Below are 60,948 nucleotides of genomic sequence, written 5' to 3' on the forward strand. Positions count from 1 at the left end.
TGTTTCTTTTTTTTATGGTAAAAAATTTTCTCTGCCTCCCTCCTAGATGGGATCTGCAAGGGCCAGTAGAAGCAGGGGAGAGCATTGACACAACATGACCCAGTTTCCCAGACCTCCTCACAGCGATAACTTGGGCTACGAGACTTCTGCTCCTCCCAGAATGCTCAGGGAAGGTGTGAGGATGCCACAATCCATTTCACCGTCTTAGGCCTTCACTGTGGCGTCAGGAGACTGACCCACAGCATTACGGCTTGAGGCCTCCTTTTTAGCTCCATATTCACGAGGTGACCTTTTGATCTTCAAATTGGGAGAAGATAGCAGGCGCTTAAGCTCCACAGATGGGGTACATCAGTGAGGAGCCCCTAGTTCCACAGCTTGAGTTTAGAGATACTGCAAAAACTGCCCCCCAAATATTCCTTCTACACCCCTGCCCCAATACCTGAAATTTAGACCAAGAAGGTCACTCTTTGGGTCACAGGAATGGCAGTAGTTTCCATTGCCAATTCCAACTCCAGATTATTGAGAGCGGATTTTTTTCCAGAAAGGTTCTGAGGCCTTTTCTGGGCTCAGCAGGAGGATATTTGAATCAGTTAGCAAGTGTCTGCCATGGGCCCTGGGAAAGACGTGCCAATGGTTTGTTTGTCATAGAATTGTTACCCTTAAATATATGTATATTTACATTTATAGTGCAACTGTATGGCCAGGGGAGAACATGAACCTGTTATGACTAGCAGCCATAGTGGCAGAGTCCTGAGGATACAGGAGTCAGTCAGGACAGACTTTCTGATTAGGGGGTTTGAGAATGGCGTGCTGCTGAGACCTGGTGTTGGCAGTTGAGGAGAAGCCCAGATGGAAGTACAGATGGGAAGCTGAGACGGCCTTGGAGCAGCCCCAGGCCTTGGGTTACTTGGAAAGGGACCAAAATGGAGGCAGCAGCCTCCAAATAGGTCGTCAAAGCAAATTCTAGTGCAACCCCATATTTTCTGCCTTTGAGCCCACCCTTGTGCCAGTCTAGGGCCCTCTCTTGCCCTCTCTCCCAAGGGGAGCATCTGGGATTCTGACTCCCATGTAAGTAGCAGGCATCACATGCCTTCTATCCTCCAGCTCCAGGCATGGTGCCTTTACCCAGACTATTCACATTTAACCCAATCCTATGTGGTAGGATTTTCCAAATTCACCAATAGTATATGTTATTGATATATTTATTTTTAAAATACCATGTGCTCATGGGTTTTGTGTGTGTGTGTGTGTGTGTGTGTGTGTGTGTGTGTTTAATTTAAATAGTACAGAAGAATCTAAAGTGAAGAGTAAAAGTATTCTCTGAGCCCTGGTCCTACTCCCAGAGATGACTACTCTTAAAAGTCTCTTATAAAACACCCATGTTTGTAGCAGCACTATTTACAATGAGCAAAAGGTGGAGGCCACCGAAGTATCCATCCAGAGGTGAATGGATAAAAAAAATATGGTGTATATGTACAGTAGAATATTATTTGTCCATAAAAAGGAATGAAACCTTGACACATGCTACAACATTATACTAAGTGAAATAAGCCAGGCACAAAAGAACAAATGCTATGTGATACCACTTACCATGTTTCCCTGAAAATAAGACCTAGCCGGACAATCAGCTCTAATGTGTCTTTTGGAGCGAAAATTAATGTAAGACCCGGTATTATATTATATTATATTACATATTATATCCGGTATTATTATATTATATCATATTATATTATATAAGACCCGGTCTTATATTATAGTCAAATAAGACCGGGTCTTACATTAATTTTTGTTTCAAAAGACGCATTAAAGCTGATTGTCTGGCTAGGTCTTATTTTCAGGGAAACACGGTATATGAATAGGCAAATCCATAGAGACAGAAAGTATGAAAGTCGTTACCAGAATCTGTGTGTGAGGGGCCCTGGGGGGACAATGGGAAGTTGGTATTTAATGGGCACAGAGTTTCAGTTTGGTCGAAGGAAAAAGTTCTGAAGATGAATAGTGGTGATGGTTACACAATATTGTAGATGGACTTAATGTCATTAGTAAATTGTGCGCTTAAAAATGGTTAAAATGGTAAATTTTATGTTTTGTGTATTTTGCCACCTTTTAAAACAACAACAAAAGAGTCTCGTACCATAGTCTTCCAGGAGGAGGTAGAGGCAATCCTTGCTTTGCATGGCAATGTAGGACCATAAAAACGACTGTGCAAGCTGAAACTATTCAAAGTGACCTAAATAGTAAATTGGAAAAATTATTATTGTTCCACAACCATTAAATTTTTTGTCAAAACATGAAAAACCCTCTGTCAGTTATAAGTATAGAGGAAAAATTTAAAAATAGGTACTCTAATATTTACATAGTACATTGTTATTTAAAACATCAGGAATGTTGAGAGTTAATGTGTTCTATTTCTTTTTAAAAACTTACTGAGTAGTTTGAATAGTGTTTCTTTTCCTCATTATATAATTTCCAATATATAGCAAGCATCATTTATATGCCTTGATGAATTTTCATGCTCCCTTGGATCTTTCCAACACTTTACCCATTGCATTTTCAATGTTGTGAAATATATCTGAGAGTTTAAGTTTTTTTCCTGATGTCACTTTCTCTGGGACATCTTCCTCTTTTTTGTCACAAGCACTTTCGTCATTTATACTGACAAGCCCATCTTTTCTAAAATCCTCTGACTGCATCTCTAGAGTCTCTCTGATGGTGGCAGTGTCAACATGACTATGGCCAGCTGTTTTTTCTCTAATTTCATTTATATTAGATTGAAATCGGCAAAGATATAGGTACAGTGGAGTAAAAGTTACTGCCACACTCCATGTAATTCAAAGCAGACGTAAATGCTCTATTTCAACCATAAGCAACTTTCTGTTCCTAGTGCAATTTAAAATAAAATGTGTTGAAGTAACTTTAGTTTGCTTTTCTATTCATTGGACTTTTTCAATACAATTTGCATCATGGCTTCATGCAGGTTTTGATCTCATTCTATCTTCGCTGTGCTGTCGTCATTTTCAGATATTCTATTTATATCCAATTTCACCTCTGGTATTATCACTTTTCATTTCTTTGCTGCACTCTCATCTTCGTTGGCCAATCCTCTCTTTTGATTAACCATTTCTGTAAACTGGGTTTCACTGGGTTTCTCACTGAGAAGCAAGGAGGCAAAACAACCAGGTGCTTTGTTGTCAGTGCATAAATTGAATAACAGATGCCCAATAACTAATAACCAACAGACTTAAAACAAGTGACATAAGTAGTCGCTGATCCTGACGTCAACCATTATTTACATAATGATTTGCGGACTGAAGAGCTAGCAGCAAAGTCTGTACATTATGCAATTGCTCACATTTAATACACAGTGATAACTGAAGTTTGAGTTTGTCAGGCCCTAAGCCAGGTCTTAGGGATACGAGATCACTGCCTGCAGGAACTCACAGAGTGGCACAGGAGTATGACAGAGAAACAAAAGACTAGTTATATGCAAGCCAAGCCCAGGGCCTCATGAAAGAATGAATACATGAACTGAATAAAAGTATTACATCAAAATAGCAACATGAATAAAACAAATGTGGACCTTGACCAACATGAGGGCTTCATACACTGTGCGCTGCACAAACCCAGCAAGTGTCATTTGCATGGACTCCAGTGTAAATGGTGCCCCCTGGAGTTGTGCAGTGGCCCTGGTGGGAACCCAGAGGAGGAATATGAATTCATCCTGAGAGAATATAGGAAAGTATCAGAAAAGGAAAGATACTTCCGTTGAGTCTTGAAAGCTGAGTAAGAACTTTGTCAGACAAATAAAGCAGGATCGGGTGGGTATTCCAGGAGAAGAAACAGCACGAAAGAACGTCATGTGTACACATAGAAAAAAGCAAGCAGTTCTGTTTTAGCCCAGGGTGAGGAGGTGTATGCTATAGAAAATGAGGATAAGAAGGGAGCATAGGGGCCAAATGATGAAGGGCCTTGAGAGCCATGCTAAATAATTTGCATGTTATCCCAGACCTGCACTGTCCAATACAGTAGCCATTAGCCACTTATGGGTATTTAAATTAATTAAAATTAAGTAAAATTTAAAACCATTCCACAGTCACACTAGCCACATTACAAGTGCCCAGCAGCTACATAGCTAGTGCCTGCCATGTTGGACAGTGCCATTCTCACAGAAGTTGCTTTGGGCTTGCTGCTCTAGCCTCTCAGGAGCCTCAGAGGATTTTAAGCAGAGGAGAGGCAGAACTACCTTTTCATTTTAGAAATATCACACCCAAGTGTGCAGGGCACATTAGAGCATGGGGACTAATGCAATGATCCAAATGAGAAATGTGGACTATGTGAAAATGGTGTCATGGGAAGGGAAAGAAAGGGACAGATTCAGGAGATGCTAAGGTGACAGAACCTGGTGACAGGTGTACATGGAGCTTGAAGGAGAGGACAAATCCCAAATTTCTAGACTGAACCTGTATGGCTTCTACGACTTCAGTGAAGTAGCAGGAAAGTCAGCCGCTGAGACTTGGGTAGAACACTTGGACCAGCCATTTGTCCCCTCCAGAGCTGTTACCTTGTTATATAATAAAGAGAGTGAGGTGAATAATTTTTTTTTAAATATTTACTCTCTCATTTTAAACTGCTTTTATTTAAATGCCATGTATCGGGCCAGCAGGCGGTTGGAGCTGCGTGCTCCTAACTCCAAAGGCTGCCGGTTCGATTCCCACATGGGCCAGTGGGCTCTCAACCACAGGTTGCCAGTTCGATTCCTCGAGTCCCTCAAGGGATGGTGAGCTCCGCCCCCTGCAACTAAGATTGAACACAGTACCTTGATCTGAGCTGCAGCTGAGCTGTAGCTGAGCTCCTGGATGGCTCAGTTGGTTGGAGCGTGTCCTCTCAACCACAAAGGTTGCCGGTTCAACTCCCACAAGGGATGGTGGGCTGTGCCCCCTGCAACTAGCAATGGCAACTGGACCTGGAGCTGAGCTGCGCCCTCCACAACTAAGACTGAAAGGACAACAACTTGAAGCTGAACGGCACCCTCCACAACTAAGATTGAAAGGACAATAACTTGACTTGAAAAATAAGTCCTGGAAGTACACACTGTTCCCCAAGAAAGCCCTGTTCCCCTTCCCCAAAAAAATCTTTTAAAAAATTAAAAAATAAAAAATAAAAAAATAAATGCCATTTATGTTAAGTCACAGGGTAACTCAATAATGAATTAATGCCAAATTTTTCCTTATAAGTTATTATGTCCTAAAACAGTTCTATATCATGTTATTTATCAAAAGTTTCAAGATGATGAACAACAATCTTAAGATTCTTCTCTAAGCATTACGTTCTTTAGCATTTATTGATTGACTGCTATCTTTAAGACATTGAGGATATAACGAGGCATGAGAGACATGATTTCAATCCTCAATCTTTGATGTAAAACATTTCAAATCAAAGGAATAATGTTAGATGCCAATGCTACCGATCCCCTCATTGACTCTACTTTATGTTGGTGTTTGAAAAAATGATTTGTCTTAGCTTACTATCAACAGAATGTCTAAGCCGCTTCAGGACCTTCTGGATATGAACTTTAAGGGTAAGAAGAGTTTCATTTCTTGGCAAAAACCAGTATAAGCTCATTTTCTTAGACATGACTGAAGAGGTTGGACTTTGCAAACAGACAGCCCTGGGTTTGAATCGGGGCTCTGGCACTTACTGGCTGTACGACTATGTACAAGTGTAACCTCTTTGAGCCTCAGTTTTTCTCATTTGTAAAATAGGATATAATTCACCTCAAAGGATCACTGTGGCAATAAAGTGAGATAATGCATAAGAATGACTTGGTGGGATGCCTGACGCTTGGAAAGTATTTAATAAATAGTGGTTTATATCAGTCATTTATTTCTTATTTATTCCATGCTTTCAGCCTGGGCAAGTAAGCTAAACATGGTCACTGGCCCTCGTTCCTCATGTTCTCCATTAATCCATTCTGATCAAAACCAGGTTGGCTGGGCATAAGTGATTCTATTCCTCCTTATCTTAGAATTTTTTCTGTAAAAAATGTATTATGTATTTTTATTCAGTGAGAGGGCCTCTTGGCATATGGTCAGCTTTTCCCCCAAGTCACATGGAAGCTGAGACATGAAGTAAGAACCAGAACTTAAGCTCAGATCTGTTACCATCCCTCTCTGCTGATTCCTGTCACTAGCAATTAACAGTAACAAATTAAGGGAACGCAAGACCAACAGTTAAATTTAATTCTAGTATAGAGAAATGCACACAGTAAAAATAGACTACTAAATATCCTCAGATGATTTTCACATTTTTTTTAACATGTTCCCCATAAAGCATAAGTCATACTATGGGAAACGCAAGTGTTGACCATCTGGCTGTCTCCACGTCCTCCAGCTGGCTCTGGTCACTTGCTTGGTTGGAAACCCAAAATGTCCACATGCTCCCAGTGGGACTGCGTTCTCACGGCCACCTCTTGTCCCATTTCTTGTTTATGCTGAAATCTGAGTCTCCTTCTAGCCTTGCCTCCTTACTACTGTTTTGTTCCCTCAGCTGGCACAGAACCAAAGAAGGAGATCAGTCCCTTTTGCTTTTCATTTGCCAAAACAGCCGCTGGCCCAACACATGAAGCAGCTTTTCATCAAGGGTGTGGAAATAAAGGTATGCGGATAATTTCTTTTTAAAAAGTAAAAGTGATTAGGCATCACCAGAGCTGGCTTCATGGGTGTGCAACTGATGCAGTCCCATAAGACCCTATGCTCACATGGGTCCCATATTTGCAGTTTCATGCTCTGTGGTCACCATCTTGAAATGCTTAATAATTTTATCTTTGAATTTGTGTATGTAAGGGGAGTCTAATGGATCAATGGAGCATGTGCCAGGGGCTCAGAGCCTCACACTTAGCCTGTCTCCCACCAACTCTCTGACTTCCTGGGCCAGGTTCTCAGCTATTCCCCCACCCCCACTCCCACCTAATTACCTCACATCCCTGCCTGGTGTCCCAGTCCCCACCCCGTGCCTCTCCCCAGTCCACCATGATTTGAGGTGGCAGGCACAGGGAAGGGGAGAGGCCTGGTCTGACGTCCCCACCCCCGGCCTGGGCAGGGTATCTGGGTCCAAAGGCTGGTGAGAGGGGCGACCTGCAGCCAGTGGGCGGCAGGCACAGGCGCTGAGTCACAGCGCAGGAATCCCAGTGCCTGGAAGGATCTGCACTCCCGGATTCCGTGTGCCTGAGGAAGCACGACATTAAATAGCAAATTAAAACCAGCATGACAGATCGACACAGAGACTGCAGTTGAAAGGGAAAGCTTCATATTTCAGTACCTCTAATAGGACTTTTTGCTGCATTTTGAACATTATCATGTTCATTTTGCTACGGGCTCCACAAATTATCTAGCCGATCTTGGCCATTATTTTTCCGATGTTCTGTAACCCTCTCTGCTGTAGGGAGTTTCTCACTGGCTAACCTTACCCACCAGGATGTACCTTTCTCATCTCTCTCTTTTCCTGTCCTGTTCACCTCTCAATCTGTCTCCTAGATGAGCCCCAAACTCCAAATCGCCCTCACTGTACCATGCAGAATTATTTAACATTCTCTTTGTTTCCATTTTCCATCTTCCAGATCAAGTTCCTGGAACCTAACTTTTCATGACCAAATGACCTACTAAAGTGTTTCGTGAAACAAACAAACAAAAAAACAGCTTTCCCTCAGAGAAATTCTACTACCAGTTTTTAAAGTAGCAGTGTTTTGTTTTGTTTTTCTCCCCATTGTGTATATATAAATCACCAATTACTTTTCAGCAGTATTTACCAACAGGTCATGTCAGTCCCACAAAGGGGCCCATTACGAAAAAGAGAAAGAAAGAAAAAGATTCCACAGCCAAAAAGTTTGGGAAATACCAAACACTTTGCTTCCCTCTTCCCCCCACTCTTTTTTGTAGATTTCCATGTTGCATTAGCTTATTAAAGAAACAGGTTTTATTTTATTGAAAATGGCATTTCCCAATTTATATGGCAATGGAACCTGTTCTTCGGGGAACACTACTCACGGACCACTTTGCAAGAATTGCCTTAGAGCAGGCAAATTTTTCTGTAAAGGGCCACTAGTAAGTCTTTCAGGCTTCCAGGACCTACAGGCTCTACTCATCTCTGGAACTACTCATCTCTGCTCTTGCAACTTGGGAATAACCATAGACAATACATAAATGAATGAGCATGGCTGTGTGCCAATAAAACCTTACTTATGAACACTGAAATTTGAACTTCCTGTCATTTTCACATGGTACATATTCTTTTGATTTTTTTAAAAACTATTGTAAAATGTTGAAACCATTCTTAGCTCAAGGGCAAACAGAAGCAGGCAGTTGGGGCGGTTCTTGTCCAGCAGGCAGTAGTTTGCCAATCCTTGACTTAGAATAAAACTAAGGGAAAAAAGTACTTGTAGACACAAATTGCATACAGTTTCTCTACCTTAACTGTTATCGATTCTGAATTTTTTCTAATTGATCATTTTATATTTGGACTATTAAAAAAGGTTTTATTACCACACACGGCTCAGGTGGTTTCAGCTCCTGATATACTTCAGCTCTCAGGGGTAAATAATTTTCATGTCTGCTACTGTCTCTTTCAGCACACACCCTCGTGATCCAAGCAGGTTAGCTCTCCAGAGTGTCTGCTTCCTGCCTTCTATATACACCGTCTTCATTCTCCATACTGGAGTCATTCTGTTACTTGCCAGGAATAGAGTCTGGACACAGCAAAACTAGTCATGTTCCTTGAACTCTTCTTATTTGTATGTTTTAAGATAGATATACTTGCCTAGAGCCCAACACCAGAGCCAAGGAACCAAACCACAAAGCAGACACCCACATGCTTTACAGAGTAACTTGCTCATTACTAATCTTTTCATAATTACACCCACAGACACATGTTCTTGACTTCATGATACGTCCCAGTCTCCTCTTATAAATGCATGGGTGCATCTATTTTTTGACTTAAAAGTAATTTTCTGGAATGTTCATAATTAAGATTATTCCCTAAGATAGCTGGAGATATCCTCAGAGTTGCAAAAAGTCCATTTGAAATCACATTACATGACATACACTTTAAAGTTCTTAAGTACATTTACATTTTGTCTCTCTTTTTTAATTCCCTTAGAGTGAGTATGTGATGGGAAGAGAATCAAACAAAGAGGAAATTATAAGGCAGCATCTGTGGGCAATGATGAAAAGGGAAGATGCGTGTGATCATTTCAGTGTTCATGTGACTACTTTATCTATTTTAGAAACAAACAGAAATCAAATGACAGAAAGTCACCTGTGAGTTTGAGAAACTCCATCAATACCTGGAGGACAAGGAGCAAAGACTTCTGTTCCAAATGAGGAACATTGACAAAGCCATTTTAAGAAATCAACATGAAAATAGGAATATAGTCTTAAATGAGTGGTCTCTCCTCAACCATCCCTACTTGGTCAACGAAGTCTTACTAATGGATGTTTTAGGGGACTGGGAATCAGGGTGGTGTGTGTGTGTGTGGGGGGGGGGGGGGGTATTGGGGTGGTAATACTCATCTTTAGGCAGCTCCAAACATGTGGTTTGACTAATCTGTGGGAAGATATGTGAGGGAAGCCATAAAGCAATACTCCAGGAGGGAAGCCATTAGTATTGTTCATGTCTAAAAGCTCCCTGAAGACCTCAGACCTCATTCTAAGGAAGGGGAAGTTGATTACCTGATTCCTTGATTCCTTTTGACATAACACACTTAGAATAATTACACCTGCAGCACAGCCAGAGCTAGTGGCTGGGGCATTGGGTAGCGAGTCAGAAGACATAGACTATTGCCTTGGTGGTACCACTGACTTGCTGGGGTTTTTGCCCTCTCCAAGTTCTGCTTCTGACATCATCATTACTAGATGCTTATTAGCATATCCAGGCCTTGTGGTTTAGTGGTTGATAACATGGTCCCTGAAGCCAGGCTGCATTCAAATCCTGTCTTTCACTTGCAAACTGGGAGACCTTCTTCATGTTACTTAGCATCTATCTCTGTATTTGGTTTCCTTTTCTGTAAGCACTTGACAAATGTTAGTTATTATTGCGAAGATTAAGAAATGCATAAATCCCCTCCTAGCCCTACCTCAAAGGGTAGAGAGGGAGCCAGATCTAGCCAGGTAAAAGATCTGGGGATTGCGGGGATGACAGCAGAGGATCCTCATTGTGATGCAATGAGACACTGACAACAAGGAAGAGACAAAGTGCTTACTGAGACTTGATGATGTTCCTTTGCATGTGGTGTCATGTGCACATAACAACTCTATGAAGTCTGTTATTCTGATTCTTATTAGCTCCATTTTGCAGATGAGTAAACCAAGACTTACAGAGATCAGGCAAACTGTTCAATGTCCCAGAGCTAGGAAGGGGCAGAGCTAGTATTCCAACTCAGCTTCCTCGGCTCTAAAGTGTACCCACTTAAACAATGCATACGGTAAGATCAACATGTTTAGAGATGGAAAGTTATTGCTTAATGGGTACAGACTTTCTGATGGGGTGATGACAAAGTTCTGGAAATAATGGTGATGGTTACACAATATTGTGAAGGTACTTCAGGCCACTGAATTGTACACTTAACAGTGCTTAAAATGGTAAATTATGTATATTTTACACACACATACACACAAAACGCCAGGAGAGAGGTTGAAAGGGCCCTTCGACTTCTTGAAGTCAAAGACAGATAGGGAAGTAAGAGACCAACATAGGAATTAGCCATAGAGAAAACAAACAAACAAAAAACTAGAATGTACTTTTGTCCATTGCAAAGAAGATATTTTGAATACAACCAATTTTTATATTTCACAAATATCTCAACTTGGAGATCCAAGATGGTGGAGTAGATAAACACTGTGCTCACCTCATCCCATGAACATATCAAAATTACAACTAAATTATAGAACAATCAACCTGAAGAACCAGCTGAATACTAGCTGAACAAAACTTCTATAACTAAGGAGATAAAGAAGAGGCTACGTGGAGACTGTTAGGAGGAGCAGAGATGCAAAACGGGCTGGTCCCACACCCACTATGGCAGTTGAAAGTCGGGAGAGATATCTTGGCCACAGAGGTTCTCCACAAAGGAGCAAGGAACCCCAGCCCCCCACACCAGGTATCCAGCCCAGAGTACTGGTGCTGGGAAGAAGAGCCCCCACAACTTATGGTTATGAAAAACAGTAGGGATTCCAACCTTCCAGGTGGGATGGAAGGCTGTGAGAAACCCATACATCCTTGTAAAGGGCCTGCACAGGCACTCCCCCTGGGCTCCGATGGAGGGAGAGTGACTCTGAGGGTGTCGGAGATATATGGTAAGCGACTGAGTTGTGTAACTTCAGGGCAAGGACTAGAGGGACAGTCCCCATTTTCCATGTGTGGAGCCCTCCTCCTATGCAGCCAGCAGGCAGGTGCCATCATTCCTGTGTTGGGCCTGCCCCCACAAGCCAAATCTGAATCTGATTGGCCTGGCAAGCTCCACTGCTCCACCCTGCTGACTCACTGAAACCCTGACTCACCCAATTTGCAAACTGCAGGAGGCTTTATCAGCAGCTGAAACTTATGGAAGCCGACAGGTGGCAGCAGGCCTCAGAGTGTCCTGGCTTTTTGTGGAGCTACCCCAGACCTGGTACTGGTGGTAGCCATCCTTGGTTCACAGCTTAGCCTCTCCCATGTGCCTCCAGGTACAGCACAGTCAGTGACTAACTATGGATCACTTTGTAGTTCCTACCAGGTACTCCCCGGCCAGTCACAGACAGTGGCTGACGTAGGCCTGCACTAGAGCCCCTCCCAAGAGGCCCCAGAACCAACATACATGGAAGTTGGCTTCAGACCACAACAAAACACCACTCAATTAGCGCCACAAGCAGCACACACGAAGTATGGTCTCAACAGGCACCAGAGCTCGCTGAAGCAAATCTTGCTCCATGTGCTAAGCCCCCTGCACAGCAGCCCACAAGCTGTGGACATGGCCAAACCCCACAGCCAATCAGCCTGAAGGTCAATACCACTCACTGACATGCCAATAGCAATCAAGGCTCAACTATAACAGGAGGGCAACACACAACACACACGAGGGACACTCCTGGAGCACCCAGCTCAGGTGACCAGAGAGACTGTGCCACTGGGCCCCACAGGACCCCTACTACATAAAGCTACCAAGCAAGACTGGGAGACATAGCAGCCCTACATAATACATAGAAACAAACACAGAGAGGAAGCCAAAATGAGGAAACAAAGAAATACATCCAAATGAAAGAACAGGAGAAAACTCCAGAAAAATAACTAAACAAAATGGAGGCAAGCAACCTACCAGAGACAGAGTTCAAAACAATGGTTATAAGGATGCACAAGGAACTTAGTGAGAACTTCAACAAAGAGAAAGCAAGCATAAATTATAGCCACAGCTGTAAGATAAGAAAAAGAAATAAAAGGCATCCAAATGGGAAAGGAAGAAGTAAAATTGTCATTATTTGCAGATGACATGATAGTACCATGTTTCCCCAAAAATAAGACCTAGCCGGACCATCAGCTCTAATGCGTCTTTTGGAGCAAAAATTAACATAAGACCTGGTATTATACTATATTGTATTGTATTATATTATATTATACCTGGTATTATATTATATTATATTATATTATATTATACTCCGTCTTATATTATATTAAAATAAGAATGGATCTTATATTAATTTTTCCTCTAAAGATGTGTTAGAGCTGATAGTCCGGCTAGGTCTTATTTTTGGGAAACACAGTATATATATATATATATATATATATATATAGAGAGAGAGAGAGAGAGAGAGAGAGAGAGAAAACCCCAAATATTCCACCAAAAAAATGTTAGAATTGATAAATTAATTTAGTAAAATAGCAGGATACAAAATTAGTATTCAAAAATTGGTTGCATGTTTATACATCAATAATGAAATATCAGAAAGAGAAATTAATAGAACAATCCCATTTACAATTGCATCCAAAAAAATTCTTAGGAGTAAATTTAACGAAGGAAGTAAAAGACCTGTACTCAGAAAATTATAAGACATTGAAGAGAGAAACTAAAAAAGATACAAATAAATGGAAACATATACCATGCTCATGGATAGAAAGAATAAATATAGTTAAAATCTCCATACTATCCAAAGCAATATGTAGATTCAATGCAATCTCTATCAAAATATCAATGGTATTTTTCACAGATCTAGAACAAATAATACTAAAGTTTATATAAAACCATAAAAGACCCCAAATAGCTGAGGCAATCCTGAGAAATAAGAACAAAGCTGGAGGTATCATCCTACCTGATATCAAATTATACTACAAGTATAGTAGTAATCAAAACAGCATGGTATTGGCATAAAAACAGATACATAGATCAATGGAACAGAACAGAAAGCCCAGAAATAAATCCATGCCTATATGGTTATTTAATCTATCACAAAGGAAGCAATAATTTACATTGGGGTAAAGACAGTCTAGTCAATAAATGGTATTGGGAAAACTAGACAGATATATGCAAAAAAAATGAAACTGGACCACCTTCTTAGGCCATATACGAGAATAAACTCAAAATGGATTAAAGAGTTAAATTTAAGACTGAAACAATAGAACTCCTAGAAGAAAATATAAGAAGTAAACTCTTAGACCTTACCTTTAGTAATATTTTTACTGATATATGTCTTTGGGCAAGGGAAACAGAAGAAAAAAATAAACAAATGGGATTACATCAAACTAAAAATTTTTTTCACAGCAAAGGAAACCATCAATAAAACAAAAAGACATCCTACCAAATTGGAGAAGATATTTGCCAATATTTTCTCCAAAGAGGACATACTGATGGCCAATAGACATAAAAAGATGTTCAACATCACTAATTATCAGAGAAATGCAAATAAAAACCACAATGAGATATCACTTCACTCCTGTCAAAATGGCTATCATCAATAAATCAACAAACAAGTGCTATTGAGGATGTGGAGAAAAGGGAACCCTCGTGCACTGTTGGTAGAATTGCAAATTAGTGCAGCCACTATGAAAAACAGTATGGAGGTTCCTCAAAAAATTGAAAATAGAACTACCTTATGACCCAGCAATTCCACTCCTCAGTATTTATCCAAAGAAATCCAAAACACTAATTTGAAAATATATATGCACCCCTATGTTTACTGAAGTGCTATTCACAATAGGCAAGATATGGAAACAACCAAAACGCCCATCAATAGACAATTGGATTAAAAAAATTGTGGTACATTTATACAATGGAGTATTACTCTGTGATAAAAACAAATGAAATTTTACGATTTGCAACAACATGGATGGACCTAGAGGATATTATGCTAAGCAAAATAAGTCAGACTGAGAAAGACAAATACTATAGGATCTCACTTATATGTGGAATCTAAAGAACAAAATACACTAGCAAACAAAACAGAAACAGACTCATAGATACAGAGAAAAAACTGATGGTTGCTAGATGACAGGAGGGTTGGGTGATGGATGAGGTGAAAGGATTAGAAAGTACAAATTGGTAGTCACGAAACAGTCACGGGGATGTGAAATACAGTATGAAAAATACAATCAATAATGCTGCAAAGACTACGTATGGTGTCAGATGGGGACTGGACTTATGCGGGGGATCACTTCATAGATTATATAAATGCCTAACCACTGCGCTGTACATCTGAAACTAATATAAAATAACACTGAATGTCAACTATAATTATATATGTGTGTGCATATAATATATTAGGTTGGTGCAAAATTAGTTGTAGTTTTTGCAATTATTTTTAACCTCTTAAACTGCGATTACTTTGCACCAACCTAATACTATCCACACACATATATATACATATATATGTAGTCACAGGATGTGAAGTTCAGCAGAGGGAATATAGTCAATGGTATTGTAATAGCTGTGTACAATGTCAGAGGGGTGGGAGACTTGGGGGGGAGGCTTATCACTTTGTGAGGTGTATAAATGTCTAATTATGATGTTTTGTACACCTGAAACTAATAAATTTAATTTAATTACAAAAAATCTTAACTCAAATAAATTAGTTTCTTGAAAAGTAAAAAGAAAAAAGGAGATAGTTTGTGAAACTCAGGAACAAGAATAATCTTGAGTTTATTCCTTGAAGGAAGCATTTTGCACTTATGGAAGCCCACAAGCTCAAACAAATCATTCTTATGAGCCATTTTTAGGGCTTCGTAGAGAAAAAAGCTGGAGATCTACCAAGGAGGAGAAGCCCTACCTGTTAAATTAAGAAAACCTTAATCAATACAGTAAGGGCTGAGTCTGTGGGACAATATTTCTTTCTTATATAATTAAGACTTAGAATTCAAAATGTTCTTACTGAGTAATGAATAAAGTTAAATGAATGTGTGAAAGAGCCAGAAAAATAGGACAGACGACACCTCTGTAAAACCCACAAGAGAGATTTACAATAAGCAAGTTATTTCCAGTCATAAAACAGCCTATAAAACAAAAGTGCTGAATGCATGCTGGTCTGCTTTATTAAGGAGGCTAAGGATTATCCAGGAAAAGTCAGGAAGTCTCATGGAGGACGGCACTAGGATTGGCATTCAGAGAGAACCTGAGCCCTCTTTGTTTTCTTTACAGACTAGCAAGAGCATCTGAAACAGGTTAAGTAAGGGGAGCTGTGCCGAAGGGGAAGGACAGCGGTGTCATCACAATGTCTTGCTTTTGCTTCCCTATCAAGAAAGTGAAATGGTCTGAAGACGAGCAATTAGCCTGGCAGGCTCAGACATGATTCACAACATTCCCTCTGCCTCCGTTCCATACAAAGCTTTTGGCTGGATCCCATGGAAGCTGGGAATGGCCGTGTTTCCCCTGGGGAAGTGTCTCCAATCCAATGCACTGGCTATTAGCAATTATCAGCCTGGGAGTTGATAAGACGTTGGATCACTGAATTCCTTACAGACTTGTGTCCATGTGGCATTGAACTCTGGCCCAGTGCCTCCCTAGTGGCCTCTTCTCAGGTGGACAGTGCACCTGTGAGGAAAAGGACTTAGAGAAGGCTGTGCCTTCACAGAAGAGGAAGGTCCTGAAAGGGGAGCTGTTTATTCCTGGCAGTACTGCTTTTACACCTGGGCAAGAAGCACTCCTGCCCTGGGCCCCATGCATTAAAAGGCCCCTGTCTGGCCCTGCCATCCCTCAGGACCAAAGTGATATACTCATCATACACCCAAGCCCCAGGCCCCTCTTCTAGATAACACTCCCAGAATTTCCTGCCCAGACAGCCCTGAGCTCACTTCCAGGGCCTGCATTGTCCCCTTCTCTAGGTCTGTCCTCCTAAAGACAGACCTCCGCAAAAGCAAATATTCCCAAAACTAAAGGAATGGCCAAAGGGTGACATATGGATGGAGTTTGGACATGTGGGCGGAGGTGTCTACACTGCTGTGCACAGGCTCCTCACAATGCAGAGCAGAGCCAGGGTAGGAAGAGAAAGGGATGGGTGGGAGCTGGGTGGGCATTCCCTGGGCTGCCCTGTTCTTGTGCAGAACCCTGAGAAGTCCAAGAATTCTCAATTTGAACATGAGTGTCATGCAGGGTCTCTGGTCCTGCTGCCTGCACAAGAACACAGCCATAGATAGGGGAGTCATACCGCTATATTCTTGCTGGCGGCTGGGTTGGAGACACAGGAAGCAGGATCCACACGATCCACAATCTGCTGTTCACTTCTCTGCCAACCAACCAAACCCCTAGTGTAGCCACAGCAGTTATATTAGTAGCTAATGGCTAACCGGTAACAGCTGATGGCCACCCATCTAATAACCAAGCCAACACTTTTCCACGTGAGGCCGAGAGCCAGGAAACTTCTCTTTGGGACTCTGTCCCCACAATGACCTTCTAGGTTGTTATGAAAGTATACATGTCAAGGTAGGAGGATACAACTTATTTATTTTGTTAAGCAATTTGTAGGTTTGATGTATAACTTTTAAAGATGTAGACACATGGTGTGTGGCCCTCCATTTGTTCTCTTGCCTCAGGCCCTGCAAATGTGAGGGCTGGGCTAGTTCCTAGGTTGCATCCCTTTCCTCCACTTCTGGGGAGCAGAGTGTTCGGTTTCTTCTTCTCTCTCTAATACCTGAGAAGTAAATCAACTCATCCTTGATTTACAGAAACCTGTGTTTTTCCCTAAGGGTGGAAGCATTAAAGCTAAACCATTGGTCCTCAAGTTAATTGGTCAAGAGAACCCACCCTTTCTCCAGGCAGAGTAAACAACTCAGTTCTATTTTGCACAAGTTGAAAGGCAATGAAAAGGCCTACTCTCTCTTGGGGTGGTCACTGTTGATCTAGAAACAGTGGAGGGAGGACAGGCTTCTCCCTGCAGCTGGGAAGCAGCCCTGACCCTTTTTAAAGGACGATACATGTGGAAAGCACCCGTTGGCTGGGAGCTGAAAGCATTTTCCTTTTGCTGTCCCCAGAGAACCTGCTGACCACCCTGGAGGAAATGGGAGGTAAATTGCTCAGAATAACAAGCCCTATGAGGAAATTTAAACGGGCACCAGCCTGTGTTCTGTAATGGAAAGGGGATAAAAAGTCTGACAAGCCGAAGAGACGTGGAGACAGGTTTGACAGCCATCCGCTGCCCTGAGTACACAGAGAGGGTGCCAAGCAGGGCTCCTTCTCACATTTCTTGTAGTCCTAACGTGTCTCAAAACTCTTAAGGAAAACACCTAGCTGATGTTGTTGATATTCATGGTACAGACAGAGGAAGGAGGACAGAAGGGCATCTAACAGAAGGGAGGAGGGAGGAGAAAAAAAGGAGGAGGGAGCAGTGGGTCTGGACGAACTGTCTGGCAGGGCTTGGCCAGTGGCCTCAGGATGGCAGTAAAGCGTAAGCCTGAGAAACGTTGGCTCTGGACTATTCAGCCCAGTGCTGGGGAGAGGGGCCAGAACTCCAGGAAAAGGGAGCTTGCCTGACCCTAAGAGTAAGCACCTCCCTAAACTCTGTGCTCTAGGCACCTCACTAGCCAGCCAGCATCCTGGACTTACCAGCCCAGCAGGTGGTTCTGGGAGCCCTATGCTGACTGCACACTCACTGGCAACTGAGTCACACCTGGGTCTCACAGCATTTCCCTGTATTGAGAGGAAAAGCAAGGCCTGTTAAAAGCATTCTTCTCACAGCCAATGGCTCAGCCCAAGGCTGGAGCAGGCCTGGCTCCCCTGCTGTGGGAGAGTTGGGGAGGGTCACCCAGCAGCCACAGCTTCGCCCGACTCAAGGCTACTTCCCCAAAATGACCTCATCCCTGCCCTCAGCTGCCCCCAACACTCCCTCTTCCCCTCTCTCCCCAGACAATGAGATTCTAGACCCAGAAACTGCCAGTGCTTACCTCCAAGTAGTAGGTAACCTGAGCAGAATAAACACAAGGCAAAACTGTCCGTACCTCCCAACCCAAAGAGACTCTCCTGTGTGCTGAGCCCTGGAAGCTCCTCGGGCGGACACTACCGGGATCGGAGGACACTGCTGAGGGCTAGGCCTGGTCAAAGAATCCGCGCATAGGAAAGAGTGGTTTCAACTAAAGCCTGAAGAAGACGTGCGCTCTAAGGCTCTACCAAAGTCACTTTCAGACTTGCACTCACCTCTGCGCTGAAATCTTAAAAGACAGACCCAGGGAGATGTGAATGTCTGTGTATTAACTACGAAGGGGGCCAAGTGTCATTCCGCAATATGGAGAATTTTACCCCCATCTTCACCTTTTCTGCCATAGTTACTGAGAAAATCTTTCCTTTTTTCTGGTTGCCCTCAAAATGTGTCCTAAAAACTCTCTGCCCCTAATAGGAAGCCCCTTCTGAGTATATCTCTTCCCAAAAACTCAGGGTGTGAGAGTCACGAGTGTCCAGGAGCTGCTTCTTCAGCCGTCTTCGCCGATGGCAGGAGAACACTGGGCTTCTGTTGCTTGTGGGACAATTGGTGTGGTTGACTGCATAGTAGAAACAAAATGTACAGCATATCCCGAAGCATGCACCTGATATTGAGTAGCCATCAAGCACAACTTTTCAGAGCTCATTCTTCTACTTTCATCTTCATCGAATGCCATTCAAAACTTTGAGTCTCTCAAATAAAACCCAACTCATCTGCTCTCAAAACTCTCTTCCAAACGGTGGCAAGGACAGTAGGTGAAGATAATTGTGTATCCACAAAGGCATTATTAGTAATAATATTTAATATATACACGTTATTTCTAGAGCAAGATGTGATGGGAAGGCAAAAACTATTGACTCTTTATGTTTAAGGCAGTGTCTTAAGTACATTCCAGACAGACCCTGCTACATGAGTATACCACCAAGTAATAAACTTTTTTTTTTTCTAGATTTCAAAACATGCATAGCTTAGGGAGGCTTTTGCAAGGGCTGGCAAAATTAGGGGCGCTCCTCTCTCTGGCCTAGATGATACTTCTGCTCCTGTTCATAGTAACAAGGTAGGCGTTATAGAGCCTTAAGACAAAGTCTTACAAAAGAATTTCACTTTGCCTTTATTTCCTATTAAATGCAGCACCAAGAAATGTCCACACTGTTCCTGTCCTCTTCCTGAGTGTTGCCACTTCAGTCTGAATGGTCTCTGTCCCCAAAACCAGGCAGCTCACGGGGACTGGGATTGAGGACAAAAGGGGCAGCCCATGTCCCTGATAGGGCCTCTGGCAACAAGGGGGGGTGGTTTGCCTCCATTGATCAGCTTCCTCAGAGCAGAAATTCTCCTTACATGGTGACATCCCATCACAATTCTCATCCCGCATGGGACCTGAGAGGATGTGCATTCCCATTCTAAAATCAAAAGCACGCGTGGTTTCTAAACAGAACTATTTTTACAGGAAATTTGTGGGCATTGTTTCTCTTTTATTACAATTGTCAGCCCATCATCTGGGAAGGGGATCCAGGTCTTGGAGCTCCACGCACACAAAAATAAGCATCATAATGTGATGCTTGAAGAACATAGACTATGATGCCTGATTGGACGGACTAGGTTCAAATCCTAGCTCCGCCACTTACGATGAGTGTTTAGGTACGTCCCTCACTCTCTCTGGGCCACAACTCTATGAGACTAATGATTGCCTCACCTCAGAGGGCTGTTCGAAGAGTTACATGAGTTGCTACTCATATAATATCAAGCACGTAGTAAACACTATAAAAGAGTTTCTAAAATAAATATATAATTACAAATCTATTCATCTTATATGCCTCCTACAAGAAGATGAAATCATTTCTTGGCAATGTTAGGAGGTCTCAGGCCCTGTGGGGGATATCCGAAGGGCCTCCTTTACCAGAAGCCTGAAGGGTTATAACTTCAGCATCACAGAGCTGAACAAAGTCACAGAGCTGAGACCACACCTCATGTAGACCATTATCTTAGAGAAATCTACACAAAAATCACCCTCAAGGACAGTACAAACTAAATTAACCCAGGAACTATTATAAACTAATTATTTTAACAAAGAAGTTTAAATTAGTTATACTTTGAGTTGGGTTTTACAAATATCCTTATATTGAGTTGAATATGGGCACAATTTTTTTAAAAATAACTTATTAGGGTGATATTTACAAAATTAAAGAAAAAACTGTAAACCATTAGGTGAAAGAAGAGCTTGAAAGAATATCTCAAGCTTTCATCTGCTTACAGATAATACTCCCAAGCCTACTCAACACGTGCCCTACAGGCAAGATTTCACCACCTCACTTGGTGAATGAGGACGGTCTTCCTCAATAGTATAACCGTACTAATTCAACTGTATGACTGGAATGTTTACTATGTAGTTATTAGTTTTTTACAAGACCCTTCCTTGTGTGGGGGGACTCATTTGAGTGAGTCATCCCAGAATGCTTCTAAAGTGGGTGGGGCCAAAGACCTAAATAGGAAGAGCGTAAAGATGTCCATCAGTATTACCTGGCAGCTCAGCTATGAACTCTGTGTAACTTGTACTAGAAGAAATTGAAGGCTTCCAGAGGTTCCAGAAGGTTGAGTTTTAATGGAGTTGGAGTTTGTCTTTACATAGAGCAAGATATATTTGTTGAATCACCTTCCCTGTACTAGGAAATAAGACCACCCAGAGATGACCTGGCTAAGAGGCAGGCAGAGGAAGTGGGAGGCTAAGAAGGCAGACCTGATGCCTACAAAGTTTATGCTAAGCCTTTAGGAGCAGGGAAACTTAGGGCTGCGCACAGATCTCAAATATTTTCATATTTGAGATCTTCAGAGTTGTTTCAAAATAAGGAATCTAGATATGCATGACTTAATGTTTTTATGTTAATTATCAGGCATTGTTTTTGTTATATATTCCCTTGCTTTTTCATAAAATAACTTTTGTTCTTTCAGCTCTATTAAGGGAGTTTTGACCAGGCTTTCCCTGGAGTGAATTAAAGGCACATTTTACCCCTAGGGCCCTGGACAGTGGGGAAGGAGGAATCAAAAAATGAGAGAAGTTAAGGGAAAGACAAAAAGGAGGGAAAACTACCTATTACGTCAGCTAAGTATATCCCTCGCTCAAATCTCTAAACCAGAGGCCCACTTCCCCACTCTCAGAAAATAGCCCTCTCTTTGCTTCCAGTAACCCTCCCCTCTGCAAAATCCATCTCATAGCCAAGACCTTTCCAGTTGTGCCCCATTTGTTCACTCTATCCATCTCCACTGGTATCAGCCTTCCTTCCTTTTCATGTCCTCAAACATTATCTATTTTAGAGCTGTAGTTTACCTATAAATTTGTGTTTATTCTATGTTGTTTTGATAAGAATTCTGTATCATACAAATAATGTTTATATTGTTCTATTAGACTGGAAGTTCTTTGAGGGTGAATACCTTTTATCTCCTTTGTAAGTCTCTGCCTCATCATTTATATTAAAAAGTTCATCAACAGTAAAATATCTTTATTATGTTTTTTCAAATGCATCACTCTTAAAACTCCAAACAGTACAGAAAAAAGAAAATGCATAATTCCATCCCAAAGAGATAACATCCATTAATAGTTTGGAATACATCCTTCATCACCCCTTGGTTTGTACATGTACAAAAATTAACAAAAAAGGGATCTTAATATTTCACAACTTTCTCCATTATTTTTATGTTGCTTCACAAACCTCCTTTATTTCTCTGAATAGCAACATAATATTCCAAGGCACAGCTATTTCATAATATTATTGATCTTTTAATAGATATTTAGGTCATTCCACCCATGTAAGAAAGCTGTCAGCAATGACTCCCCTGTTTCAAGTTTGAGTTTCTGGATAGATGGTGGTAACACCAATTAAGAAAGAAACCCAGAGCAGCAGCAGGTCTTGGATGGATAAATTGTTGATTTTCTCTTATGATTTTCTCTTTACAATGACATAACTATTAAAATAATGAACCAATATTGATACATTACTGCTATCTAGTCCTCATACTCCATTCCAGTTTCACTAATTGTCCCAATATCATTCTTTATAACAAAAGGATTCAATCCAGGATCATGCACATAGTATTTAGTTGTCATGTCTCTTCAACTTGCTTCAATCTGAAATAGCTCCCCAGTCATTCTTAGTCTTTAATAGCCTTGAAATTTTTGAAGATTACAGGCCAGTTGTTTTCTTAGAAAGTTAGTTATTTAGGGTTTATCTGATGTTTCCTCAAGATCAGATTCAGGTTATGCATTTTTGTCAGGAATGTCACAGAAGAGATGCTGTATGCTTCTCAGTGCAATTTTATCAAGAGGTGCTCAGTGTCGACTTGTCCCATCGCTTGTAATGTTAACCTTGATCACTCGATTAGGTGGTGTCCCCAAGGCTTCTCCACTGTAAAGTTACCTTTTTCTTCCTTTGTAATCAAATATTTTGGGGGAGGTACTTTGAAGCTATGCAAATATCCATCCCTCATTCAACATTCACCCACTATGTCTAGCATCCCTTGATGGTTCTGAGCTGAATTATTGTTATTATTCTGGTTGCCAAAGTGATTTTATAATTCCATCATTATTTCACATTTGTTAGTTGACATTTCATGGTAAGGAAAAGCTTTCTCCTCTCCCCGCCCCATTTATTATTCATTTATTTATTTTAGCATAGACTCATTGATTCCCATTTTATTACATGGGTTATAATCTGTGACTATTATTATTTATCTTGATGCCGAAATTGTTCCAGATTTGGCAAGTGGGAGCCCCTTCAAACTGGCTTCTATGTTCTTTTGACATGTCTCCATTATGCTTCTAACACTTCCTTAATTCTGACACAAAAAGATATTCCAGGTTCTTATACTTTCCCTGCCCTAGCCCTGAAATCAGCCATTTCTCTAAAGAACCTAGGTTTCCTTTAGTGGAGAATGGTATTTGGAAGCCAAGATCTGGGTACTAGGACATATAGTCATTGCTATTGAGGTGTTCTTCCTCCCAGAACCTCTCAGAGGATAGAGCTAAGAAGAGCTACAATTCTATATCTATTTACATACAGGAAAACCATAAATTTACAGTTACCTTCAATTCTAATCCAACACCATGGGATTTATTAATATATTAGTTATCTTCCTCTCCATATCATAACTTCTCTCTCTGATAAGGAGACACTTATTTTCATGATTCTCAATATATTTATTTGACCAAGGGCCCTGTGTGCAAAGAATCTCCTCTTGTTGCCATCACACCCCTGCACAAATGCCCTCACCACCTCACCTACTCTGGGCCTACCCTGCACTGTCATAGAGGCCCCCTTCACACAATTCAGACCCTGACAGCCCAGCTGGGCCATCACCACCCCCCATTCATAGGTGCTGACTCACCCCATTTATATTCCTATATCTGTGACAGCCACTGAGACTACCACTCTTCATTCCCCACTGATGCATAGTTTGGCCCACACTAATGGTTTTACACTAACTTTTTCAGAAGGAAGGAAGGAAAGGAGAGAGAGAGAGGAAAAAGTTTCCCTGATTATTTTTTAATTAAAACAATTAATGCAAATATCATTAAAGGTAAAGACAGACTAAGGAAATTTTTTTTTTGGAATAAAGGAGTCTAAGGAGACATGACAACTAAGTACAGAATGTAAGCCTGGACCGAAAAAAGCCATTATTGGGAAAGTGGTGAAATTTGAATATGACCTATGGGTTAATTAATAACATCATATCAATATTAATTTCCTGTTTTTGATAATTGTATTATGATTATGTAAAATGTGAACACTATGGGAATCTGGGTGATAGGTATATGGGAACTATGTTATGTTACGATACTCTGCTATATATTATTTTGTAACCGGCTTCATCATGTCACTTTTCATTATGGACATTTTTCCATTGCTTATCAGCACATAAAAATCTCTCTCATCTCCCATGTCTGGACATCTTTTTTGTAAAGAACAGAGTGGATTTTCTATAAATGTTGTTGACCGTCTCTGCTTGCCATGAGTCAACTGGCCAGAGAGGGTCGGCCTGATTGAAAAGAAGAACAGACTTATTCCAGCAGCTGTCAGCACCCACAGGACACTGTGTTCTTTGGGCCTGTTACCAAACCAACCAGGTCAGTTTCTCCTCCTATTTCAAAGCAAATTTCCTCTCATTCTCCTTGAATTGCCACAGCATTTGGCCTGTAATTATGTTACAGAGATGGGGGGAAACAGGGTGTAGCCGTCTGTAAATACAGAATAATTGTTTGCACATTATCTTTCCTATTTATTTATTTGTTTATTTATTTTAATCAACATGCTTAGAGCTTAAACAGTTCCACTGATCCTTGAGAGACGTGTTCAATGTCACACAAGCCATTGGCCGCAACAGGAAGGAAGAGGGTGAGGTGGCTGCATTGTCTTCAGCCTACAGACAGGCTGTGCCAGGCACTGCCATTCCTACCAAGCCCAGAGAGGAATGCCAGAAGCTCAGGGCTCTGCATTGCCAATTGGAAGAAACAGTTGGATTTTGGAAAGTTATATGACAGCAACATTTTCATATAACTTTCTGTTATATGACAGCTTCAGCAACATTTTCCCCACTGACTCTTAGAAAAAGCACCTGAGTTCTCTAGACACCGAACTGTCTACTTCTCAGCTTCAAGGAACCATCACCTCAGACAGCTATCTTTCATTACCCTGACACCCCTTCAAGTTGCATCTCAGTCAACTACATGGCGATTTCAGACATAAAAGTCTCAATCCACATAAGGAATTCACAAGCTAGGGTTCTCCAACTCACTGTTCTACCAACTGGAGGAGGCAGGGAGCTTATATGACTTGATAAAGACAGAGGAAAATAGGCTGAAATTGATTAAAAGGAGTAGTTTGGGGTCATGTGACTAGGTCATTTCCAAGATTCCTTTTCATTTTTTATTATGTTCCCGATCAAGGCAGCAGTGCCATGGTGAAAGGTACTCATTTCAGTATCAGAGACTTGAGCTCAGGTTCCAGTTCTGCCACCTACCAGCTAAGTGATGTCAGGCAAGATACCTGACCGTGTCCAGCTTCAGTTTCTCCATCTTTGCAGGGCTGTCGGGAGGTTTCTGAGACATGATGCAGGGCTTAGCACAGCACCTGGCACAGCAAAAACGCTCAGTACCATGGCTATCATTATTACTATTGCAAGAAATTTACCTTTCTGGGAAAATAGACAGAAGGTTTTTCTAGACACAAGGATCCTTTCTTCTAAAACTGTTACTGAATAGAATAAAGGAGAAGGTGACAATCTGAAGGAGAGGACTGGTCAGACAGTTCTTTCTATTTTTCTTTAAAACGTCGGAGTGAGTGGTAACCCTAAGGAACAGTTCTCAGAGGTAATTATTGAAGAAAAGTGAGAGGGGAAGTTAAATGACTGCTCAAGATCACAAAGCTAATTAATTTGTCAATTTGTTCTTAGCCTCAAATTTCTCCTGTGTCCCAGCCAAGCATCCCATTCGAGGCACCACACTGCCTAACTCTTAACTCTGCTCTGAAAAACATTGGTGTTAGAAGTGTCACTGAAGGACTCGGGGTTGTATTAATGGAAAACTATCGTTTTTTGAGCATTGATTTGCCTGGCACTGTGCTCTAATCATTGTTCATTCAGTCCTTACAACACACTGTGTATATAAGTATCACATCACTATTTTATGGGCAGAGAAACTTAGGCACAGAGAGGTTAATCACCTTGCCCAAGGTCACACTGCCAGTAACTGGCAGTCAGAATTTTGGCAGTGATTTAATTCAACGGGCCCTAGGGATCAGAATATGTAATCTCCAGGGTCCCTGTAAGCACTAAGACACAGCTTATGGATCTTAGCATTCCAAGGCACACTGAGGCACCCAACATGTGGAGGACAAGGTGATTCCCCTAAAACTCTGACTCTTTGTGCTTCTGTGTGGCGGTGGAAATGGACTCACATCAAAGCAAGAGCTGGACAGGGAGAAGTAGATCCACCTCTTAGCAGCAGACTCTCCACTTGACCTTCTCAAACTGGAAGAGAGTGGTCGTTCTATCAGACTTTCCCACGTTCAGTTAGATCAGCAAAAGGCTTTATTCCCAGAAAATTCTCCAAAGACAAGCTCTGTGAATTACAGCATAATTTGGAGGAAGCCAGTAAGGCTGAGAGCCGAGAGCTGAGTCTGGCAGGAAAGCCCTGTGGGTTTGGACTGAAAGAGCAGTGGCAGAAGGGCTCAGGACTATGTGGTAGAAAGCTTGATTTCTGCCCAGTGTTCTTGGCCCAGTTTTTGTGTGCAAGGAAAAGCAGAAGGTGCCATCTGAAGCGTGTTAATAACTAGTAGTTATTAGTAGCTAAAAGGCCATCATAGGGGAGCAGTTATAGGGGTACAGTATTTGGAATCCAACACACCTGGGTTTCATTTCCTGATAGGTCTCTTATGAGCTTGGTTGCCTTTGGCATACGATTTACCCTCTGGGCCTCATGTCCTCATCTGTAAGGTGGGGTAAAAGAAGGGTCATTGTGAAGATCCATGTAAAGCATGAAGCTCAGTGCCATGGCCACAGTAAGTGCTCAATAAATGTCTGCCAGTATTAACTGTGATTCTAACTACTATTCTTTGCAGTATTGCTCCCAAGACTGAGTAAACATTAACGGCTGATTTCTGTGGCCTCTGTTCGCTAGTCTGGCAAACAATTTAGAGTTGTCTCTAAATTGCTGTTCCCAGTCCTGCGAAAATTGCTTTTTACCTGCCTTTATAAGTGATGTGCACAAATTTTTATTTTTCAAAATATTGCCACACATTGCCGGTGGAGATACAACAATAGTACAGCTACTTTGGAAAACAGTTTGGCAGTTTCTTATAAAGTTAACACATACCTACCACATGACCCAGCCGTCCCACTCTGAGGTACTTATTCCAAGAGAAATGAAAATGTTATGTTCACATAAAAACCTGTATGCAAATGTTTATAGTAGTTCTATTCCTAATCACCCAAAACTGGAAACAACCCAAGTGTCCTTCCACTGATGAGTGGAGAAACAGCTAGTATGTCCAGCAATAAAAAGAATGGACTGGTGACATATGCAACAACTTGGAGGAATCCCAAGTGCAAAAGGAAAGAAGCCAGACCCCAAAGGCTACCTGTTGTATGCGGCCACTTCTGTGACATTCTGGAACAGGTGAAATTATGGATATAGAAAATAGGTCAGTGGTCATTCTCAGGCACTGAGAATGGCGGATGGGTTGACTAGAAAGGGATATAGGAGAATACGCGGGGATGACGGAACTGTTCCATAACTTGATTGTGGTGCTAGGGTGCATGACTGTATGTGTCTGTCAAAGCTGGCAGAAATGTACACTAAAAAGGGTGAATTTTACTTTAGGTAAATTACATCTCAATTAAAAGAAAACCAAGACAAAATATTGGCGTATACATAATTTCATTTTATCCCCTTATTGCCATCACCGAGGGCAAATTCTCTCATTTTTGCTATGGGAAGGTGAGGCTTGTAGAGGGAAGTGCACCACAGTGGAATCCAAACCACACCCCACACCCCCACATCCCACCTGCCACCCCTCACCTAGAGCTACCCCCACCCTGATTTGATGAGGTGCTCCAAGACTGTAGCCCCTGCAGTCAGTTTTCTCTCCCATCTTCCCTTTCCCAGGAATGCCTAACATTTTAAGTCGTCAGTTTAAATAAACCATTGGTTAATCAATTAAGTTGTTAATTGAAAGTTTGGTGATGGGTATCTGAATTCCACTAAGCTTCAGAGAGCCATATTCCTTCCAAGGTCCCTAGTTTTGTCGCAGGGAGGAGACAAAGGACACCTCTTTGAAGGAACCACATACCCTGGCACATGTTCCCCTACTATAAAAGGAACTTGGGGTTTGTAGGCAAAATATTCTTGCTGTGGTAAGCAAGAAGCTGGATCAAAGCTACGGAATCTGTCACACTTCCCAGCGATGACTTCAAAACTGCCTGGGAATAAATACATTTTGCCTTTTGGAGAGCGTCACAATGAAGACTGAATTATTATTGTTTTAAAGTAGAAGTGATTGTTTCATTTAACCTCAAATATCTGCATTAAAGAGCTGTGATTTTTCTTCCTTTGTAAATTGGGCTTTGACTATATGATGGAACATATAATATGTGCAATTTTGTTTTATTATACTGAAATTTTTCCTACATAATATAAAATCTATTGTATATCACTAACAGTAGTCAAAGTGAGCAATGGAACAATTTCCATCAACAAACTTCCAACGTCTATAAGGAAACTAACCCTGGCGCTCAGGAACAAAATATACTCTGTGGCTCTTTCTTACAAAAGCTATGAATGCATGCCTTTAGTTTTCTGACAAAGGAATCAAATTAGCTCAAGGACTACAAGTAAGGTATAGGCTAAACACAGATTGGCTCTTGACATAATCTTCTCCTCTCCACCCTGACCCAAGTCCTCAGAATTGTTCAAACCCATTTTGAGAAGAATTCAGAGCTGGGCATCGTCAGCAGGGACAGCACTGCCAAATACACTGTGTGGAGCAGGACCAGACAAATCATCTCTTTGTTTGCCATCAACCCTGGGGGATGTTTATGTCAGGTAGGGAAGCTCTACTCAGCTCCCCGGCAAAGGTAAAACCATCTTCATGATTTTTTGCCCGGTATTTCTAGGAGCGAATTAACATTTATCAATGCAGCCTAAAGCATGATGGAATTGAGATAAACAACTGCAAGGTTCAGTACCACAACATTTATTGTGTACCCACCACAGGCCAGCTACCACACTGGGTGCCAGGGATACAAGTAGGAGCAAAATGGGCACAGTCCCTGACCTCATACAGCTTATGCTCTGGGGTGATAGTCCATACACAAGTCAACAAACACCAAGTAAAAGCAGATGCTGATTATCTTAGTCTGTTCATGCCGCTATAACAAAATGCTACAGACTACGTGGTTTCTAACATCAGAAATCTATTGCTCACAGTCTGGAGGCTAGAAGTTTAAGGATCTTGACAGTCCACTCTGCAGGGAGGGAAAAACAGGAGAGGAATATTCTGACATCTTAGCCCCCTCCTTCATGCCCTTTGAAGGAAGTGACTCATCAGCTAGGCAAATTTGAGAGGAGAAACTGGTTTTCTGTGACTTAGCACATTCTCCCTAATCCAGTCTTGGAGAATCAAGCAGGACTTCCAGGAGGAGATGGTGGCTATGCCAAAAAAGGTGGGTAAGTGGGAAGAGTTTGGGGCACATACCTCTCAGGGCAGAGGGAACAGCATGTGGAAATCCCTGGAGGTAAAAGGAAACATGGTCCTTTGGACAAAAGGCGAGAAATTCTGCATGGCTAGAGTGTAGAGGGTGAGAGAGCAGGAGCTAAAATATGAAACTGGCCAAGGAACCAAATCATGAAGGGCTTTATATGCCAAATTATGGAGTCCAGACGTTATCCTGAGGATATTGAGATGGATGGAAAGGTTTAATCAAGAGTAAAGATATGAAATATATCTGATACATCATTCTGATTACAGGGTGGAGAACACACGGGAGGGTTGGAAGTTCCCAGCCCTCTCTGAAAATGTGAGGGGGAAAGCATCCTTTGCTGTGCCCCAGAGATCTTCCTTTTGGCCCTCCAGGTCCAATTGCCCTAGGCTCCAGGTCTCAGCTCCTGTCAGAGGGCCTTTTCCATATAGCCCTCTCCATAACTCTATAACCACTCATTCCCTGCCCTCTACAGGCCTAGGGGTGGGCACAGAGCCCCAGTGGTACTGCAGAATCCTTTGTAGTTTCTTTACACTCTGCCCACATATTTCTAAACAATCTCGTTATTAAAAAACTCCTCAAGTGATCTTAATTTGTATGTGCCAGCTGGTTCCTTCTGGGACCCTTGAAGTTATACCTCCTCCCCAAAAAAAGGAAAAAGCAAGCGTAAATGACATAGGGAAAGCATGGGACTATTGTCCTGAGGATTGTGGCTTGAGAAGTTTGCTGCTTAGGAAAGACAACGGACTTACTGAGATAGTGGTTGTCTTTTAATAGCTCTGCTATTTTGGTGAAAATGATACTGCTCACTTAAAAAGAAAAGAAAAATCATTGGAAATTCCACCTCCCAGAGACAAATGTTAACATTTTTGTGGAATATCCTCGCTCATCAAAGCATCTCAAACTCTAATGTGCATATGAATCACTTGGGTATACTGCCATGTTTCCCTGAAAATAAGACCTAGCCGGACCATCAGCTCTAATGCGTCTTTTGGAGCAAAAATTAACATAAGACCCAATATTATGTTATGTTATTTTATGTTATATTATATTATACCAGGTCTTATATTAATTTTTGCTCCAAAAGATGCATCAGAGCTGATGGTCCAGCTAGGTCTTATTTTCGGGGAAACACGGTCTTACAATGCAGGTCTGATTTAGTAGGTCTGGGATGGGGCCTGTATTTCTAACAAGCTCCCTGGTGATATGGATACCATTGGACCAAACTTGAAGTAGAAAGGAGCTAGATTGGGCTGCCCAGTGACAAGTCCCAGTCTTGAGAAGCTCACATAGGGCTTTACCAAAGACACGCATGCAGAGATGCAAATGAATTCTAAGAGTCCTAGATTATTATTCACATCATAAAAATACTAAAAAGGAAAACTAGAGGAAATGTATGTTCTCGTATGTCTAATTCTTTGCTGCTATTATGCTTTGCCTGTGAAAGTACCTCTATTTGGGTCACTTAATAGTGTTTCTTAAGTTCCAAACGTGTGAAGATTTTCTAGTGTTTTTGTTTTTTGTTTTGTTTTTAAAGATTGTATTGGGGAAGGGGAACAGGACTTTATTGGGGAACAGTGTGTACTTCCAGGACTTTTTCCAAGTCAAGTTGTTGTCCTTTCAGTCTTAGTTGTGGAGGGCACAGCTCAGCTCCAGGTCCAGTTGCAGTTGTTAGTTCCAGGGGGCGCAGCCCACCATCCCTTGCAGGAGTCAAACCGGCAACCTTGTGGTTGAGAGGACGTGTTCCAACCAACTGAGAGCTCCAGGAGCTCCATAGCAGCTCAGCTCAAGGCCCCTCTAGTTATCTTTTACTTATTATTTCTACTTTAATTGCGTTAGGTCCAAGAACTTGTCTTCTAAGATCACAGTCCTATGAAATTTGTTGATATTTGATGTAGGGCTCAGAATGTGATCAATTTTTTTTTTTATTTTTTTTTGATCAATTTTTATAGATGTTCCATGAGAGCTTGAAAATAATATACTCTACAATTTTTGGGTGCAGTGTTTTATGTGTCTTAGGTCAAATGTATTACCTGGGTTGGGGCCGGCCTGGTGGACCAGGTGGCTGGAGCTCCATGCTCCTAACGCCAAAGGCTGCTGGTTCGATTTCCACATGGGCCAGGGGGCTCTCAACCACAAGGTTGCAGGTTCGATTCCTCGACTCCTGCAAGGGATGACGGGCTCCACCTCGCGCAACTAAGATTGAACATAGCACCTTGAGCTGAGGTACCGCTGAGCTACCGCTGTGCTCCCGGCTGGCTCATTTGTTTGGAGCGCATCCTCTCAACCATAAGGTTGCCACTTCGACTCCCGCAAGGGATGGTGGGCTGCGCCCCCTACAACTAATAATGGCTACTGGACCTGGAGCTGAGCTGTGCCCTCCACAGCTAAGATTGAAAGGACAACTTGACTTGTAAAAGGTCCTGGAAGTACACACTGTTCCCCAATACAGTCCTGTTCCCCTTCCCCAATAAAATCTTAAAAAAAAAAAAAAAAAAGTATTACCTGGGTTGATAGGTCTTCATATTCTATCAATTACTAAAAAGATATCTGTTAAAATCACCAGTCTCTCTATCTGGAAAGACTTTCCTCATCACTTCTGCCTACTTCTCCAGGCCTCCATCCAACAACTGAGGATTCATGTTCACCAAAATATGATCCAGTCTCTGCAGATCCCATCCTTAGCCTGATGGAGCTGACAGCCTAACAAGACTTACCTGATCACCAATACCTCCCCACCCCACCTCAGACCTGGAAATATTTCTCCCTCCTCTGAGCTCTTACAGCATTCACTGTCTGCGTAGCTAATTTAACACTTAGTTTGTGTTCACTGCAATTATTTGTATTCATAATTTACTCCCCTATCAGGTTTTAGATTCCAGGTGGGCAAAGATTATCCTATGTTTTATATCACTGCTTTATTGAAATACAATTATTGACAAACCATAAAATTCGCTCTTGTAAAGTACACGATTCAGTGGAACACTATCTTATTTATCTTGGCATCCTCTGTAGCACTGGTTCTCCATCTTGGTTGCACATTGGAATCACCTGCAGAGCTTTAAAAAAAATACTGCTGCCTGGTTCTCACCCCCAGAGGTCCTGACTTAATTGGTTTGGGGTGCAGCCAAGGCATTGGAATTTTTAATAGCCCTGGAGTGATTTTAACTTGTAGCCAGTGTTGCCCTGTAGTGCTTTGCACATAACTGGCACCCAATAATTGTTTGTTGTGATCATGAATTAGCTCTAACTTCTAATATCTAGCTAACTAACTCATGCAAGAGCTACCTTCCCTGTCTCCCTTATAGCCCATCAGCTTTTATATCATAATGGTCTGCTTATGTCTGTCTCCCCCACTTAGTGTGAAAGAAGACTAGGAGACAAACGCATTTAGAAAAGATGTTTACTTGCAAAGCTGTGCAAACTTCAGTAGGACTGGATCACTGAATAAGAAATACAACAGTTATTTAAAGGGAAAAAAATGTAAAGATTACCACATTTACATGTCTCTTCAGCACGAATGATATGGGGATGTATGTCACAAAGGTTGTGACAAATATCCTCAAACTTCTGTATTCAAAAGTCAGGGATAAAATGGTTTTCATGAGGGAATCAGAAATTTAAGAGAAAAGCTCAAGATTTCATTCATTTTGGAGACCAGATGTAAAAGAGTAGTTCGGGTACTTTGTTTCTGTCAGGGGTGAAAGTGTCTTGTTTTCTCTTCCTGTGGGACTTGATGTACACTCTTAAAATGGCAGCAGGGTAGTCTCATTTTTGTTTCCACAGCTGTGAGCAGCATGAAGTCTGGGACAGTTCCAGTCTGATACATTATGGCATCCCCATGCTGGCACATGTAGGTGTTCAATAAATATTGGTGGAATGGATACAATGACACCTCATGCCACCGTATCTAAATATGATTCTAAATGGACAGGAGGTGCAGTTTCACGTTTTGATACTTTTTGCAATTCTAAATTATGGTACTCTGAACTGGGGCACTCCCTAAACTGCCTCGACTGCAACAAACTCAGAAGAGGCTTTTACTTCCACAGAAACGGTTGTTAGGGGTGGGGGGTGGGGTGTCTGGGAATGTATGAGCCTCACGTGAGTAGCAAGGATGGTCATTTGGAAAGATTTTCGCCTCTGGCAGCTGTCCCTCGGTGAGGCCGGTCATCCTGCAGGTCCTGTAACACTATTTAACACCTGACATTGACACATCTTCATAGCCAGATCCTCAGGGTCCTTCTCGTGGACGTCCCGAGCCTCGTCCCCTAGTCTGCCGCAGCAGGATCCCCAGCTGGCGGGTTACGCCCCAGGGCGCAAAGCTGGGAGACTCAGGAATTAAGAAGACAAAGTAAAACCAGTCGCACCAAGGAGAGACAGCGTTATTTAGGAAGCTGGCTACTCCCCCAGAGCCTCCACCCTGTCCCCTGGGCCCGGCGCCCGGCGCTCAGACCGTGCCCGGCTTCAGGAGCTCCAACTCCCTCCACGTGTCCTCTCTTCCCAGGAGTCTCCACGGCTGCCTCGGGAGAAAACCTCCTGACAACTAGGAGTCGCAGACTACGACTCCCAGCAGGCACTGCGCTGCTTCTCTCTCCGCCCACTCCATGGGACACGCAGGCGCTCTGGGCTCCGTCAACAAGTTGGGCTGGCGTCGACTAGTTGCAGTTCCTTACGGGATTTGTAGTTTTCTTGGCGCTAGCTGTGCCGTCAGTCAAAAGAACGAGAACTACAAGTCTCGGCGGCCCCAGCGTGACCAGCCTGGTCACGTGGAAGGGGGCCGACCGGGCGTGCGTGCCGCCGTTGATCTGGTGCTGCAGTGAGGAGGTGGTTCTCGCCCGTGTTGAGTGTGTGTGTGAGTGAGAGAGTGAGTGAGTGAGTGAGTGAGTGTGTGTGTGTGGGGACTCGGCTTGTTGTTGTCGGTGACTTCCCTCTCCCCTCCACCCTTCCCTCTTCCCCGTCGTCGCTGCAGTGGCCGCTCCCTGGGCCGTAGGAAATGAGCGATAACGATGACATCGAGGTGGAGAGCGACGTGAGTCCCGGGATTTTTTCCTTCCCTTGCGGGTTGTCAGGCAGGGACTGCGGCCGGGGCTCTCAGCGGGGTGACGGCGGCAGGGGGCCGGGCAGCAGCCGCCTCCTTCCCCTCCCCCGCCCCCCGGGCTCGGACCGCCTCCGTCGCGCTCCCGGCTTGCTCCCCTCCGGGCTCCTGGCCCGAGCGGCCTTCTGAGCCTGGAGGTGGGAGGGAGATACGCGGCCTCTAGGACCCTCATCCTCCCCCGGTGGAGGAGGGTGCTGCGGCCTCCCGCTCCCACCCTATACCGCTCAGGATCCGGGGGACAGGGACGGGTTGCGCCGGGATCCCATTGTCCGGACCCTAGGGAAGGGGACGACGCTCAGGACCTGCCCCATCGGTCCGTGATCCCCTCCTCTCTTGACCCGCGGATCCTGGGGGGGTGAGGGAGGACGGTGAGGGGTTGGGAGTGCCCAGATGCCCAGAGCTGGGTCCGAGGAAAGGAAACAGTGCTCTGGTTCCCTCCAGCCTGGGTCGGATCCTGGAAGGAGGGGCGGCGCTCGGGACCCCCCTATCCCGCCACCGGATCCCGCTGGGGGGGTTAGGGGTGTGGGGGAGGGAGGGAGGTCGGGCTGACTCCCCACCCGCCGCTTCCTCCGCCGCCGGCATTTTCTTTCTTTAATGAATGTGAAGTGTAAAAATAACTTCTATATTTTCTATTTTTTTTCTCTCTTATTCCAGGAAGAGCAACCGAGGTTTCAATCTGCGGTACGTCTCCTACTCTCCATTTCATTTTCATTTCCATTCAGTTCTAATCCTTTTTGGGGTCAGAGAGAAAAAGATCATTCTATTACTTTTAATAATGTAGTAAACTCTCCTGTTGATCGCTAAGGTGAGGTTGGGGCCTTGTTCTGGGGTTCTAGGTGGGGAGGTGGGTTTGCAAATCTCATAATTTTAGGTTCTCAGGTGACAAGTTGCGGTGACCGGATGAGTGAGAGAAGATATATGCAAAGGAATGAATCGTTCCAAAGTTTTCTGATGGAGGAATCTAGCTGTCACTATATAAGTTGTAGATGAGAAATGCATCATTCTGAAGTAAGTTGTATGATTTCAGGGCAGAGTGGTCGAAAGATTTACTTGGGAACAAATCGATTCTAAACCATATCTATCTAGTTGTTTGAAGCTGGAGCCACATGCAGTGATCGGCTTTAACCAAAAGTCATGTGACTGCTGTAGACTTACTGAATCTAACACACCATGGTATTATTCTAATACAGAAATTGGAAATGTAGAGGAGCCAGAGGTTGAATATGAGAGTCACATACAGCTTATTGTGTAGTCTGATGATGTTTAAGTTGAAGGAGAGAGATAAAATAGAAAAATAATTAAAGAAAGGTGGCATTGCAGAGGTAGTTTTGCTAAAAGGTGATGGTTGAAACCATACAATATCATCAATAATTTGTCAGGATTTTGGTATTAGTGTTCTCAGTAGATGGTTCTATGGATGTAGATACAGATGTAGATATAGATACAGATGTTGATATACATATACACTAATAATATCTTTGGAGTCAGAGACAGTCCTGTGGGTGTTCCATGAATAGATGAGAGAAAGAAAAAAAGAACAGACACAAAATCAGAATCAGAGGGGAAAAGAAATAAGTATATTAGCGTGTCCACTGTTTGACAGCTGGGAACAGTAAGTGTATAGAATGTGGTCAAAAATTCCTATGCCTCTGGGGGACCTAGGCAGGCAGATAGTCACAAATAAAGTAGAGAGCAGAGGGCAGGACTGGGGTACGTGTTATTTTTCTGATTTTTAAAATGATGTGTGGGACAATCAGGTTGTTTGGAGGCTTACTAGAATTTGCAGGATGCCACTTTGATACCTCTGGTCTAAGAATTTAATTACCACAGGATAAAAGCAAGCCCTCTTACTGGTACTTTCATTAGAGCAAGCAAAAATTCTGCAGTTTGTCCAAGCAGATCAGCATTAAGAAAAGTTTTATTTATTGAGAGCTGATATTTCAATAAAAATCTGAGGATAGAGTTTTAAAAATTAAAAATTACCCTGGCTAATAGTGACTAAAAAAAATTTATTTCTCCTTGAAGTATTGTCAGATACTGAAGTTTATATATATATTTGAAAATTCAGTTCCTTTTTTTATCAGTTACTATTACCATTAATAATGTGAACGTGGAATTTCATGCTTGGGACCCAGTCTATTTAAAACATCTTTTTTTCTCCAAGTCTCTATAAAATCTGCTCCAGGGTTTGATCAGGGTTGGAGGATATGGATTTGAATTGGAATTATTATTTGAATTGGAATTACATTGGCTTTTCAGTGGGGGAAAAGTTTTCCATGTGAAATTTTGGCTTACTGTTCTTGAAAGCTTTCTGCTTTTCAAAGTATTCATCCACATGGGCGTTGATGTAAATTGCTTTATTAAATTATTAAAATGTTTCCACTCTCCTAGAATGCTAATCTCATTGTTTTGTCTAGATATATTTTGAGTTTGTTGTTAAGGTGCCTACGATTTTTCTCTTTGATTTTGGTGGGTGGGCAAAGGGAGTGGGTTTGACCCTTTGTTTTTAATTTGACATCTACTTGCTGAGACTTTTCAGTATTATCTGGCACAGGAAATTACAGTAGCATGGAGAGAAGAAGCCATAGACAAATTTTATAGTGTATCAAACAATTATAAACATGTAGGGTAAAAAGGATTACATTATTTTTCTCTGAATATGTGTTCCTGACACTTAGCATAGATAATAAATGTATTATTTAAAAGTTAGGGGGAGCTATTCTTAAGCTTTACCTTCGTTCAGAAAAGGATGTGGAGTGTGAATAACTACGTACGTATTTAGGACTATAGAAGAATTTTTTAAAAAGTTACTTGGCAAAGGTTCTGCTAGGTCCTAATGTAGAAAGAGACATTTGTGCTTTATAATGTCACTATAGTAGCTAAGGCCTTACTACATGAAAAATGTAGGATACTCCACAAGAACAGCCTTAGGAAGTGAAGCTACCTAACAGAAAGTGAAACTGATTTGATGAATATTTTTTTCTGTTTCCTCAGTGCAAAGAAAACAGCTTCTCCAGTCAGTGACCAATAAACTGTGTTCAAGGAAGTAACCCACAATATTTTTATTACTAAATTTAGTATATCTCAGAATCCCACTAATGTTAACGTTATTTTTCTTATTTTTTGGAGGGAAAAGTTTACATTTTAAAGAGAATTTTCTGTGACAGGTATATTTCATGTAAAGTCATCTTTTAATTGTATTCCTCTTTGGCAATTTCCTTTTGGAAAGAACGAAAATATACTAGAAATGTAAGGTTAGTGTGTTGGTTATGAATCCCAAGGCCTTTTTCAATTTCTTATCCTTCATGATAGCTGAATGCTTTGCAATTAGAGTATACCTGTTGGGGGTTAAAAACAGAGTTGTGCAGTTTCACTGTTGGACCTTTCTGGTATGAAATATTTTTAACTTCTCAGAGCTCTTTGCTTCTTTAGGAATTGTGGTATATTCAGAGGAAATGAGCTTGGTCACCTTTGAGATTAGAATTTTTATTCAGGAAACTAGTGTCTGTTTTACCTGGAATTAGTTGGCTGAGCAGAAGTGCAGTGTGATGCATGTACTTTGTATTATCAGCTTAGAGTGTTCACAGTGATGCAGAAATGCCGGGTTTGTTTTCTAAATAGGCCTGTTTGTTAGAATAAAAGGTGACCTTACACTTGTCTTTTTTCAAGATGCTGGTAGTGATGAAATAGTTGAACAAGAAATGGTTGGTTTTCCATGAAAATTTCCTGACCAAGGCATTTTTACTCTCTAAAATAACTATACTATAGGGGCATATTTAGGTAATAGCATTCCCAAGTTCTTTTAGACACCAAATGTTTTTTTTTTTAAAGGGGTCGTCGAAAACACATGTATTTATTACATAGTAGAAACGTGTAACAGGCTTCAAGCAGGAGACATGTTGGAAAGTAGAAATTTATAGCTTCCAATTAAGGATCTTAGTGAATTTCTCATTCTATCTGCCCATTATTTCATGTTGCATTTTTCATGTTGATTAAAATGAATATTTTAAGTTGCTTAGCAATTCAGTTTTGTTTATTCTTCCCATCTATCAGAAGTAATAAATAGGTCTTTTCTGTTGAGAATTTTGAGCCTGTGTATTTCTAGTGTTAGTGTGTAATTAAAGAGTAGCTTATTAATAATCATAAGCAACACTGTCTTCCCTCTAAAATGCAACCTTTAAATTTCTTAAAGGCAGTAAATTGTTAGTGGGCAACTCTAATTCCCTACATGCTGAGAATTTTCATTAGAATTGAGAGGACCACCTTTATAGACGGAATTAGTGAGGTAGCCTGCAAGAAATGGCATTGTCCTGGAGAACCTCTCTTCATTATATTTGAATAATGAAGCATTTATTTCCCCATGCTATTTGCCTACCTAGAACTTGCAGGAAATAAGGCTCTGATTGATGTAATGCCTTGGACGGTAATGCATTCTCTATGCAATAAATTAGAAGGAAATGAAGAGATTCCCCTAAATTTTGAACAGACCTCCTTAGCTTGAATGACCTTCTGCTAGTTTAGCAGCTTCTTGGCTAACAAAATAATCTTTGCTTTCAACATTTAGCAACACTTACGATAAGCATGCTTGTTAATGTCAGAGATGGACAAATTGTAGGTGAAGATTTTTATTCTGGCGACCAGTATGGAAAGTTTGGTAGAAATAAAACAGGCTGAATGAAAACCTTGGCAGAGATGTCAAAGCTGGAAGCGATTTGGTACTGGAGTTCCTGTTGAGCATCTGTGGGCCACTCTTCAGTATCGCTCAGCCCTTTAGTATTTCTCTTAGCCTGGGATGCCCTGAAGGAAGGGTTTTCCGGCAGAAACCGCAAATCCGGTGTACTTGAAGAATAGCGGCATCCGACCACTGCTTCTGTAGGATGTAGAGGGGAGGTGTTTGGGGGCCTGCTGTCCAGCCCAAGAATACCTCCACTGTCTTTAAGAATTTGTTTGGTACCACCCACCCATTTTCATAATCAGACATCTTTCTCAGTACAGGTGATACAAAGCTGGCTTATCTGAGTTGAGCTTTATTTGTTCAAGACACATAATTGTTTGCCACCCCCACCCACGCCCCCTTTTTAAACTAGTTTTGAGTTTTGTGGGAGGATCTCAGGTACACTGGGAGTCTTCACCCAGTTTTTCATTTTCAACTCTGAAATCTTGGCCTTTTCAAAAAGGGTTGCCAGCAAATGAAAATAGTTAACAAAGCAGTGATAAGCCTGGCAACTGGCCCTCCATTTGAATGAATTAGGTTTTGGGGGTAGCAGTGTTATCAGGCTGGATGGATCTGTGGTTTGGAATTGTTTCCCAAATAGAATTCTCTGCCTTTGTAAAGGTTTTTCATATGCTCTTTCAAGCCACTAGAGGTATCACTTAGTTCAGCGTTGCCTGGAAATAGGCATGTTAGTTCTGCATATTTTTAACTTGCTCTTTCAAATGAGGCTTGGGAAGGAGAAAAATACATCATTGCCATTGTCTTTCAGAGCTTTAAAATTGACTCTGGTTAAGTGTAGCAGCTTCGGGATGGACATGGCAGCAGGGATTGGTCTAAGATTCCACTCCTCTGCTAGTTAAATTGGACCTGGAACCACCACAGAAATTCCATCCACTACTTTGAGAACAACAGTCCCCAGCCCAGGCTTTCTACCAGGCAGTGGACTGCTGCCTTTCTTTGTTGAGCCAACTTCTCAAACTTGGCTGGCTCCCCAGATGAGAAGCCAAGATTTCTACTGATGGTCCTTAGCCAAGTTCACTTAACAATCCTTTAACCGAAAGACTTGTCCATTTGAGTCCTTTCAGGGCTCAGTGAATGGGAAGGGGGTAGAGTGCATTGTGGGATGATTTTGGTGTTAGATTAAATTCGGTTCCACCCCTCTAGTGCAGGCCTGAGTGAAACTAACTTCAACTTGATGCTAGCCTTTTCAGATTTGCAGGGCTCTCCCAGAAAGAAAACAGACAATTAGGATTTTATTTGTGTCAACAAGAGGGATTGTGGGTAACTCTGGTGTCACTGCTTCTGTGCATAGCTCCTAAGCTGGGAGGAGGGCCAGGAATCAGGGCGATTTAGTAGACAGGAGTATCTTGGGCTGCTGCTGGGGACCAAAGCTGGGTGATTAATTTGCATGTAAATAAACCATCTTAGGGAGTACGTTGCAAACACTAGAGAGGCAGTTAGATGCCAAATGCCACTTTAGCCTTCTAAGCTCTAGGTATAGTCCAGGTTAGAACCCAGCTCAGCTTGTGTAGGTGACAAGAGGGAACAGTAAGTTAGGAAAGGACTAGGTATTTAAATATGTTTAATTCCTTCATGCTGTTTTATACTGCTTTTAGAGGCATCTGTAATTTTCTTGCTCTACCTCTAGCTTCAGGTTATCTGGTGTCCAAGCTTGATGATCATTCAGTTTACCCATAAATTCCATCATATATCACTACAGTTCAGCAAACACTCATTTAACAGTGAATTCACGCATAACAAGATTAGGAGGGCTTTCGAAGTGCTGCAGGCATCTGCCCTGAAAATGAGTATTATGCTCTGGAGAACCAAGGCTGTTCTCACATGATGAGAACCATGTGTCCAGTTCAGCAGAGCTATAGGTTAGGTGTTGTGCTTGAGAGACCCGGAAGTGACTGAAATCACCACAGCTGTTCCCAGCCTCCACTTCCTCGGTAACGACTCAGAGTTTTAGGATTAGATTATAGAATTTCAAGTCCTTGCATTCCCACAACTCTTGTCTTTATAGATTTTTGTCTGTACATCTTGTCTAGTACAAGGATTGATTTGAGGCTTTCTTGTGCTAAGCCAAGTTATTTACTCTTGTTGCTTCATTTTGAAAATTCCTGATGCTCTGCTTACAGCTACCTGAACTTCCCACATACAGACTTGCTGTTTAGGTTAGCTCAGTGCAGCCTTGCATATTCAGGGCAAATTCTTAGAGTATATTATTTTCCCTAATTCCCAAAGTATGGATGTGACGAAGTTCTTGCTTTAGGTGAGCAAGTGTTTGTGTTCCGTTTGGAGGGAATACCCTTTCATGGGGGCCTGTTGAAACTCTAGTGCAGTGTTCTCCAGCACTGTTTCTTCTGCCTAAAGCCAATGTCTTGCCATTCCTGATTTGCTGGCAGTCTTCACCCCTCTCCAGCTGATTGTTCTATGTGAGTCTGAGCAGGACACAGGATAAAGACTTTGGTCCATGGGTATTTAGATACTGCCAAATAAGCATGACCCGCCACAAGTGCCTGAGGAAATTTATTCAGAGCATGTGTATGTCAGAAGAGTTGCCGTCTTTAAGAACTACCTTTCAGTCAGCCTGTGTGAGGGGAAGCCCTTGGCAGGATAGCACTTTGAAAAAAAAAAAAAAAGAATTTAGAAAGCACTTGGCCTCTGTATCAACTTTGTCATAATGATCTCAGATTCATGCATCCAGGTTTTCCAGAGGTTTTGGTTTGTATTGTGTGATTTGGTGAGAAGGTCTTGAACGTGTACCTTTTAGCGATCTGGAGACCAGAACAGACTCATGGTGATGGGTTTCACATGGAAAGAAGTGCTGCACCAATGACCTAACTCCTTTCCTGGGCATCCACTGTGGGAAATCTCTTACAGTGCGGGTGGTCTTATGAAGGGGCCCACTGGAGCTTTTCCCTGGTCAGCTCCCGGCCATGGACTGGTGGCTTTTCTGTCACCTAAGTAAGTTGTGGGTTAAGACTGATGTTACAGGAGAGTCACACTTTGTCCTCTGAATAACTTTTATTTTACTTATGCATGCGCTGGATGCATCGAGCTACTTTGGATGTTCCTGTCGCAAGCCTTGCTCACCCCTTTCTCCCCCTTTAGCAGAGCCTAATTCTGGAGACTCCTAACTGCCCACCTCGACAAGTCCTTCCCAGTCCACTCACCAGGGACAGCGCTGACAGCATATACTTCCAGGCTATACCCCAGCCACCTGTGTCAAGCAAAAGGACTGACTTTGCTAATGTGCTCTTTCTCCTATTCTTCTAGGCTGACAAACGGGCTCATCATAATGCACTGGAACGAAAACGGAGGGACCACATCAAAGACAGCTTTCACAGTTTGCGGGACTCGGTCCCGTCACTCCAAGGAGAGAAGGTGAGCTTATTGAAGCTGTTTGGCCATCACTAGCTTGGAACTTGCAATGGGAGACACTCACCTAACTGGAAAGAAATGTAGTCAGGGATATTCAGGTGATATGGTTTTCTTAACTTTTTATTCTTTGGGAGATCATCACACACCTTACCTACTCTAATTTGTCCTTAGTAAATAACGTGAGATGTCATGGAGCTGCTTGTAAGACATCAGTAGGAGTTGTCTTTTAAACTAGTATTATTTGTAATAAATTACTCATTTAAAAAAGTATTATAACAATACAGTAGTTAGAGAGTAGCCTTTAATAGTTTGGGATAACACTAAGGAATGCTGAAGTTAGTGATTCCCAGACTTTCATGAGAGTTTCTTTCGTATGGTTCAAAGTTAGTACTTACCTTAAATGAAACCTCCCAGGAATGTATCTGAACGAACCTGGACACCAGTGATCTCCCCATCCCAACAGCTGTTATTTGAAAGGCATGTAAAGAGCATTTTAAGCTGTGGGACAAACAACTCAGGTAAAGAGCCATGTTCAAATGAAATGGAAGAAAAAAAATTACTGCTCTTCTCCCGCCCCCACCACACTGGTAGCCTTCCAGAAACTAATGTTTTTCCTGGAGAGGTAGGCACCAGCTGTTCCTACATTTGAAAAACAAAATTGGAAGCTTTGCATATAAAGCCTGTGGGCTAGGGTCATTCCTTGGGATTTGGCGAGAACATCTGTTTGCACAGTTAGTTTTATCCTTGACACAGAATATAACTGGCCACTCTGCAGCAGTTCAGTGGTATAAGTGGCAAACTGGGAAGAGGGCCTGTATTTTTTTGGTTCAGTGATTCAATGTTTAAAGAAGCAGCCATTTTAAGAAAAATCATTGCGCTCAGGTGTGCTTTGAGTGGGTCTTCTGATTAAGCTTTGTGTTGGGGGTACTGGGTTTGTTTGGTTATCTAGAATCAAGTTAGGAACCATTATGGTATCATGTGCTTTATACCTTATCTGAGGTGTGGCTGAAGCATGGGGTAGGTCTGACCTTTATGAAAACAATAAAACTGGCCATGTGAATACCTAGTATTGCAAAACCAGAATTTGCCATGGGTTAGGCCTACTTAATATGGACTTGGTTTAATGGCCTTGGACCAAGGTTCTTACCTGGAATAACAACATTCTTTGGCACAGCACTGTCTAAGCACCACAGGAAATCTTTATGATGGGGACAGACTCGCCCTTTTAGTCAAAGTGCACACGTGCAAAGAATTATCTGTAGTGCTTGTCTGAACTGTTAGCAGTCAGTGCTTATCCATATGCCGTGGTATCACTTAAAATGGCTTTGGTGAACTAAATGGACAAGAGCTGCCTTCTCTTAAGTCTCACATCTGAATGAGGAGTGGTGCCAAGGCAGTGTTTCCCGAGTGGCCTGTGGACCACCCACATCAGAATCACTATTGAATCCACGTTTCTGGAAGCAGGCCTGGGATCTGTATTTATAACAAGCAGGTGATTCTTAGGCATTCTCAAATTTGAGAACATTTTAGGAGAGGTGGATCATAGGAGCTCAACTATGCCTTTTTCCTTTAGCCTATTTTACGTTGCTGTAACATTCTTCGTTATGTCCTTAAAACCACATTGTCCTAAATGCTGTTACCTCCTTTCTTCAGGGAAATTGACAGTTTGAATTTGGTAGTCTTGCAAACTGAATAGTTTGTAATTGGCCCATTAGGTTATTCATTTATTCACTTACTCCAGCAAATATTTATTCTAGATATTAGGAATACAGCAGTGAACAAAACACAAAAGCAGAAGCTCTTATTTTGGTGACAAAAAGATAGAAAATGAACTGATAATTAAATATATACATATTTATATATAGTATGTCAGATAAGTGCTATGAAGAAAGTTGAACAGAAAGGAAGGGTTGCAGTTTTCATTAGCTCAGACAAGAAAACACTGACTGGCAAGGCAACATTTGAGCAAAGATTCGAAGGAGGTAGAGGAAGGAAGCATACATCTGATTGGTGATGAGCATCTCAGGCAGAGGGAAGGCGAGTGTAATAGTCCGGAGGCAGGAATCTGGAGCATTCCTGGGCCCCTGTGAAGGAGAACAGAAGCCACAGTGGCTCGAGTGGAATGAGTGAAGGGACCAGGCAGGAGATGAAGTCAGAGAAGTAGGAGACCGGGGGAGGTTAGTGGTGAGGGGCCAGGTTTCATAGAGCCCATCAACAAAGCCCCAATGTGGGAATTTACAGGTGCCCCTTGGGTTTCAGAATCCTGTCCTGCTTTTCAATCCAGATACTACTCTGAGCGTGAATAAAGGAAATGGCTGTTAGCTCTGGTTGAACCCAACCCCTTCCCCTCTAAATTCCATGATCCTGATTAATCTTTGTGTCTGCCAGCCCTGTTTCACAGGTGCTGCAGGGAGTGTTACAGAATACTTGGGTCTCTCAACTTCCGAGTTCTCACTAAATGTTGCAATTTTTTTTTAAAATGTGGTATTTGAACCAAAGGAAATTGGCTAATTCTTGATTTGGATTGCAGTAAGTAATGTTGTGACATTATAAATAATCTCGAAATGATTATTTTATCCTGTGAGTTTTAGGGAGCTTAGATTAGATTCCTGGAGGGAAGGCCTCCAGTCTCCTTTGTGACTCTTCATTTAGTATTTGAATTATCTGTCATGTGTATTCTAAGCTTTTTAAAGAGAACCCAGTACTAATTGAATTGGATCCTAATGGGGAATAATTGTATTTAAAAAAATAGTTTTACATGTAAGACCCAGGCTCCCTTTATCCTGTGTTTCCTATATTTCTACATAAAGAATGGTCACCTTTTGCTTAAATAGAAAGATCAGTGATAAAGTTAACATCTGTGTTGCAGTAACTGAGCACAGCAATTCTATGAGGTGAGTGTTATACTACTGTTATGTTATAATTGCACAGTTACTACTGCTGTTTGCCGCTGCCATCATTACTGTGTCAAAGGTAAGGAAGCAGACTCAAGATCATGACGCCAATCTGTAGCTAGACAGGGAGTAGAAGTCAGGACTGCCCACGGCCAACTTTTACCTTTCTGCCACACCGTAGGGGTAAACAGTTTCAGGTACAGGTGCTCCTTACTTATAAAGGGATTGCATCCTGATAAACCCGTCGTTGTTTTTCCTAACTCAAAAGTGCATTTAATACACCTAATCTGCTGAATGTCAGGGCCTAGCTTAGCCTCCCTTAAATGTGCTCAGAGCACAATATCCAAACACACTGGCGACACAGTGCACTGAATCAGGTATTTACCCTCATGATGGCGTGCCTGACTGCTGTGACTCGCTGCCGTGGCCTGGCATCAGGAGAGAGTGTTAACGCTGTGTATCCTAGCCCCGGAACAGATCCATGGGGATCGCTTTTGCACCATCACAAAGTCTAAAACATAAGTCAAACCATCGTAAGTCAGGGACTGTCTGTATTTGAAAGAAGTCTTGCTTAAACACATCCTATTTTTATATTAGGTGCTTCCCCTGGATAGATCCAGTAATCTTGTCAGTATGTATGTCATGCCGAGGCTACTACTAAAATACTCTCTGAAGTGGCCTGTGTAGGTAACACTGAAGTGCAGAGTTCATTTAAAGTTTGTACATTTTTCTGTGTCCACGTAGTTTCTCTGAAAAATAGACCTTTATAGTTGGCAGTCTATTTGGGTTTTGCCGTAGTTCCCAGTATTAGCACTGGGGCTCTTGAACTCTTGTTTTAATCTTTTGTTTCCCATGTAGTTTTTCAGCTGGACATCCCACTGGGAAAGGTGGGATGGAGTAAGGATCATCAGCCAGTAATTACCGTGTTTCTCCAAAAATAAGACCTAGCCGGACCATCAGCTCTAATGCGTCTTTTGGAGCAAAAATTAATATAAGACCCGGTATTATATTATATTATATAATATATAAGACCGGGTCTTATATTAAAATAAGACCGGGTCTTATGTTAATTTTTGCTCCAAAAGACGCATTAGAGCTGATAGTCTGGCTAGGTCTTATTTCCGGGGAAACACAGTAGAGTAAGGGAGTAAGAACAACTGTGGCCCCATTTCTTATGGGAAGACATTACTTTTCTCGCACAGAATTTTTCTTTGTTTTAAGGGTCCTAGGTTGGGTACTAGAGAGTGTTGCCCAATGGCTTGCCCCACCCTTTTTATGTGGGGCAAGACCTGGTGGCCAGCCTGTCAGTTTGCCTTTGCATAAGGATATGATTCTGCCCTCCACCCAGTAAGTTAGCCCTAGCGCCTGAACTGGAGTGACTACATCCAATCACATTGTCTCCTTAGCATGGCTGACTAGTGATAGAAGGTTCTGTTTCAGCATTGCCATTTGTGCTGTACAGTGCTTTATAGACATTTCTCATCTTTTAAGTTTCTTGCTAAATGTTTATCATACTTAATTTGTCTTGTGGGCAGTTGTGCTCTGGATTTCCCATTTCTGAGTAGAGCTGTGTTAAAGAGAGAGAATATAACCTAAAATGAAAATAAAAACAGGATTTCTTCTAGTCAGCAGTAAGCTCAGAATTCCTTCACTTTGGGTGAGAATATAGGGCACTGCCTTTATCAGCTCCTGTCACAGATTCTAGCACATGGTAGTTCTCAGTAGGTACTTGGAGTGAGGGCGCCAGAGGAAACAGCCGGCTTGCTCAGCCCTTTAACAAAAACAGCACCAGCCAACATGGTTGTGCTCGCCTGCTTAATTAGGAGCCATGTGAGTGCTGTAGAGGATTAAAAGGTATAATAATGTGTCTACTCTTGAGGGTCTTGCTCTTATTGGGAGAGAGGATTATTCCTAACAATTAACAATGATAAGGTAACATTCTGAGCATCAAATAAGAGGTTAAAACACTGAGCTAGTCTGTTTCATCTTCGTTAAAGCCTGGTTTCCTTAACAGGTAGATATTGAAACCAAAAGTAGTGATTCTTAAGGCTGAAGGTCAGTCTCCCTGTTAAACCCACTCAGCACTGTGACCAGGGCACTTATCCCAGTTGTAATTGTGTGTGTGTGTGTGTGTGTGGTTGCTTCATGGATGTCTGCCCGTCTCTAGCACCACACCATAATAAGTCCCATGAAGGCAGGAGAAACATCTTTTGGTCATATGTGTTCTCTCAGGGCTTGGCACACAGTAGGGAGCAGAGTGAGTGTTTATGAACTGAAGGAAGGAAGCCCCCTATCTAGAGGCTTACTCTGGTGGACACCTTTTAAGGTGGGCAGTTTACTCAGCAGCACGTCTACATCATATCTGGGCTGCTGGAGGGATCATCTTTTAAATGACATGTAAACCACAGCCCTGGCCATTTCACCTCATTACTCACTAAGGTTAGTACCTGGCTAGACTCCAACTTGGGCAATTATCTTCTTAAATTTTCTAATCAAATTGTCCATAGCTGTCCTAGTCTCCCTTAGCTCTGGGCTCAGCCACTATAAATGTATCGATTTATTGAATTCTTTGTAAACTGTATCTATGTGTTGCCAAAAACCTCCAAGGGCTTTTCACTGCCCATCAAAGTAAGAACTGGAATTCCATGCTCTCTAAACAAGGTATCCAACTTGCCCTCCTGCTTTTTCTCCTCCTCCCTTTATTGTGGAGGGGTATACACCCTCCTCTGGGTCCCCAGAAATGTCATTCTCAGTTATCTGAGTTCTTTCCTTTCCTCAAGGTCCAACTCCAACCTCACCGCCCACATGATGTCTGGGTTTTGTGGTGAAGAGACCTACTCACAGGGCTCCCTAGCCTGTAAATTCTTTTCTACTCATGTGCTTCTGTGTGTTTTTCCCGGCTGGTCAGTCCCCACCTGCCCGCCTTCAAAGCTCATGTCAAACACTTCATCATGTCAAACACTTCACCACCCTGTGAGCTCCATGGTTTCCCTCTCCCTTTAATCCTCTATGGAGCCTCTCCTGTGTCTTCTTTCTATAATGATCTTAGACCTAACTGAAGGGTGCACTCTGAGGGAACTAGCCTTCTGGAAGCCTCTGCAGTGCAGTAGGGAGGCTCACTCCCATGGAGAGGACTAGAGAGCCAAGAAACTCTACTTAATGCTTTTTCCATCTTGAGATTTGGAAGAATGGAGATTGGTTACTAGGCCTTCCCTTGAGCCTTTTTATTTCTTTTCTTTTTTTCTTTTCTCTAACAGAATTGCAAAAACTAGGAAAATGGGAAGAAAGAAATAGCTGCCCCCCAACACAACTATAACCTTTCCTTTATTCTAAGATTATAAGACAAGCATTACCCAATAGAAGTTTAATGTGAGCCAAAAATACATTTTAAATATAATTTAAATACAATTAAAATTTCTAGTTGAGACAGTAAAATAACAGGTGAAATTAATTTTAATATATTTTATGTAACTTAATATGCAAAAATAGTATGACTCCAATATGTAATCAATATGTTAAAAATTACTGAGATATTTTACTTTCTTTTCTTTCACTGTCTTAAAAATCTAGCATGTATTTTATCCTTACAGAACTTCGCAATTCAGACTAGTCACATTTCAAGTGCTTATTAGCCACATGTGGCTAGTGGCTATTGCATTGGACCGGGGCAGTGCAAAGATACCCTCTCTCCGCCCCACACCCCATTTTAATGGCTGAAATTGGGTCCATCTTCAAGTGGATGTCAAAAGAAACGCCTCCTCCTCCACCCCGCAAAGCTGCTATAATTAAACCCATGGGTTTGTTGGTGGAGTCTAAGAAGCAAGGAAATGATGGTATCTGTATTCCCTCCTGGTCTCTTCATATGCATGTTTTATGTGGGTAAAATGTTAGTTTGTTTTCACGTAACATGCTTTTCCCCCAGATGATAGAGTGTTCATATTTAGTCATTAGGCATGTTTCTGTTGGCCATTTAGGTTGCATCCAGGTTTTTATTTTTACAAATAATGTAGTGACGACCATGTTGGTGTATGGAACTGTTTTCATCACATCGATGGAGCGCTGGATCTAGGGGTCAGAATATCTGGCTTTTTGCTGTGTGTTGCCAAAATGCTGTCCAGGAAGATTGTTTTTATGTCTCATTTTTCTTGTTTCTTTCTCAAGAAAATTCTAAAGACTAGTGTTTTGGTACCAATTCCATTGCTCTCTAAACAAGGTAACCAATTTTACGAACACTGGAAATTTTTTTTTTTTTTGAGGGGTGACTAATTTAGTAGACAAAAGGTAGTACTTTTGTATTTTATTACCTATGAGATTTAATTCTTTTCCATGTGTTTATTTACTAGTGGTATTTCTTCTTGGGGTAACTGTGTGCTCCTGTCCTTCATGGTGAAAGTTTGATGGGAAAGAGTCACACGTAACATTTCAAACTGCCAAGGGCACAAAAAAAAGAATACAAAATTTGAAACATGATTTATATTGACTCAAACAAATAGCTGACTCCTGGCTTTCACTACCCCCTCAAATGTCTGCCTTCCCCTAGTAATCAACAGAATGGTCCTTCGGGTTGGGGAGGGCCTAGCAACAAGAACCCTTTGAGGGGTCTAACCCCACAGCCTTCTGGCCTCCCTTACTGGCATTGATGGGGCTTCCATATTGGAATGAATTAGTTTAATGTAGAGCCACATTTATTGTGCAAATTCTTTAATTTTTGTTTTCAGAAGATGGCTTATTCAAATGGAAGTGGAAATGTACACTGGCTTTGCCCTAGCCCTCCCTTTACCTTAATTTGTGTAAAATCTTGTGCCAGTTTCAGAAAATGATGGTTTTATTTTTAAAAAATAACCAGTGCAAAATCAAACAGGTGTCAGTTGGTGAGTCAGGCAATAGTTCCTTTTTCATTCCCCAGGATATGGCATTTTGGGTCTTGGGGTAACAAGGCAGCTGAAGCATCAGCCCAGTAGGATCTGATTTTGACAATGAGGAGGAAAAATGACAAATACAGCTAAGTTCATCGTTTCTCGAGTCAGTTGGACGCTAGGGAACAGCAATGGTATTCCTAGTGTTAAAGTGTAGTACCACTCTTCTCATCCTTGCCTTTCCCAATCTACTTTCTAAAACAACTTGGAGTTCTACACAAATCCAGGTTACTGAATACGACAACTCCAAAAACGTGGAACTCCTTCCTCAAAAAGTTTTGAGAACCGCTGCCTTAAGTGGGATTTAGTAACTTTGGATGTCATCCTAAGCATCACTGTTAACTACTTCAGGAATCATTGGGGGCCTTAGAAAGGTACGAATGAGAATGAAACTCAGGTTTGGGGCATTTGGTGAAATGATGTAGTTGATTCTTGCCTCCATACATGAGGTGGGTGCACTCTGTTCCCAGGCAGAGTTCTGTTCCAGTGGGTGCCTCTGGAGGCTCAGTTGACCCTTTTCTCTGTCTCCTTGTTGCTGTGGGGAGGGATGCAAATTTGTAAGCAGCTGCAGCAGGAGAAGGAGCAGAAACCTGCTGGGCACCTCTGCCAGACCAGGTCTTCTCCATTGTCCGTGTAGATTTATCCTTCTTAAGTAATAAGCCCAGCACTGTGGGGAGTGGTACTTGCCTTCCCCCTGCGGCCAGGGGCGGGCAGTTCCTCAGACTCTCTTGCAGCTTCAGGCTCTCCTCTCTAGTTGCTTGTTCTCTGCTAGAAGCCTATTGGGTTTACACCTGTGTTCAAGAGAGACAGGAAGACAGCCTTCCTTCATTGTTGCTATTAACAAGCTACTTCTTTTTTCCCAGTTTTTTTTTTAACCTAATTCTAAAAAGTTGTCTTCATCTTTGCTTCAGCTTCAACTCACTTCTGTACCTATAATCTGTGCAGAGATCCTTTACCTAAACTCGCACTCCTCCAAGAAGACCTCCCTCACCAGGGTCTTCATTGACATTCTTGTGGACAGTGGGGTCACTCTTTTATAGTCCTTTTTCTCCTACTCACACTCTCCTCCCCATGACGGTACTGTCCCTCTAAATCTATTGGTGTTTTTTATTAGTTCCACAGCCTCCTTTGTATTCCCAAAGTATGGGTGTCCTGGAGGCCTGGGTCAAATTCTCTCTCCTATCTAGTAGTTATATAACATTAGGTAAGTTACAGCTCTGTGCCTCAGTTTTCTCATTTGTGAAATAGGGGAACCAATGTATCAGCGATTGTGTGAGGTTGCCCGGCATTTAGTAAGTACTCAGTATTAGCTGTTGCCATTATCATCATACTCATTTGTATTGCTTGTGCAGCCATGGCTTTGGACGAGATCTGGCAAGGTTGTCCATTGTCCCGGTGCGTGGCTCCCACAGGTGAGAGGCCGAGGAGCCACTGCATTCACTCACACTGCAGTGTGTGAGGCCCAGTCCCCCCTGAGTCCCCTCAACCATGGTTAATTCTGTCTCAGGGCTGTGTCCAAACCATTGAAGAGACCTGTTTCTACTCAGAAAGACAGAAGAAGAGTTAGTGCCTTCTAACTGTAAAAAAGCAGGAAAAAATATTCAGGTCCTTATTGGGTATCCAAGGGCAAGAGTTGATCTGGGAACATGTTGACTTCCCAGGTTCTGTCTGCTCAGGCACACTCACACGAAGATTGCTGACTCAGCCAGCTGAGCCCATGGCGGAAAACAGAAACTGAAAGCCATGGGTCCTGGGTGGCCTCATGTTTACTGTTCCATTCTATAAACTCCTGAAGGCAGGCCCGGCCTGGCTACACCCTAACCCTGGGGCTGGTCAGGTGATTTTGTGTGCTTTGGGTAGCTGGGAGGGGAGAATTGGGACAAGTCTAGGATTTCAACCTTCAGCGTTTTGCTTTTTCTTCCCTGGACTAGATGTACATGTACATTTTGAGAAGTTCTTTGTATTTTGTGCTTTAAATTTTTTCTTGTTGGATTTTCTTCTTGTTGAGTACCCTGGGAAGAGCAAAATAAAGTGAATAGAACCATTCTTTTTGACTTGCTAACGAGTCGGGCACCCTGAGTGGCCTGGGGTTCTGCTTTCGCTAGGGAATGGAGGAGGAGCTGTGCTTAGCATTCTGAAGGCCTTGTGGTGGGTTTATACCAGTCCCGCCTGTGGACACCTCTTGTTCCCAAGGCACTTGGTGTCATTCATTAGAAGTTACCACACCGGGCATTTGCATGTGCTCTCCTCCAGAGATTTTGCTTTTTTTCCCTTGTCCCAGATGCAACTGAGTAGCAATGAGAGCTAATGTTGCTTTCTGGGAACTGATAATTGAAAAAAATCAGCAAATTTAAAGAGAGACTGTGATGTAAATATGCATAGCAATTAGATCAGTGATGGAGTGCATAAAATTTGGAGGGCTAGGTGGGGTCTGAGAAAAATTCTAGTCAGATAAAGAAAAGCCATGGAGAGAAATACTGTGTCTGCAGTCACAGAGCCCGTTAATGACAGAGCCCAGAATGTACCTGTCTCCTGGATTCCTAAACTCTTCCATGTCACTCTGCCACCTATCCTACAATACTTATTTTTAATCCCATCTCTAGCATCCAGAAAGGCAGGGTATTTTAATTAGCCCTTTCTAATTATGTGCCTTTTTTTTTTCATTTTATCACCTAATAATTAGACCCTAATAAGTCCCCTTTGACGGAAATGGGAAATAGCATCTGAAGTGGCCTTGAAACCAGAGTTAGGTATTGCTAGGTACTCTCATTCATCCTACATAAGTTGATTTATTTAAAGAAGTACACCTGGCTTTGTCTCCACCCCTCTGCCCTTGCCTGTGCTAGTCCTCCCGGCCCAGAGTGGCCCTTTTCCACCAGTTCTACCTCAGTCTCACCCAGGGTTCACTATATCAAATAGGAGCATGTGCACGCACATGTGTGCACGCACGCGCACAGCCAAGGCCAGTGCCGGGCACAAAGCAGGTAATTGCCCAGCCAGAAGCCATCTTTCCTGTGGCCTTTCTAACCTGCGTATTGCCTAATCTGTACTGCTCATATTACACTTGTTGGTACTGCCCTGTGATTTGTCTGTGTAGATATGTTTATCTCCTCCACTAGATAGTAAGTAAGCATCTGGGCAAAGGAATCCATGACTAACAACATTTTGTTTCCCCACAGTGTTTGCTCAGTCCCTTGCACATACTTCACACCAGATAAAAATGGTTGAATATGAAAAATTTCCTTTTGAGGAAGTTGCCTCGAGGGTGCTGTAAGAAGAAAGCCTGGAAATCCTAGTACTTGTGAAGGCTGGTGAATAAACCCAGGCCTTACAGACCTCTCTGGTACCCAACCCAGCCTGGGGTCTATAAATTGAGATTGTCAGGATTTAATACAGTTGGATTTAGTTTTGCTAGCCTAAGTGTGGGGGTTTTCTTTGCCCTTTTCCACCCTGCTGTGTTCTGGTTGTTTAGGACCCTCTGGGGTTGTACAGAATTGGTCGAGTACGGCCCTACCCTGAGGAAGAAGTTTTGCTACTTCTCAGGAGCCTGGGTGGCATGAATGCCACACGTCAACTACCAGATTACCCTGCCTTGGGCTTCAGTTCTCTTGTCTTTGTATCATTCTACCAACTCGACTGGTTGACTGCCCAGTAATTCTGGCCATGTTTACACCTGACATCCATTTTATTGACTCACTAACTTGTTCCTCTGACAGGGCAGTGCCTAGGCTACCCACGTCCATGGTATAGGTGTGGTTGCTTCCTGACATGGCCCAATCTCATGGTCTTCCTGTGTTGACATCAAGCTCTGACAGCTTTCACCAAAGTGTTTTTAGCCAGGAAGGCTGACATAGTGACACAGCAGCATGGCCTAGCTGGAAATAGTTAACAACGGTCTGAAGATCTGGCTGAAATCTAGGACCTTGATGAAAAACCCTACTCTCTCCCATCCTTAGCCAGCTCCCACCGAGATCTCACTTTTACCTCTGGAGCAGCCACCTGTAGTCAGGCCCCAGCAGAGTGCTGGCCTAAGCTCTCAGTTAAGTAGTGTTTTCATGTTTTCAGACATAGCCAGGCTGAAGACTTGAAAGCAACCTAAAGAACCAAAGGGGATGGGAGGAGTGGAATACAAGTTCAGGAGTCAGACGGACCTGAGTTTGAATCCAGGCTCTACCACTGTCTAGCTGGTGATTTTGAATAACCCAGTAAACTTCTCTGAGCCTCAGGTTCCTGTGGAGCTACCTCTCTGAGTGCTGGTGAGGTAAGCTATGGAAAGCAGTTGGCGCCTTAACTGGCACACAGAAGGCTCTCGGTAGCAGTTCCTTTGTTTCCTCAGCCTGTCCCACCTCACCCTCTTGATTCCCTTCCCCCACGCTGCTGTTGCAGAAAGACATAGTTTCCTCACCACTTGGACTAGGTCTTTATTTTGTTCCCTTTGCTTTTTCTTATATTGCAACAGGCATCCCGGGCCCAAATCCTAGACAAAGCCACAGAGTATATCCAGTATATGCGAAGGAAAAACCACACACACCAGCAAGATATTGATGACCTCAAGCGGCAGAATGCTCTTCTGGAGCAGCAAGGTGAGCACCTGAGCTGGTGGGGCACCTGGCCCTGCTGTGGTCCGGCCAGGTCAGGGCTTCGCACCTGGGCCTGCAGAGCCAGCACCAGTTACGGAGCGTGTGCTCAGAAGCAGCTGCGGCCCTGTGTCTGCGGCCTGAGTAGTTGAGTGTTAGAGCCATCCTGAGGAAGGACCTGAGCTGCCAGTGAGGGAGCAGTGAGTGGAGTCTAGGGCTTAGGCATTTGGAGACTTGTTTTCTGACCTGATCCCTCCTTTCTTGGGGCTCAGGTGCTCTGCCTATAGTAGGAGTCACACCTGACATCAGGTGTTTCAAAAGAGCTGAGGGTCCTTGGAGTGGAGTGTGCTGTGTAAGTACCAGAAACTCCAGGGGTTCAGGGACAGTGAGCTCTCCCCATTGTCAATGGTAGTCCAATCAGGGCAGCCTATGGGCCAGGCCCATGCTGTTCTCCAATGCTCACATCCGCCTTTTCCTACAACCACAGGGGAAAGCGAGAGCTGATCAAGTTCTTTGTTCCTGGGGAATTCACTTCTCTTCCTCCCTCATGGAAGATGCAAGTAAAAGGAAATGCAAGTAACCACCTGGGTTAGAACACCTCAAATAAAAATAAAATAAAATAAAATAAAATAATGGGTTGACAATCCAGGCTCAAGATGAGCTAAACCGAGGGCTGGGCAGAGGGAGGTGGCAGTGGGTTGGTTACTGGGCCGAGCAGCCTGCATGTAGGGGCTTTGTGTCAGAAGGCCCAGGTATTCCGTGTGTATTGGTGACTTGCTTCCAAGTGTCCAGCTTGTCTTTCCAAGTGGATCTTGTACATGAAAGCTAAGCCAGAGCTTTTCTTTGGCTGATCCTTCTTATGTCATCCTTTCCTGCTGGTGTGGCCTTCACACTCTTGTGGATTCTGGCATCTCCAGGCCAGCTTCTCCTCTGTCACTACACTGTTGGGTCCCACAGGGAGCTCATGCTCCTGTCTACACTGGGCTTCCAAGGCAGGACGGTGACATCACATGCCTTCTCTTTAGGGTTGGGTGGCATTGCAGAGTGGCTGGCCATGTCCACTGGGTCCCCAGGTCTGGCTGGGAAAGGAAGAGGGAAATGAAGTATGCTGGTGGAACAGCCACCAGAAGGGAGTTATTTCTAAACCACTCTGAGCCTCGGGGGCCAGCAAGCCCTACGGAAGAACAGGCTGGACCTGAGCTGAGACTCGCTTACATCCCCAGTCTCCAGAAGGCTGTAACCTTCTCGCTTGGTTGCCTTTCAGTCCGTGCACTGGAGAAGGCGAGGTCGAGTGCCCAACTGCAGACCAACTACCCCTCCTCAGACAGCAGCCTCTACACCAACGCCAAGGGCAGCACCATCTCTGCCTTCGATGGGGGCTCGGACTCCAGCTCGGAGTCGGAGCCCGAAGAGCCCCAAAGCAGGAAGAAACTCCGGATGGACAGCTAAGCTCCGCGGGGCAGGCCAGCAATAAAAACTGTCTGTCTCCTCCATCGTCTCATCCTCCTTTCAGTTCATCCTTAGAACCCCAGAACCATTTAAGAGACTCTGTTTTTTTCCTTTCTCTTTTTTTTTTAATTTTATTTTTACATAGAAGCTCTTGGACAACAGCTCTCGTTCTCCTTCCCCATTCCCACTACTTTTTTTTTTTTTTTTTTTTAACGTTTCCCTTCAGGGATACCCTGTCCCCACCAGGAATTTTTAAACCAAAACACCCCAACATGGCAGCTTTTTCTATGGAGGAGAGACGGCCGGCCGGACCTCTGAGCACACGGTGTCCTGACACCCACCAGCTCCTCCTGCCCTGCCGGGCACGGCCCGGAGGATTCCTGCCCCTCCAGGCCTCTCCTCCTGGGCCACCCTCACCTCTGTTTGATAGACTTTGTGAATCTGTGGACTGCTCACTCTACTTTAAGAAGATGACCGGTTTAAGAAGTAATCAGAATTACCCCCTCTTCTTTGTAAGGATTTTTTTTTTCCTAAAAAGCTATTTATCGCTCCTGTTGAAAGACCTTGAAGTTGTGGCATGGAAGGAAGTGGGGACAGATTGCAGCACAGAGTCTTTGGCCTGTTTCACTCCTGCTCCTCTCAGCCAGCCTTAGGGAGGGCTGCGTGACGCTCGCGTGGTATGTGTGGGGCACGGCAGCAGTGACGTGGTAGCCGCCGCCAGAGGGGGCTCGGGGGTGGGACAAGGAGGGGGGGTCGGGTGGGGTAGAGGTTTTGTATTGAGAGCCAGTGATGATGTTTTGATATTTATTTCCTGCTACTGAAATTTGAATCTGAGTGAATCGTCCCTATTTCTGATGATGTCGGTATTGCAAAGCGACAGATTCATAAAGTAATGATCAAATCTTCCTTTCTTTCCGTGTGTATTTCTAAGAAATAGAGCCAACTGATTTTGTATGTAAATACCAAGAGCAAGTTACCTGGTACTAAACCCGCACCCTAGTGCGGCCCCTCCCCACCCTCGCCCCCCCACTCCCTTTCTGACTGTCCGAGACCCCGTCCCCAGTGTGTGATCCAGCCCTGGTTCTGGCTGCAGTCCGCAGATCCCAGTGAAGGTCTTTGTGTGTTTAGGCTTCATTTCTTTGTCTTTTTCCTACTCCTTTCCCAGCATTTGCTGATTTCTAGTGTATACTCTGTAGTCTCAGTCCGTGTTTGATTCCATTCCATGGAAATAAAAAGTATGTTGTACATACTGCCCAAGAATTGTCTTGCAAGTTAAGGCTTCCCCCTTTACTATAAGACTATAAATAAAAACTTATTTTATCCTTCTTGGTCGTGGTGTCTTCTTGCCCTTGCAAAGGCGAAGGTGGTTAAGAGAAGAGCCCTCTGGAGGCCACTGGACCTGTGTGGAAGCCTGAGAGAGCAGGCTGAGGAAGCTTACGTGGCCTTGCAGAAGTGGGAGCAGCTGCAAGCCAGAGCGGTTCCCTTTTTGTACTAAGGGCTCAGCTCAGCCTGGGCAGAGGATGGAGACTTTGCTCATTGAACAGGAGCTTTTTAAGTTCCAACAGGGATGGTATTATCCGGGGCAATATTTCTAGATCCACTTCCTGCCAAATAAATGACCCTTGGGGAATTGGTAGCCCAGAGCTGTGGGTTTGCGTTTCTCCTGGTAACAAATGCCCAGTTCAGAGGTGACTGGTGTTCTTTAGGACCTCCAGTTTCTAAAGAGTTCAAATATAGTTAGAGGAGGCTGTAGAGCCAGCAGGGGCTAGAATTAAGGAGGCTTCAACAGCATCAAGTTAACTACTTAGTCTAGGGACCAACACCAGCCTGAATTTGTTGACCTTGAAAGGAAGAGGATTTATGGCCAGAACACAGCTCAGTTTTGGTTTTCCTGTCTGGCTGACAGGAAATATTGCTGTTCCTAGACCAAGGGAGAGAGTGAAGTCAGATCAGTTGTTTGATTGTCACTCTCTTTAGAATGGTAGCGCTGAGGCCCCTGTCAATTGGATGTGAAAACCATAGTATCTCTTTGGTTCATGGAAGTTGACAGGTGGGTCATGTTTTTACAAGAGGCAGTTTTTAACATGATCAAACCAGCCCCCCAAAACCATGATTGCAATAATGGAAACAAAGCTGCTGGGGGAGCGCCCTTCCATTTATTACAGGCACTCTACTTCAAGACAAGAAAGAAACAGGAAGGAAAAAAATTGGAATGAGAAGTCAGGTGATTTCTTAGGCCCAAATTAGCATGCTTTCCTCTTTTTCATGGCCCTTCTGTATATCTCTTCGTATGTCTGGCCTTAATTATAAACTCCTTGTTACACACAGTTGGCTTTATCAGGGGAGGCATTAGAACAGGGCTGCAGGTAAAGCCATGTTGATGAGATGGAGGGAGTAAAGCTGGACACGCAGTAAGCAGGGAGCAAACTAGAAGTGGCAGTCGACCAGTCCAGGACAGGTGACGTCCCTGAGAGCCAGTCCCTGGCTCCAGCCCATTGGCTGGACAAGGGTTAAGTTTTGGGCTTCTCAAAATTTCAATCATCCAGTTGGAAGAAAAGACCCACAACGAATAGCTCATCACTGGGGAAATCGGAACCATTTGACTGACGTGCTGAGCAGACTGGCAAGAAGTGGAGGAGAGGTGGGCCCTCTGGGAGCAGCTGGCTGGAAAGGAAAACAAGGTAAGAGATCTGAGCTGGAGATCGTACTTGCTAAAGGGGACAAATGAAAGTCACAGCTAAGTTCATTCTGGTTTTTGTGTCTAGGAAGCCCCCAGGACACCGAAGTTTGACCACAGTTTACTATCCTACAGTGATGTTTTTCTCTGTGGTTCTCGTCACTGCACTCTGGACAGCCCTGCACAAAGCCAAACAACCTGGTGATTTGCTTGGTCACTGCAGCAGGTGGCTTCACTGAGGGTCCTGTTAAAAGCCACCTGTTTCTCTTAGTGCAGTGGTGAATTTATTTTCCTACCTTTCCAATTGCCCCAAGTGAAAAGATATTTTAAATGGCCCAGCTTTTAAAATTCTTGTGGGATTGATATACTAATCCCACATGTAAAGTAGCTACAACTTCAGCAAAGAATTACCTCAGCCCACAGAGCTATCGTCTTAGCTGGGAAAAAAGGTTTAAAAAATAAGACTGAGTAGATGACAGGAGATGGAGCCCTGAACTCGGACTGAAGAAAGAATTCTATTCCTAAAAACAATGTAGTGTTTTAGGCTTGGGCTCTGAAGGCAGACTGCCTGAGTTCACAATCCTGCTCTGTCAAAGCTGGGTCATCTCAGGCAAGTCACTTCTGCCTGCCTCGGTGTCCTCTTCTATAGAATGAAGACAACAACAGTACTGACCTCAGAAGGTGGTTGTAGTAAGTGAAATACGTTTATAATGTGCTTGACCTTGGTACCAAGCGAGCCCTCAGGTGCCAGCTATCGTTATCTACACAAAGCATTTGACCAGGGCTGAATCTACAAGAAGGAAAAATCCAGCTCCTGCAGCCTTCTCTGGAGTCTGTGAGGGTGGATTTGGTGTCTTGCAAATGCTTCCTGCCCCTGAGATGTGCCCTGTCCTTCGGAGGCAGAGTGAATAAAGAGGCAGCAGGGGAAGCCCAGGATGGGACTGATGCATCTTCAAAATCGAAGACGTCTCCGCGGCTGCCTTAGTCATCTGGTGTCAGCCCGAGCGAGGCTCAGCCAGTCCCTGCCCCCAGCCATTCAGTTGCATCTCAGAACTTTGGACACTTGGCATTCTGCCCAGGAAGACGCTCAGAAGACCCCATCATGTTGTTACTCAAAGTGGGGTCCTTGGGCCATGCCTAGGGATGCTTGCGGAAAGGATTCCTGGGCTCCTGCTGCCCTGACCTAAAGCATACTGTGGCCCAACAGCCGCAGTCAGTTTAAGAAGTTCTCGTAGGTGGTTCTCACGCACTCAGGTTTGACTCCCAAAAGTACAATAGCCCAGGGAACAAAAGGAAGCTGCTGGGGAAAGTGAGGCACAGCTGAGCTGAAGTAGCAAAGTGGGTCTGAGGCCAGGCTCTTTAAGGCTGCTCTTGAAGATAGGTGAGCGAAGGGAGAGCGGCTTGTTAAACGGTCCACCTGATAGGTGTTTCCCTTCCTGCAGGGGGTTTGAACACTTGGCTGGCCGAGGGCAGCCCAGCACCTGCTTTTGAGGCCCCAAGTGAGGGTGGTGTCATGGGACAACACCCATTTTTATACCACGTACTGGCTGTCCTCTGGTCACCAAGCAGGTTT

At 43.0% G+C, this 60,948-nt stretch overlaps 1 protein-coding gene across 6 annotated transcripts; it reads left to right on the forward strand.

Annotated features, from left to right (window-relative positions):
* Positions 1-34,441: 34,441 nt before the first annotated feature.
* MAX (MYC associated factor X) lies at positions 34,442-58,024 on the forward strand. Of its 6 annotated transcripts, XR_004423154.1 has the most exons (6): positions 34,442-34,695; positions 35,416-35,442; positions 42,758-42,865; positions 55,132-55,255; positions 55,737-55,821; positions 56,514-58,024. XR_004423154.1 is itself a non-coding variant. In XM_033107314.1 (5 exons), exons 1-5 carry the CDS (start codon positions 34,660-34,662, stop codon positions 56,696-56,698), a joined length of 486 nt encoding a protein of 161 aa, XP_032963205.1. In that variant the 5' UTR covers positions 34,444-34,659; the 3' UTR covers positions 56,699-56,740. The 6 variants fall into 6 exon arrangements, 5 of the variants coding, with proteins under 5 accessions (XP_032963205.1, XP_032963207.1, XP_032963206.1 ...); XM_033107314.1 differs by lacking the exon at positions 55,737-55,821 and having other exon boundaries at positions 34,444-34,695; positions 55,126-55,255; positions 56,514-56,740; XM_033107315.1 differs by lacking the exon at positions 55,737-55,821 and having other exon boundaries at positions 34,447-34,695; positions 56,514-58,020.
* Positions 58,025-60,948: the final 2,924 nt, after the last annotated feature.

Source organism: Rhinolophus ferrumequinum, chromosome 6, assembly GCF_004115265.2.
Source record: "Rhinolophus ferrumequinum isolate MPI-CBG mRhiFer1 chromosome 6, mRhiFer1_v1.p, whole genome shotgun sequence".
Taxonomy (NCBI): Eukaryota; Metazoa; Chordata; class Mammalia; order Chiroptera; family Rhinolophidae; genus Rhinolophus; species Rhinolophus ferrumequinum.

What these genes read in the sequence shown, in the direction of transcription:
- MAX (XM_033107314.1), top strand. Translation starts at nt 34,660, where the DNA reads ATGAGCGATAACGATGACATCGAGGTGGAGAGCGAC. An exon ending in ACATCGAGGTGGAGAGCGAC is followed by an intron (nt 34,696 to 35,415) that starts GTGAGTCCCGGG and finishes CTCTTATTCCAG; the next exon opens with GAAGAGCAACCGAGGTTTCA. An exon ending in AACCGAGGTTTCAATCTGCG is followed by an intron (nt 35,443 to 42,757) that starts GTACGTCTCCTA and finishes CTATTCTTCTAG; the next exon opens with GCTGACAAACGGGCTCATCA.